The 72,089-nt window shown below is 33.6% G+C and overlaps 2 protein-coding genes and 2 pseudogenes across 2 annotated transcripts; 3 read left to right on the forward strand and 1 right to left on the reverse strand.

The window, feature by feature from the left end:
* Positions 1 to 24,748: 24,748 nt before the first annotated feature.
* On the forward strand, positions 24,749 to 25,036 carry LOC120172615 (zinc finger protein 2-like). Its single transcript, XM_039180030.1, has one exon. It carries the CDS (start codon positions 24,749 to 24,751, stop codon positions 25,034 to 25,036), a length of 288 nt encoding a protein of 95 aa, XP_039035961.1.
* Positions 25,037 to 29,544: 4,508 nt separating this feature from the next.
* Positions 29,545 to 37,042, reverse strand: LOC120172626 (annotated as a pseudogene).
* A 20,439-nt stretch (positions 37,043 to 57,481) lies between these two features.
* Positions 57,482 to 62,107, forward strand: LOC120172605 (probable protein phosphatase 2C 44). Its single transcript, XM_039180025.1, has 5 exons — positions 57,482 to 57,830; positions 58,001 to 58,261; positions 58,351 to 58,627; positions 58,739 to 58,893; positions 61,644 to 62,107. Exons 1-5 carry the CDS (start codon positions 57,759 to 57,761, stop codon positions 61,779 to 61,781), a joined length of 903 nt encoding a protein of 300 aa, XP_039035956.1. The 5' UTR covers positions 57,482 to 57,758; the 3' UTR covers positions 61,782 to 62,107.
* A 1,685-nt stretch (positions 62,108 to 63,792) lies between these two features.
* On the forward strand, positions 63,793 to 68,021 carry LOC120172611 (annotated as a pseudogene).
* The last annotated feature ends 4,068 nt before the right edge of the window (positions 68,022 to 72,089 follow it).

Raw genomic sequence — 72,089 nt, forward strand, 5'->3', positions numbered from 1 at the left:
TACAAAAGTATCTTATCTGTTATGACTTAATTTGTGCAAAAGGGAATAATGTCAGTATTAGTCCCAATCTTGAAAGTTACCCTGCGTGGGAGATTAATTGTTCGAGGATTTTAACCCGACTATTGACCTGAATTTGAGTTGTTATACCCTAAACATTCTGTGATGATAAGAAAACCATGATTCTTTTTAACCCAATCTTGAAAGTTACCCCACGTGGGAGATTAATTATCCGGTGGGTGTCATCGTCGGTACCATCTGAAGTGTCAGGCCGCCATGAAGCAAACCTAGTCGGTTACTCGTCGTAATACCCCACCAAACACCGTTGAGGAGTGTTTAAAGCTCCTTCGAAACCCCCTCCACCTCATCCTCGTCCTCGAATAAACACATTTTCATAACGATCCAACGATCGTCTCGCCTCACCGCCGTCACCAACGTCTTACCCATCTTGTTCCGCACAAAACCCAACCCAAGGTGCTTCTTGTCTTCGTTTTTTCTCCAGTCGTCGTTGGTAAGGGTTTCGACCACTCTTTTTATTTGTTTCCATAGTGGTTTCGGTTAGATTTTGGGGTAATTTAGAAATATGTTTTGTTGCAGCTTGTGGAGTATTCGGCTAGCCAAATTGGCCATCGTCACCGCCGTACACGTCACAACGTGCCGGAAGTGTACGTGGGGCTCTCCAACCAATTCAAGAGCATTCTGGAAATAGACCAGTCAGACCGAACCAGTCCAGTCAAACCGATCTGAACCGGGTTTGTTTGACCCGACTCGTTGACTTTAACCCGACCTGTTGACTTTAACCCAACCCATTGACTTTGACTCGACCCATTGACTTTGACCTAACCCATTAACTGTGACTAGAGTTTACCGTTGACTTTGACCAAAAAGTTAATTTTTTTGGGAAAAAACATATTTTATGTTTTTGGGCGTTATGAGTCTGAATCCGAAGTCCGTTCACCAAATTCCAACCCAATAAGTTTTTTTTAGCATTTTACCTTCCGATTCTATTTGTTTTTCATAATTAAACCCCATTTTTTATGTAACTTATGTTTATATGTATCCGAGATATTATTGAATGTTGGATTCATATTTGAGGGTGATCTATTAGAGTTTAATTGGTTAACCAATGTGGCTTGTGAATCAAGGTAATACTCTACTACCTTTTTTATGTTTTTTGAAACTCATTGATAATTGGTAAATGCATGAATAGAAATGATTGGTTAATTAGGTGTATTTAATTATCATTGGACTCAAACTGAATATGGAATAAAGGCATAACACTATATAAGACTTAGATGGCTCACAAAAGAAATTGGTATACCGATCGGAAATAATTCTAAGTTTAGGGATTAGTTAGTAAATAAATTGACCTCATGATCCAAAACTCTGATTAATTTCTTTAAAGGTCAAATGCTGGAAATACTTGATTAAGAAATTATGAGATTACCCCTATGAGGTAAAAATGGTTCAAACTACCCCTAATAGTGAAAGTACCCTGTGAATTCATAATTAATCCGACAAACTACTGATTCACCTGTTAAATTCCGAATCTGTTCAAATAGTCAATGATAATCGGATCTTAACATTTGAGAAGGTACAAGACCTATAATTGTTGATTTATCAGCAAGCACCTAAAGACTAAAATATTTGAAGTATTATTCATGTTTGAAGTATTAAAAAATGAATTAAATGGAAAGACTGGACGGAAACAAATGATTGGAATACTCTTGAATTGTAATATGACCAAAATGCCTAGTACTGTAAAAAGACCAAGATTTCTCTGAAGGTGAAAAATAACCCAGAAAGGCCATACTTGACCAATTATCAGAAAAAGTGCATATGTTTAGATTGAAAGGAATTATTGAAATGGCATCGAACTACAAAATAACTAAAATAACCTCCGATATTCAAATGACTGAAATACCCCTAAACTCTAAAAGGATTGAAATACCTAGAACTCTAAGATGACTGAAGTAACCTCGAGTGTTGAAGTGACCTAAATATCCTAACGACTTGGAATAAGTGAATATCTTTGGATAAATTCTAGAAACATCAATGAAATTATGTTGTATCATCCTTAAAGGCTATGGAGCACAACTCAAGTATATTGGGTATTTTAGATACTGATAAATCACAGAAAAATATAATATCATCGAATTCTTGATCGTCTCCTCTAGTTCTGTTCAGTGGTGATTGTGAAAGTGATCTTTTCATCCAATGTAATCAATGTTAAGAAATGATTATTCATGAAGTATATCAGTCCGGATTATTGACAAGTTTTACAGATTAGAGATCGATTAGTACGATTTGACTTGAATTCATGATAGTGCAATATAAATTCAGAATAATGCAAACTATCGTTTTACCCTTATTGGATTAAGTTACTAAGAAGCCATCATAAATTAAAATGTTCGAAATACCCCTAATTGTCTAAATAATGAAAACACTCATGTTATATCTAGATCTTCAAAAATTAAGATGTAAAGGTTCCTGAGTACATTTTTAATCTTGAATGATTTTTGAAACATAAATTTCTGAATGTTAATTAGATTTGCTAATGAACTTACCATTTTTATAGGGACCTCGAATCTGAATTTCGTCTAATCTACAGAAGTTATACGTTTTTCCTTTCTGATAACGATCAATTGCCTCCGAAAAATATCTGAATACTATATGATTTTGATAAAGCAATTCCCGAATGACTGATAAATCTATCAGTTGCCAAACCCCCTTTTTATAGGGATATCATTTATAAAAATTAATCAGTTTGCAGAAGTTTCGTGTTTCCCCCACTTGGTAATTGATCAATTCCCTTTGTACTACATGACTATTTTATCTGTTTTGAAATGTGTTTCACTAAAATTTATGATTTACTAGCTTATGAACTATGACTAAATGGTATGTGTTCTCTGATTACTTGTCTTCTCTGAAAATATAATCATTCATAATTTATGGATCAATGGAATCTACTTTTTACTATATGAACCGATTACTGAGGTATTATCTGGGTAGGATGGAGTATATAGGTTCGGCTCTGATTAAGCTGGTAATTGCTTACGGACCTAAGGTGACCTTGGGTAGGCTTTATGGACCCAAGGCACTCCCTTGGGTAAATCATGGGACTGCATATGGTGTACGAGTGGAGGGCAGTTATGTGGTTTATTTCATTATCACTCTTACGAGATTTTACTGGATCACGATTCTAATATTACTATTTACTGTTAAATTTGATTTCTACTGGATATTGTATGGGTAGGATTTTGGAGTATGGAGGTTCAGCTCTGATCAAGCTGGTAATTCTTTACGGACCTTAGGAGACCCTTAGGTAGGCCCATATGCCCCAAGGTATTCCCTTAGGGTGGCTCTTTTGTTGTGTGCTTAGGGTAAGTCCTTATGGATGCAGTGGAACACACTAGACATCCTATTCCAATCTCTTGAACTTGGTCCTATGAATGTTTTCTCTGAACTGAAATCTTCATGTCTTTTACTCGAATAAATATAAGTGGAACCTCAGTCATCTCGAAAATCGATAGACATCTGAATAAATAAAAAAAATTTATACTAGTCTATTATTTGTATGTCCTTCAGCATCACTTGGTAGTTCTGTATTACTAAGCTTTCAAAAGCTCACTCTTTACTCACCATTTCAGGTTAAAAGAATTAAACCAGTGCAACTATCGACATCAGTAAAGGAGTTTCATTCGTGTTGCTTGCGAGGAATAATGCGAATGATTAGGGGGCATGTAGGTTGTACTTTGTTTTTTATATTCGAGTCTGAAACCTGTTTTATTAATGGATAGTGTTGAATTTTACTTTTAATATATAAATGATTTTCTGAAATTGTATTTTATTTATAAATTTTTCCTGGATTTTACTATGGCTCGCTCCGGTGGCCTTAATGTGACACCTTGGATTGGATCGGGTCACCCGCATCAGTATGAGGGTGTTATACAACATATATTATCGGGTTGCCATTTTTTTAGATTTTCACACAATGTATGATTTTTGTCAATTTTTTTAGATTCATAGTTTGGTGAAAACCAAAATCCAAAACCCCAAACTCCTATTTATAACCATACCCTCAACGACTATAAATGACTAGAAATTTCAAATTTTTGGTCGAACTCTTCATCTCGAGGTGACGAGTTCTAAGTGATCGTTGCTGACCGTTGCCTCGTCTGTCCGTTAACTAACGACTAGAAAACGGTTAGTTTTTTGAATTTAAAGGAACTCATCACCTAGTTCCATCTAATTTTTTTTTTTAATTTTTTAATTTTTTAAAATATTAATTTTTAAATAGACTAGTCACCTCAGCGTGACGAGTCATATTAATAACAATAAAAAAATAGCCTACATGGGCCCAATACTCAGGGACCATTTAAAAATAATATCCGAGGGAACTCGTATGTGCACTGTAGCAGTTGTCGTATTTTTTAAAATAAAAGTTTGGGAGGTCTAATACTCTAAATAATTAACCCACTTGGGGTATTGGGCCAAAAACCCTAAATCAACCTATACCCTTAATATTATAAACCCAAACCCAAGCCCAAAATATTTTATATAAAACCCATTAACCCAAATAAATAAATTAAAGGGTAAATTATACTAGCAACCACTCAAATCTAGCCTATTTTCATTTTAACCACCATTTTTTAATTTTTGTTAATCAGGCTACCCAACTATTTAAATGCATTCAATCAAGCCACTAGTCGTTAAATTATAACGTGTGAGGTGACATGGAAATTTCAAAACTCGGTAAAATTACACATTTGATCCTCAATACTTATATATTTTATCAATTTAGTCATGATTTTAATCTAATTTATTAAATTTGATCCTCCAATCAGATAGTGAAATATATCACTATATAATTAAAGGTTATTTTTTATAATTTAATATATTTAATATAATTATATTTATGTCCAACCTGATAATGACACATGGCTAATAGTTTCGGGCCGAGAGGACTTGTAACACCCCAAATTTCGGGCTAGTAGTTTCGAGTTTACCCGAAAGGTATATGGACCCCATGAATTCTATAATCTTAGTCATTAGGCTTTATTAGGTCAAAATGGAGCCCAATTGTTCACAAAAAGGAGGTTTTTGAAATGTACAAAGATAAGGAAGAACCTATAATGTGATCATCCCATTTTAAAAAGATGAAGCCTTTTTTCTTTCATCTTCTTCTCCTATCCATTTCTTCATTTTTCTTCATTCTTCTTCCTCTCCAAGGGCCAAAACTAAAGGTGAGTATTTGAGCTATTCTTACATCTTTTAAGCTTCAATTTGGTTCCTAATCCTTCCAACAGTATCGTTTTATTGAATCAAAATCTTGGGTTCTTTCTAGCTAAAGAAAAAGGTGGGGCTTTTATCCAAATCACCAAAGTAAAGATTGTGGCTAAGAAAGGAACTTCATTTTGGGATTCAAACTTAAAATTAGTGTATTTCTAATCTTTTAGAGTGTTAAGGCTTTCTTAAATGTAAAGATTTGCTAAGATTTGTGTAGTTGATCATATTAGGGTTTAAACTTGATTTTAAGATTTAATGACGTTCTAGATGTAAAGAGGGTGTTTTATGCATTCGTAAGACCCTAAATAACACTCTAAAGATTCAGGACAAGATTTAGAACCAAACTAATTCATTTAGGATGATTTTTGGTTTGAGTATTGATATTGGGATGAACAAAATCGATATTGGATGAATTAGGGTAAAAATTAGGGATTTTAGGTAGAGAATATCGATATTTCCCCTACAATATTGATACTCAGGGTGACAATATCGATATTGGGCCTATTTTTCATAAACATAATGCAATTTTTATACTGATACTTATAGGAGTATCGATACTTGACCCTAGAGAATCGATAGTGCAAGTAGAGTATCGATACTACTGACTTGGGATAGTTATATTTGACTCATTTAAGGCATGTAAGAGCTAGGATGATTCCTAATAGTAAGACTTAGTCCGTGAAGGACATAAATGACCAAATATACCTAGAAACACTCGTATGAGTGAGATACAATAGATGTAACCATACTAAGTGTAATACGTTGAAATATCTTCACTCGAGTACGTATATAGATAGTTGAGAATGAGGATCGTTACATGTAAAGTACCGGCAAGCGACACGATGAATAAGTAAGATTCAATAATAGCGAAAAGTGTGAGCTTCGAGGATATTAGTGAACCCAAGAAGTATAGGCCATCTTTTTCAGTTTAAAAGGTATTGAATGGAAGTACGATAAGAGCAATTAGAGCATCGCTACTAAGAGTTGAACCTGAGTCAGGTATCGGGCTAGCGAATAGTACAACCAGTGATCAGCAAACTCAGCAACTATCGTTCAATCACAAAACAAGTAGAGACTTCTCTTGAGATAGAGTGATTAAAGCGCCCTTAAGTAACGAACGACTAGAATTATAACACTCATAACTCGTATACGTCTTGAAATACAAGTTAAAGATACCACATTAACATTTCAAAACAATCTTTGTTCATAACCTTTAAAATTTTATTTCATTTAAAAACTTTCGTTTAACAATTTAAAACCATTTATTTAATCACGTATAATTATAAAATAATAATTTATTTTTCCAAACAAAATCGATTATAGGTGCAAGTAGGCAGTTCAATGTTGTTTCATAATCTATGTAAAACTATCTAAACACTGTTTAATTTAAAAACCGTTTAAAACATAATATTATTTATATCTAGTTAATCATACTTTCATATATAAATAAGTCTAGCCAAAATAGAATAGTCCTAATTTACTAGTACAGACTATTCTAAATAAATCCGATAAAGCAAATAAACATATATAATATACATGACACTAAAAATCCAAAAGGATCATTAGAGATGTCTTCCTGATATTGATATTAGGTATGATTTTTCTGAAAAGATTCTTAAGAGGCTCCTTACTTCACGTTCTTTCCTTTATCCAAACCTACGCATGAAAATCATCACGCGCTAAGTAAAACTTAGTGAGACAGTAACACAACTAATGTGAGATAAAACATAAAATGTCATAAAATACTTTAAAACATAAAAATATAATTTAAAGTAAATCATTGAAACTTTCAAACCGAGCTATTCAAGCCAATTTCTTTTTCAGAAACCTGAAAAATCATCATCTCATGATTTTATCAAAATCATGTAAATCAACATCAGATATAACAACTATTTTGTATTCTTTTTCATTCGTACATAATTCAAATCTTTAATTTTCATTTTCATATTATTTTCTTTCAGATACTTTTCATAAGTTTCACATCTATGTTCATAGCCCAATGTATATGTAAGAGAATGCAATGTACGTGAGTCATACATTAATGTGCGCATTAAGCACCAACGATGCCAATCATTATCATCATAAGATGCACTCCAAGTGCAATCATATCATTTGCACCAACGGTGCCATACATAATGTACATGAATGTACCATATCATAATCGGGCTTTATTTTACTCAACTTCCTGGCATGCCAAGTGTACCTACGACTCTCAATGCAACATACAATGGGCTTTCAGATCATATTATATTCATTTCAATCAAACATTTCCAAAATAGAATCATTTCCAAGTCATCATTATCAAAATCATTATTTGGGTAGTTCATACACAAAATCATCCATAATCTAAAATACATATATCAATTAAAATACTTTGAGCAGTTCTTGCCCAAATCATTTTAGAAAATTCATTCATATGTCTTTTCAGATAATATCATATAAAAATGTATTGGGTAATTTGATACCCAAAACAAATCATAAATCATTTTGGTAACCATTATGAAAATGTTTCATAATCTGATTCACTTTTTCTTTAAAAATAAATCATCTGAGGTTGACTTATCACAAGTCTTCCTCAATCAGAATAATTAAATAAATAAATTGCATTCACATTTGCCTTACTATTGAATCTTTAATACGATATATTTTTATTCATGTGTTTTGCTTTTCACTTTCGAGTTACTAGAATCACAAGTTTAGTCGTAATCTGTACGACATCACATACATAACATCATGTTCAATCTATTTGTTAGTATTATATTAACATAATCTAATTCCGATAGAATAAATTCTATAAATGTAATTGATACTAAATCAATATAAAATTAAATCATGATTCCATCATAACTTCAAACTTTGCAAAAATATCTATTTGATTCATAAACATTCATTTCCATCATAAATCCTTTAACTTTCACAAACTTTGCATTTAGCTCACCATTTATGAATTCTTTCTAGAATTCTCATAATTTTTTCCATTAAATTCACAATGGTCCTTCACCATTATGCTTACTTCAAATCAAATACTAAAATTTTCCAGCACATAAATAAAATACACAATTCAATACTTTAGCAATTGAAAACTTGCAATTTCATCCTTAATTTTCCCTAACCTTTTCAAATTCAATTATTAACTTTACCAACTTACAAATTGATCCTGAACATATACTTAAACTTGAAAATAAGCATTCAAGTAATAATTTCCAGAATTTTAATTTCATACTCAAATAATGCCATCACATTTACAAACTTGCAATCAAGTTCCTAAATCCATGACCATTCAAATTCCACCTTGTAACTTTACAAAATTTTCATTTTGGTCCCAAATAAACATTCTAACTTAAAACCCAGGATTTAATAATTAAAATTAAACTTTGAATAATTATAATTGCATAATTTCTCATCAGTATCTCATAATTTCCAAAACTTGCAAAATGGTCCTTTAACTATCTCAATGTTCCAAATTGATCCAATTCAATCTCTAAAGCATGTAAAACACATCTAATATCAATTCTAAACATAGGAAAATTTTCAAAATTTTCCCCATAATTTCCCTTTATGGTCAAACCTCTTGAAACAATTAAGATAAACTTTTCATTAAATTTCAAGAATAAATTCAACTTCCTTACATGAAATTCATTCTATTCCAATCATCACAACATCAAATTAAATCAACTCCATAAACCCTATCATGGTTGAATCTTGTATATACTTATACACTTGATTTTAATCATCACTCATACTTTAGAATTAATCTACAACATCACTAACATAAAAATATTCCATAAATTCTTCAAAATCAAACATGTTCTTCAACCACCCAATTCATGAAACTCAACAACTAAACATGATTTCCATGAAATTTTTATACCAAATGATAGAGAATTTCAAGAGGATTAATTCTCTATTGAATAGCTTAATCCAAAAATCAAACGAATAAGCTTTAAAATCAAATTAAAAATTTCCCATGCCTAGCTATGGAGCTCACGTCTGGTTGATGAAGATGAAGCTGAAATTTTCATGATTTTTCCTTCAATTATAACACTTTACACATGGCTTTAAACTAATAAAATTGAATTTAAAATTCAATTAATGAGAAATCCTACTTATGCCATTAACAAATCATGATAATTACGAATTTCCATTGAAATATCTTCCATTAAAATATCTCATAGTCAAAGATGAACCAACTTGAAGTTGCCTTTAAACTTTGGCAATGCAATTTTTGAAAATTACAATTTAGTCACTTAATTTTCCCAATTTCGGCTAAATAGGAAAAATTAACTTCAATTCCATTAATCCATGTTAAATTTAACTATTCTAAAATATGGAAATTAATATTTCCAACCTTTATCTAACATCCTTCAAATTTTTGTGATATATTGGTTCGATCCGATAATCTGATTTCTTACTCGACTTTACAACTTTATAGCTTTTAATACAAATCTCAAATCAAAATTCTGATTCCACAAAAACTTTTATTTCGGGACCAACTATCCATCTACGAGCCAAAATATATAAATTTTTGGAAAATATATTTTTAGTCCTTGAACTTTTATAAATTTATACTTTGGCCACTAAATTTTCAAAACTTGCATTTTAGTCACTAACAAAATATTAGGGGTATTTTGATTCTTCCCCCCATAAAGGGAATCCGTCCTTGAATTTTCCCTACGTATTTACATAACTGAAGTAAAAAGATGAGGAAACTACTTTTTCATATCTTTCTCTTGTTTCTATGGCGCTTCCTCAACTTTATGATTCTGCCAAATAACTTTTACTAGCAGAATCGTCTTGTTTCTTAGTTCTTTGACTCATAAACTAAATTCTTTACTGGTTACTTTTCATATAATTAATATGATTGAATCTCAATTTCCTTCGATGTAATCACATGTAAAGGATCCGATCGATATTTCCAAAGCATCGATACATGAAATACATTATGAATTTTATCCATCTCTGAAGATAATACTAATTAATAAGCTATTGGACTAACTGTTTTTATAGTCTCATAAGGGCAATAATATCAAACTTAATTTTCCTTTACATTCGAATTTTAGAACTTTTTCCCACAATGATATTCAATCTCATTTCTCTTTAGATCTAAATAAGATTTCTATCGATCAGTAGTTATCTTGATATTATATAGTATAGGTTTTACTTTGTCCTCTATTTCTTTGATCAGGTCCGAACCAATTATATCTCGATCTTTCAACTCATACCAGCTCAGGGGTGTTCAACGTTTCTTTCCATATAATGCTTCAATAGGAGCCATCTTTGTACTCGACTGATAATTGTTATTATAAGTGAACTCTACTAAAGGTAAATAATTTTCCCATAGTTCTTTGAAACTAAAAACATACGCCCTTAGCATTTCTTCAAGTATCTGGATAGTTTGCTCATACTGTCTATAGGGATGGGCATGGGTTGGTTTTGGGTCGGGTTTTGCCAACCCGACCCGGCCCAAAAAATATATACCCTCCACCCGACCCAATTTTTGTGATAAAATTCGAACCCGATATGACCCTACCCAAAATAATAAAAAATATTATTTTTATTCATTAAAAATAGTGATTTAATTGAAAAAATAATATATTGAGGGTATTATTGTAATTATTCCTAAATATATAAGGTGAAATTATATTTTTTTTTGGGTCGGGTCAGGTCGGGTATTTTTCACCCTAAACCCGAATCTGACCCGACTCGAACCCAAATTTTTTAAAAAAAAAACATTTAATTAGGTTCTCAAGGCTGTATACAGAGATTTCCAAAACCTCGAAGTAAATATCGGGTATCTATAAAAAAACTATTGCGACAAGTATTCCATAAAGTCACACAATCTCCCCGATATATTTAACTCAGCATACTTATCCATCGAGTAATCCACTTGAACTATGTTGAACTATGTTTTGATATAACAATTTATGGCAAAATGTTTTTGGACTTGAATTGAATTTTTTCAAAGTTTACAAAAATAATTCAAAAGTCCATTTAATTTGGAATTGAGCACAAAAATGTTTTATGAACAGTACTGATATTGTGTGAACAGTACCGATACTCAAAAACATCGAACGTAAAATGAGTATCGATACTGCTACAGGGGTACTGATACATTCACTGTTCACACAGCCCAACGGTCATAAAATTTGAATTTAATGAAGGGGTACCGATACACCTTGATAGTGTACCGATACACCCTGTTTTGGGCAGCCTATTTTTGTAGAAAAATCATCCCCAAACGGCTCCAAAACATCCCCAACGGCTAGATATGACTTCAAACACATTCCAAGCTATAAATACAAGCTAAGGAAACTTGAAGAAGCAAGAGAACACCTATCCAAGAAATCAAACACAAGAGAATATTTTTTCATTCTTATTTTCATTTTTCTCTTGTAAATATTTTGTTCTCGTGAGCTTAATTATTTTTAAACACCCTACCTTAGAGAGGTTTTCTTGTTTACATTTCCTTTCATTGTAAAGGGGTTTTTGTTCTAGCTTAGTCCGTGAAAAGCTAAGGGAAAGGTTCTAGTTGATCCCGTAAAAACTAGGGAGTTGTAAAGGTTATCTCTTTGTCCTGTAAAAAGAAAGAACAAATTAGTGAATTTGTTAGAAAATCCTTGGTGAGGAGCTAAGGTAGTCGATGTAAACTTGGTTGAGAAGTCAGACCACTATAAATCATTGTGCAATTTCCTATCTTTAAATCTCCTTAATCCCTAAACATAAAAACTGACCCAACCCCTCTTAGTGAACCCTATCGGTTATCGATTCGAGCATCCGTAAATCCCAACAAACTATAATAAAGTGTGATGTCTTAGTCAGTCTATCCACAATCGTCCAAATCAAGTTTTTCTTACTGGGTGTCAAAGGTAAACCTGTCATGAAATCCATAGTAACTCTTTCTCATTTCCACTAAATAATATAAATAGGTTACAATAACTTAGATGGAACTCGATGCTTTGCTTTTACTCACTAATAGGTCAACATTTGGATACAAACTCAGTTATAGCCCTTTTTATACTTACCTACCAATATCGGCTCTTTAGATCTCGGTACATTTTACTTCTTCCTGAATACATAGTCAAATGACTATAATGAGCTTTGGAAAGAGGATCCTTCTTTAGTTCATAATCACTGGGTATGCTAACTCACTCCCAATAATACAAACATCCATCATATTTAACTTCAAATTCTCTAGATTCACCTTTCTTCACTTGTTTGATCTTTGCTAAACATTTCTCATCCTTGCTTTGAAAATCTTTTATCTGATCTAACAAGGCCTCAGCCTTAACTCTATAGCAAGCACATTATCATTTAGCATAAATAATCAAGCATTCAAAGTTCTAAAAGTAGAGAAAGTCTTTCAGTTAAGTGCATTAGCTACTACATTAGCTTTTCCAGAATAGAAATGGATAATCACATCATAGTCTTTCATAAACTCTATATATCTCTTTGGTTTCAGATTCCATTCATTTTGAATTAGCAAATATTTCAAATTTTTAGAGCAAATACTTCAACTATTTACTCCAAATCATGATCTCTCATGTGTCTTTGATTGTCTCGAAGTTTAGGCCACAACCTTGCCTTTTTACATAAATACATATCCTAAGTCGTTATAAAATGTATTATTGTAAATCACATGATCTTTATCTAATTCTGGTTGCACAATAACCTGTGCCATTGTCATAATCTTTTTAAGCATATCAAAGCTTTCTTGGCACTTTTCGGTCCATACAAATGATACTTTCTTTCTCAATAACTTGGTTAGTGAAGAAGCAATCATCGAGAAATTCTTCAAGAATCTCCGATAATAGTCAACTAATTCCAAGTAATTTCAAACTTTAGAGTAAGGATGGGCATGGGTCAGGTCGGGTCGAATTTTTGACCACCTCGATTCCGATCTAGTTACTATACTTCTTCACCTGATACACGACTTGACCCAACCCGACTTTGAGAAGATTCCACCTAACCTAAACCCGATTCGATATTTTAAAATAAAAACCTCATTCGATCTGACCCGACCCGATCCGAACAATAACAAATATCCCTAAATCATGTAAAAACCCATAACCAAAATCGAATAAATTAAGAAAACAACCAACAGATACAATATAAAGCAAAATCCATTGCTATATACTTATCAATCTTTCACCAATTTAATATATTTGAATTCGAAATTCAATATTTCAATTTTTAAATTTTTAAATTTCAGATTTGGTGAAAGAAATGGTTAAAAAGTACAAGAAAGAAAAAGAAGAATGTGAAAATGAAATGAAGTAGAAGAAACATGCACAGAGAGAAAAAGAATGTAACAACTCTGAGAGAGAGAAATTAGAAAAGATTAGAGAACGAGGCAGACGACACTTCTGTAAATATATAATAGGCTAACAGCCACACAATAAATGAAAACAAAGTGGAATCCACCATAACTATCGACCTAGAGTTTAATCTGACACTAAAGCTTTGACCTTTAACCTCAAACTTGAGATGGGTAGCTGAGAAAACAAAGGAAAAAAAGAAGAAGAAAATACATCAATTGAAAAATAGTAAACAATGATTAAAGGGTTTAATTATAAGAATGGGTTTTTGAGAAAAAGAAATGAAAACATTACATAAGAACGACAACAATAAGAAACAAAATGATAATAGAAAAAGTGAGAAACCCTAACATATATATAGTTGCATTTCTATAAATATGTTAAATAATATATATTTATCAGGTCGAGTCGGGACAGGTATTTTTAATGTATATCCCAAACTTGATGACCATTCTCTTAAAACTTGACCCGACCCGAAACCAAACCCGAACTTTAAAAGAAAAAATCAATTTTATAGGGTTGGGTTGGGTCGGGTAAAAACCCGTTGGGTCTGGATTCCATGCCCATCCCTACTTCAGAGACATTTTTTAGAGTTTCTCAATCCACCCTTGCTTGTACTTTCTTAGGATCAACCCTGATTCCCTATGTCGAAATCACGTGATAAAAAAACAACTTCCAGCAGCCAATATTCAAACTTTGACAAACTTAGCATAAAGCTTTTTATTCCGTAGTGTCTGAAATACAATATGGAGAAGTGCATCATGTTCTTCTTTAGTATTAAAATAAACCAAAATATCATCCATAAATACGACCACAAGTTGATCCAATTACCACTGAAGCAACCAATTCAATAAATCCATAAATGTTGTAAGAGCATTTGTCAATCCAAATGGCATCACTTCTAACTTATAGTGACCATATCATGTTCTGAAAGTCATCTTCAGAACATCTTCCTCTTTAATATTTAATTGATGATAATCAGATCAAAAATTAATCTTTAAAAATACCGAAACACCTTTAAACTAGTAATTAGATCATCAATCCTCAGAAGAGAATATTTATTCATTATTGTCATTTTGTTCAGCTGTCGATAATCTATGCATATTCGCATTAATCTATTTTTCTTTTTAACAAATAGTACCAATGCACTGCATGGAGATGCATTGGGTCTAATAAAACCCCTATCAAACAGCTCTCGTGACTGTGTCTTTAGCTTTCTGAGTTCAGTCAGATTAATTCAGTATGGGGCCATTGAGATAGGCATAATACTCAAAAAATATCAATTTTGAATTCACCTCACGATCAGGAGGTAATTAAGATAATTTATCATAAATTACATATAAAAATTTTCGAACTATCAAAATATCCTCCAACTTAACCTTAGATGCTCGGATATCTGTTACATTTGCTAGATAAGCTGAAAACCTTTTGACATCGATTTCTTTGCAATCGCTACTAATATCATATTGGGTAATGATTGTGGTTTCCTCCGATTACTATTATTTCATAACCCTTTACATCTTTCAGAAATAATCTCTTTATGCAACAATTTACCCAACCATAATGCGGAGATAACCAATCCATGCCCAAAACGATCTCAAACTCATCAAATAGGAATTCCATAAGATTTGCCAGAATACAACCCCTTGAATCTTCATCGACCAATTTCTACTTATCCGCTTTACTCTAGTACTATGACCCAACAGATTTGTAGCTTTCATAGCGCTATCAATGGGTTCTAATGAAATACCTTTTTCTCTAACTAATTTTGTGCTAACATAAGAATACGTTGAACTCAAGTAAATTAGAATTAATACAGACTCATCTTCTATTATCATCTCATTTAACTAAAGATAATATATATATATATATATATATATATATATATATATATATAATATATATATATATATATATACATATTTCTTCAAACTTTTAGCAGATAACTTATGGTAAACATAAATGATTTTGATATAACATTAAATATAATAATTTTTGTAAAATTAATTTTAAGTCCCTAAAATTTTATTAAATCTTTAAAATGAGTCTTTTAAGTTCAAATTATATTAAAAATATCATTCAAATACTTTAGAATAATTTTCAAACTTTTATATTTCTCAAAATGTCAAAAACTAACTTTTTAAATAAGCATTAACTAGAAGTTTCAAAACTTCTACAAGAGTTTCGAAACTTTCCAGATAGTAGCCCAAAATGTTTCGAAACTTTCTTGTAGTTTTGAAACTATCTCAAGAGTTTTGAAACTTTCCCCAGAATTTTGAACATTTATGAGCATGTAGCCTTAAGTACGTGAATTTAATACATCAAACGGCTCCAAACTCCCTCCAACAACCCCAAACGACTAGAAATCAATGAGAACGTATAAAAAGGGTCTTCAAACGAGCAAAAAAGACAAGAAAGTTATTCCAATAATCAAATAGCATTTAGAGCCAAATTTGTAATCCATTTTGTCTTCCTTACATAGAACACTATTCCATTCTTTGTAATTTTTATTCTAGAGTTCTTGGGTGTGTAAGAGCTTCAATTTGTAAACATATTATCTTGTGAGGATATTCAAAAGTTTGCTTCTTTGTAATTTCTTCTTAGCAAGGGTTGTACACTTGAGACTTTGGGGTATATGTCTAAGTGTGTTGCAAGGTTACACCTTGTCCTAAAAGTTTTGAAACATTAGTGGATTTTTTGAAATCCTTAGTGTAGAAGCTAAGCCAGTGGATGTAGACTTCATTAACGAAGTTGAACCCCTATAAAATTGCTTGTGTCAATTTTTCATTTTCTTGTAAAAAACATCCATCATTTTTCTAATTGTCAATTTACCCCCTCTTAGCCATTCTATTGATTCAATTGACTCAACAATTAGTATCAGAGTGATTCATGCACCAGATTCCATAATACATGCTTCTTTGGACTAATATTTCTACTCGAACCTATTAGAAGAACAAACTCTTGAAGATTCAAAGCATATCTATTCGGTAAGTATAATGTGAATGAATCATTAAACGATTCTAATGTTGCTCCCTTTAATGTTTCAGATTTGAGGTCGAATCTTTTTGAAGAAAGGGAGGATGATACATGCATCACAAGACTCACATCAAAGGAAGAAGTAATAACTCTTCCAAATGATCCACTAGTCCAAGCATTGGAAAAGAAGATCAGAACAGAAGCAGACTTACGACAACTTTTTGAATGTGATCCTGATCTTATTTGGTCAATATTTCTCCTGTATATACGACCGTCTGTCTCTTATCTTTCCAACAGTTCTTGAATCGCATCAATCCGATATCGGGAACTCAAGATATGGCCATTTTACTGAAGACGGTGCATGCAGGAAATCCTATACGGGATTAATACGTGATTTTGTAAATATTACGAATTTTCAATATTTATATTGATTATTTGTAATATAATTTAATATAGGATGAAGAATTATCTTTTAGGATCAGGTTTATTATTTTATTAGGAATTAAGGTTGGGTTAAAACAATTTTTTTAGTTATTATTATTTTATTAGGAATTAGAGTTAAGACATGTTTAGTTTATTATTATTTTATTCTTTAGTTATTTAGGACCTTTAGAACTCAGCCCCTATATAAAGGAGGCTTCATTCAACTTTGTAAATCGGATTTCTTTAATTAATAATACAACGAGAGTTCGTTTTTGCAAGTGCTGATTGCCTTGTGCCTTCGAAGCTTCTTCTCCTAGAGTTCTTTCAAGTTCTTGTGAGGGAGATTAATCTTCACACTCTAATTTGCCTTTTGATTGCGACTAGGAGGGTTGGTTAGAGTCATATTATCGTGTTTTCCTTTTCATTGCGACTAGGAGGGCTCGATACGACATTATCCATCTATTTTCCGCAAATCCATCATCACCATCATCACCTTTGTCATCCACCTTCACAAGGGAGATCTTTTGATTTCTTGATTATCATACTTTTATTTTTAAGTTCTTTATCTTTTTTTATCTTGTTCTAATCTTGTGATGCATGTTTCACAGAGCTAGACTCATTGGAAGGTTTTACCACCTCTTAAGAAGATCCTAGAAGAGCCAAGTCATCATTCAAGTAATCCATGTCCTCTACATCAAGCTTCGACGACATCAACAATTCTCAACCTATCAACAAGTCTTCTTTCTTCAATAGCTAACTATGCTTATTGTAAGAATATGATGATACTTTTCATCCAATCTAGTGATTTGGGAGCTTGCAACATCATCTTGAGTGGACATTCTACTCCAATTACACCGATGACAGAACAAAGTGAAGAAGAGAGAAGATTGTTCCAACTCAATGCAAAGGTAATGCACATTTTTTTGTGCACTTATCCCCGATAAATTTGAGAGAGTTTCATCTTGTTCCAATGCTAAGATATTTGGGACAAACTTGAAGTTACTCATGAAAGAACTAATGAGGTAAGAGAAACTAAGATTAGTCTTCTCAATCATAATTATGAAAACTTCAATATGAGACTAGATAAGGATATTAAGAGAGTGACAAATCAATTTTTGGTTATTGTTAATGGTCTCAAAGGGTTTAGAGAAATCATTCCTAATGAGAAGCTTGTTAGAAAAATGATATATAGTCTTCCCAAGTCATGGCAATCAAAGAAAACCGCCATTGTTGAAGAAAAAAATCTAAATACCCTCAATCTAGATGAACTCATTGGATCTTTTCTCACTCATGAGATGATTGTGAAGGAATAAGAATAACAAGAGAAGAAAGATAAGGAAAAGAAGGAATTAGAAAAGAAGAAAAAGGTTAGTGTTGCTCTCAAGTCTACAAAAGAAGATAGTGACTCAAATGAAGATGATGAAGATGAAGAAATGACAATGTTTGGTAAAATATTCAAGATATTCATGAAGTCCAACAAATGAAGGAGGGCTTCAAAAATGAATCAAAAGAGAATGATCATATTATTTGCTATGAGTGCAAAAAGCCTGGGTATGTCAAGTTTGAATGCCCACAATTGAATAAGAAGGGATCCTTCAAGAAGAAACACAAGGCATGTGTAACTATATAGAGTGATGATGAGTCCTCTAATGATGAAGAGGAAGAAGTAGCCAACTTGTGTCTCATGGCCATAGAGGATGATTCTAAGGTAACCTCTAATTCATCTATTTCAAATTATTATTCCTTTGATGAATTACAAGAGGCTTAAGATGAATTAGCCTTAGAATTTGATAACATGATTTCAAAGCATAAGAAAAATATTTCAAAATTGAAAGATGAAAATGTTCTCCTTTCTAAGACTAATCTTTAACTTGAAAGCCAAGTCAAACTTGAAGACTTTGAAAATAAAAATGAAGACCTGCATAACTTACTTTCAAAGGTTCATGATGATCATCAAAAGAAGCTTGATGATCTTAAAGCTTCTTATAACCATGTTGGGAAAAAAAGATTTGAAAAAGGTGAAATTCAAAGCCCAACTATGTTAAAAATAGCTTTAATTATTACAATCATGAGGCCCCCAAAGAACCTCATATACAAAAGTTATTAGAAGCATATGGATCCTTAAAGGACTCATTGCTACTAATGATAAGGATATCCTTGAAAAATTGATACCAACAGGGACAAGATTATTGGGAACTAATGTCAATGGACCCAAAAGAATTTGGGTACCAAAAATCAAAACTTAATCTATGTTTTTAGGTGGAGCATTGCTACAAGTCACAAAGAAAAAGTTCAAATTCATGGTACCTTGTTAGTGGATGCACAAGACACATGATCGGTAATAAGAGCATGTTCTTGGAGCTTAAAGCTAAAAGTGGAGAAGTAGTAACCTTTGGTGACAACTCAAAAGGTCACATTGAAGGAATTGATTCTATGGTAACAACTCTTCCATACTTATTGACAATGTTTTGTATGCTAATGGGTTAAAGCATAATCTGCTTAGTATTAGTTAATTATGTGATAAGGGATAAAATGTATTATTTATGTCTAATGGTTGCAAAATTATTGACATTGCATCTAATAAGATTATGCTTGTTGGTCATAGGATAGGAAATATCTACATGGTGTGTTTAGATAATATTGATATTTCAAATGTTTGTTTGGTTGCTAATGATGAGCATGATTGTTGGTTATGGCATAGGAAACTTGGACATACTAGCATGAGTGTTTTACAAAAACCTGTTCAAGGTAATCTAGTAAGAGGTTTGCCTAAGATAAAATTTGATCTTGATAAAATTTAAGATGCATGTGATAAGGGTAAACACAAAAGATCTTCTTTTAAACCTATTAATGATGTATCATCTAGTAGAGTATTACAACTGATCCATATAGATTTTTTTGGGCCTATTAGAACTACTAGCTTGGGTGAAAAACAATATGCATTTATCTTGGTTCTTTTCTTAAGTGCAAAAGATGAAGCTTTAGAAATTTTCATATTTTTCTCTAAAATAAACCAAAAACGAAAAAGGTTACTCAATTTCAAGTGTTAGGAGTGACCATGGAACCAAATTTGAAAATCTTGGTTTTGGTGAATTTTGTAATTCTAATGGAATTAGCCATAATTTTTCAACCCCTAGAACCTCTCAACAAAATGGAGTTATGGAGTTGTTGAGAGGAAAAATAGAACTTTAGAAGAAATAGCTAGGATCATGCTTTGTGAAAACAATTTGCCAAAGTATTTTTTGGTGAAAACCACAAATACCGCTTATTATGTGATTAATAGAGTAATAATTAGATCTATTTTAAAGAAAACTTCAAAGATTCCATAGCTCAACAGTTCATTAAGAATTTCCACCAAAATTACCCAAAAACCACTTTAAATCAACGTCCCAAGTTCTTGTTATAGCAATGAAATCCATGAATTCTTGATTTACTCTCTTGAGTCAAGTGTTAGAAACTAGATGGAAATTATTTCTAATTAAGGTTTTTGAGGAGCTACGATGAAAAAACAATGAAAAAAATGGTGGATTCATCTTAAGAATGGTGAAATATTGGGTTGAAGGGTTTGAGTCTCAAGAAATTTAGGGAGAATTTTAGAATTTTTCCTAGAGAAAATGAAGTATGCAATCGTCAATTTATTTCTTCAACTACATCCAATTTGGGTTATCTTTTTGAAAAGTCTAGACTCTAGAGTGACTATAAGATAAACTTTATTTAAAATCTTTTTTAACCATCGAAAACACAATTCGAATGTAATTGCTTGTAAAATAAACTCATAAATCTTTCAGTAATAATAAGTAGTCGGGCAATACCAACAAGAAAACATATTGTTGCGGCCAAACAAATCATGTATGATAATGGGTCTGAAAATGAAATAGAGAACACTCAAGAAAGTGCGGGTAAAAAGTGGGTTTCAAACGTGACCCAGTTCTTAAAACTCATCCTAACTTAGCACCACACAGCACTAAAGGTGGCAGCTAATCATACCTAAATTTATGAATTATACCTTGCATGAAAAAGGAAATCTGCAAAAGAACAACATGCATACAGTTACGTGAAGATTGGTTCATGATGATATATAGACAGAACATCTCACGTTAGGAGAACAAATTTTTAAAACTTTAGGAATGATTCAACTTATAAAATTTTAGTGGATAAAAATAGATTATAAATAAAAAAAATAAAAAAATATTTAAATGTAAGATAATTTGAATTTTCGATAATATAATTGATCAACCCAATCTTCCCATCAACATAAGGAAATAGAAAAAGCAAAAAAGGGAAAGTCATTGTGCGTGTGTTGCGATAAAAGGGAAGCAGGAATCTTCATGGTGAGTTCCTCGTAAAACATTTTAATGTATGCTAAATTAACCCGACAAGACACAAACATGTTCACCGTGATCATTTCTATCTCAGTTGGATCATCTCCCATTAATCTATGGTATATACTTTTGTGTAGCCAAAACCAGGGGCTCCCTCCTATTTCTTTCGTCAATGCTCTCTCCTAAAAAACCTCGCACTTCCCCATGTGAATCTCGCCTATTTTGTTTGTTTTCTTTAGATTAATCAAATGAAAAGATATTGATATAAACTCCCTCCTCCCTCCTTTCTTATATTATTGTCAAATTATTCTAGTCTACTAACTATTAAGTAATTTTTTAAACACTATGATAACAAATATCTGTAGCATCCGATTAAATAATTAATTTGACCATTATTAGTTTTCTGAGTATCTTTACCCCTAATATTTTATTTTTGGAACAAAAAAAAATCCTCCTTCATGGTTAAATCGTTAGTCAACAAACGATTAACACTCAAAAATAATTTTTTTCTTAAGATGCAATATTTAAGGTCAAATGCTCAAAAAATAATAAGAGGTAAACGACTATTTAATCGAATATTAAGGCGTTTTGCCCTAAAATAAAATATTGAGGGTCAGCATGCTAAAGAAAAAAGAAAAAAGACAAAAATGATTATTTAATCAAACATTGAAGTATTTTTTTAACATTATATCTTTTTAATCTTTCTAAACTACTGACTTACTGCACGAACCAAGTAGTCTCGATAGTAAAAGAATTATTGTTATTCATTTCATAATGAACCTTATTAAAAAGCAATAATACTAATCACATCATTATCTTAATTAAATGAGCATTGTTAAAAAGCAAGTCAGGTCCAATTAACTGACCAAGGGAAAGTCCAAGGAACAGTCCTTGGTACAGAAAATAATTGGGAATCCAAGAGGGGGATTTGAAGTTTATGATTCCTTGTCTCTTGGGTTGTTAAAGTACAGAAGAACACATGGATTTTAGCTGCTGATCCATTTCGTAATAATTGGTACTAGTATGTTCTTTTACTTAGGGAATTAATGTTCTAGAGCTTGGGGATCTTTATGACTTAAACGACAATGGTGAGAAGAGCATGTAGTATTCTTGGTTTGGATTTGTGTCTTTGATTAACAGACAATGTTGAGCTCAATCATAGCCGACCTGCTAGATTATGATCCCACAATCACGGTCTAACAAATAATTTGTTCATAAAATAATTCTGCTCAATGGTTTTTTTATTATTAGGAGCTTTATTTTAAAAGCTTTTACCTGTTTGAGGCAACATGGTGGCTGATCTGTCTGGTATTCTGCAGTTTTAAATCCCATACCCCATGTGCTTTTCTCGGTTCAAAAAAAGTCAGAATGACTGATAGGGTTAGAGCTTTTGATAGTTCATGTAAGGTAAACTATAAGATAAAATTCGTATGAAGTATTAATATGACAATAGTAATAATAATACAATACAATGTAGTAGCAATCATAAGAATTTCGTTGAGATTTGTATGGACATTTTTAAGACATATTCATCATTTTTTTGATGTTTTGAGTAACACCAATGTTTGTTTCTAAGAATACAACAATAAATGATCACAACAGTAACACGACAACAATAAACAATTGAACATAATCTTACATTTCTCTATCGCAAGAAATAAGAAATTTGAAAGTAATTTGTGTAAATCTATATATTGTATTTTATAATTTATTTTTTCAATTTGACTTTATATTGAGGGATGAAATGAGTGAATAGACATATGAAACGATTAAATTGATTGATGAAAAGATTAAACCAATTCGATTAATGAATAGATGGATGAAGAGATTAGACCTATTGAAATCTTTTATCTTTTGCTAGGGTCAAAAGTGAAGAATCTTGCCTCTCTCTTGTTATTGATTGTCATGAAATTTGTGCACACCTCATCTAAACTTTGAACTTGGACAGTTAAAGAAAGAAGAGATGAAAGAATGAGGTTAGGGATGAACTCATCTGAGTGACCAAGAAGTTGATTTTAATATCCCCTCTGGTTGTCTGTCGTCTGACAATTGAGACATGTTGTATGTGTAGAGGAACATTAGTTGATCAAAGAGTTGTACCAATAAGAACCGGTGGGAACATGTCTAATCTTGGAAACCTGATTAGTGCATCATCCAAATCTGATTTCCAGACGGGGGGAGAGTAAGGTTCAATATATAAAGAGAACTTTCCATTATATACTTATAAAGTATGCAAATGATCTTCCACCGTTGGACGTTGCTTTGTTAAGTCTCTTGATTATTGAAAGTTTTAAAATGATTTTTCAATTATAGTTGTTATTTTATTAAGTTTCTTGACTATTAAAAGTTATAAAATAGTCATCTCACTATTCATATATTCCAAACTCATCCTTTTCCGTTAAAAAATTGATGGTCTTCTGAGTTGGATGTTAATGTCACCTATATTTGATAAAATAGTCATTTTGGGTATGATTCTTGTCGTAACCGGTTTTCGTCCGGGCACGAATTTTACTTGGCGGGAAAAGTGATGTGAATAAATTAATGATTTTGATTTTAAAAAATTTTGGGAGTCGCCATCGGCCTTTTGGGTCAGTAGGTCGAATACCTAAAATTATCTTTTAAAGAGTTTTTAAGAAAACATCAGTTAAAAGATAAATTGATTCTGCGTTATAACCAAAAAATTCATTCTTTTTAATAATAAAAAGGGATTTGTGGTCGGTTACGTTTAGGGAAGGATTAGCACACCTACAACGCCCAAAAATGGTACTTTTTAATTATAAATTGTCTCTATTGTTAGAAATTTTAAATTCATATATATTAATTTATAATCCTATTATTTCAAAATTATAATTATGAAAAATATTAATTTATATATAAATAAAATATTTTTTATTTAGAAATATCAGAAAAGGACTTCTAGGTGCTTAAAAAGCTCTTTCTTCGATATTAAAAAAATAAATAATTAAAACAATTAATATATAATTTATAAAATATGATATTTATTTAAAAATATCAGAAAATGGATATCCAGTTGTTTTAAGACTGCCCCTTTCTTAATATAAATATTAAAATAGGATTAAATAAGTTAAAATAATTAAGATTTTAATATAAAATAATATTTATTATATAAATTTATGGCTAAATAATAATAATAATAATAGTAATAATAATTAAAAGTAAACATATAAAATTAACATATAACTAAACAATGAACAAAATTAAAACTATATTTAAAATAAATAAAACTTGTAAAAAATAAATAAAATTGAAATTAGTGACTAAATTATAACCTAATAGAATTAAATACCTAATTCATAATTAATTATTTAAAATTTCAATGGCTAAATATGTTATTCTACCCTTTATAATTTAGTGACTAGATTAAAAAAAATTAAATTCATATATCAAATTAAAAGAAATTAAAACATGTTATTCGGGAAGTTCTATAGCTCACAGGCACTTGGAGGGCACCAAAATGCACACAAACTAGAACGGACTCTAGCCAAGAAAAGCAGGGAGCTAAGCTCGGTCGTTAGGGCTCATGGTCAACGTCTGCGGTCACCAACGGCTCCGTTCGAACAACAAAGTCGAGCCAGTGGGTTTGCCGGAGAAATGAGATATGGAGGAAGAGATGTGAACTGCGTTTCCATTGAATATGGAACTGAGAACGTCGAGGATGAGTTTAGTCAGCTTGATTTGTCTTTAAGGCTGTGAAATGGCAGTTCAGTCCTATAAGTTTGAGAAGTGTCTATTTTCATTTTTTATGATACGCTTATATGCATGAAATGCCAAACTATTCTTAGCAAAAACAAGAATGTCCGAGGCTTAGTGCCAAGTTTTATTAGAAAATACTGTGAGGTTGATTTTTCTTTTATGGCTTTTACTTTCTTTTTATGTCTTTCATATTCATTTTACTAAAAATATTTAGAGTTTAAGGTTATTCAATTTAGCAATATTGTCTTCAGCAGCAGGGACCGGTGCACTAAGCCCGACAAAGGACAAGTGCATCTCATTATTTAAAAAAAAAAAAATTAGTTTAATAATAAGGAGAAATTAAAAAAAATTGTATATATATTATTTTTAAAAAAATATTTAAATTTTAGATCTTTATTCTTAAATTTTTATATCTTTCACTATCAAATAATCGACTTCAAATTCTCTTATTAAAAGCCTACAAAGCTTTGTTCATGAAGAAATTTATTTAAATATTTTTAATACAAAAGATAATTCCCAGTCAACTCTCTGTTAATCATAGCGTTTTCTTGGAAAATGATTTGATAAGGTAAAATTCATAAACATTAAATTATATAAATATAATATTTTTAAACACCAATCTTTCAAAACTTATATAATAGACATTAAGCTTAAATTTTTGTTATAAAATGGGCACAACATCACTATCTATCGATAAAGAGGTATGTAATATTCTAAGTTAATAAAAAAATCTCATTTGACCTTTTAATTGTAATTAAAATTTTACTTTACTATTAATTTTAATTAAAATAATTTTTATTGTATTCGTTGAGTTGAAAAACAAATTGATATAAATAAATTAAATATTATATTTGTGTCATATTATAAATATTGAATTTATACCATATAAAATATTCGATACATTATTAAAAGTTAAGGATTATTTCAATTATTTTTATTTAAGTTTGAATGTTTTTTCTTATGAATATGATATTATAATTTTCTAGATGTATTTTTAAAATTGTGTTTAAACTTTTTAAACAAAATTCAAATGATTAGATCATATCGTTTATCAAAAAATAATTACATTATTTGATTATTCAAATTCTTAGATCTCGAAAATTGTAAATTTTTAATTTTAAAAATATAATCACAATTAATAAATAATTATCTTTAAAATAATTTAATGAATGAAAAATTTTCAAAAATAATTTTAATTTTAAAAATAAATTGTTTTCATATTTTATTGTTACCTACGTTTTAATAACATCCAAAGTTTAATGTCTATTTAATAACTTTTAAAAATCCATTGAAAAATGAAATTATTTTAATAAATTTAATGACTATTAATGAATTTTATCATGTTTTTATATTAGTGGTGTATATCGATATACATCATTAATAGTACACATCAACGTGTCACTCACTCTAGACTTATCCACTTTTTCTTATACAATATTTCTTATTCTCAGGGAGATAGTTTCACTTACTTTTTGTAAAAGCAACATACAAAGCTCTTAAAGTACACACTTAATATGTCTCTCTAAAGATAAAATGTTAAAATCAGTTATATTTATAGGATGTGTATATATTATCGATAAGTTAAAAAAACTATAAATAAATACAACTTTATAATTATCTGACTGTTCAAAAAAAATTATTTCTCAACAAACGGATATATACTGCATACAGGGATGGAACCGTTCTTTGTATGGAAGAGAAAGGGCTATTCCCCTTGTAAATATTTTAGTATAATAGTATTTTAAGTACTTTTAAGTTTAAATATTAATTAAATAAATCCTTTAATTTTTTGATTTGAATATTTAATGAGCCCTTGTCTCTTTGGGTGTTTGATCCTTGTTCTGTCCTGACTGCGTACGAGACTCGTTAAATAGGTTGTATTTGTTCACGTAAATGAGTAGATTAGAAGAAAACAACATTTCATTGGATCATATCCAGTATTAGTTTCATCAAACATGAAAACAATCTTCAAGGTAATTCCTTAAGAACTAAAGATTATCTCATAAAATTTTTGTAACAGCGAAGATGTCAAGCTAAAAATTATATCAAAATCTTTAATTTTATTATGAAAATCTCATATGAAAATTGTATAGACTGCTTTAGTAAACCTAATTTATGATATAAATCAGCTATTGAGATTTAATAACTAAACTGGCTTATTATAAGTAATTTTGACAAAACAAGACCATATACATGTCACCGATAAATTTAAAGTAAATTTTTATTTTAATACGAACGTTAATATGACTCTTTCGATGATGCAATTTCTTCCGTCTTGTAATACAAAATTAAATGTTCAAACTATTATTTCGAAAAATGTTTAGTGTATAAAGAATTTTTCACTAATAATAGATGTCTAACGCTTTTTCAATTATATTTTTAAATGTCTACAGTTATATTTTTCAATTTTTTTAATAATAAAAATACTATTTTAAAAAAAAAAAAGAAAAACTCAAAAACATTATTTATAAAAAACCCACTTTTACTGAAATTATAAAAAACGCTAAAAAATTAAAATTTCTCATTTCAACCCCATTATCAACTATCGTCGGCCATCATCGCCGAACGGTGATTTTGATCATGATTGCACTGTGGTTCGAATGGTGGTGGTGAGTGGCTTATGGACATTGGATCTACCAGAATCGACAGGGAACGACATTCCGACGAACATTTCTTCACGACAAACGGTGATAGATTATGACAAATGGCCAACAGAGGTTTGATAGGGATTGACGTCAAGGCTGATGATAGTGACAGTGACGGTCAAGGCTGGTTGGCCGATAGCTATGGAAGGAGAAGGGAGAAGGGGGAGAGGGGAGGGAGACAGGCTGATGTTTGAGTTATTTTTTTATGTTTTTATTTTTTAAAACTTTTTAAATAAAATTCTCAAAATTATCTGAACGTAACAAATGTCACTTAATGGACATCTTTAACGACAATTAACGACCGGACGCCTAAAAATGTAACGTTAAAAACATTAAACATCCATTTTCAACGAAAAAATCTTTAGACACTGTAATCTTTTTTGATGCATAATTTGGACACTTGTTTTGTATTATGTAAAAACTTATATGTGAAAAGAAAACAAATTAGGCTCCTCGGTCAATGATGATTATAAAATAGTTCAATAATATATAATGTGGAAACTATTTGCTAACAAATTCATTTCTTTATCCATAATTTTACAATTAGGGATGACAAACGAGTACAATTTTATGGATTCCACACCATACCCGCTCCAATTGGGGCGGGGATGAGTATAACTTTAGTGGGTAGTAGGCGGGTGTGGATTTAAAAAGTGGTACCCGTCGCGGATAGTGGGCGGGTGTGGATTTGGAAAGTGGTACCCGTTGCGGATAGTGGGCGGGTGATGGGTTTGAGACCTTACCCGTCCCGCATCCGCCCACTCCATATTCGTCTGCCCACTAAATACCCATTAAATTTTGGACCATTATGAATTTAGGTATAATTTTAGAGACTAATTTATAAATCTTAATATTGTATAAGATATAACTTATAATTTAATCAAATACTAGGTATAATTTTAAAGACTAATATTATGGTTCTTAATGGACGTGTTTGTTTTATGTTTGTTGTTTATGTATAACTTAAGATTGTTGTCATGCGGGTCTAGCAGGGTAAGTCTCCAGTTAGGTAGTAGGTGTGGAGATAGATTTGAGAATATATCCACGTGGGCGGGTATGGATTTGAAAAATTTTACCCATTATAGGTGGTGGACGGATGGCGGATTTGAAAATATTAAGTAGATATAGATAGGGAGGGGGTATCCGCACCTAGCCCGCCCGTTTACAATCCCTATTTACAATAGTAAAGAGTTCAAATATTTTATCAATGTTATTCTCTTTCCTTTCCTATAATTCAACATATAATTTCACTTACAAAAATTTCCTAATCATGTTTCACTTACCAAACTTGGTCAAGACATAATTTCACTTGCAAAAAAACAAAAATTTCCTAATCGCGTTTGATTGGTTTCGCTTACCAAAATTGGTGAAGACATAATTTCATTTACTAAAATTTCCTATCACGTTTGATTGGTTGGTCAAACTGCTATCTTTATTCTCTCGTATTTCCCATTGGTCAAATTGTTATCTTTATTCTCTCGTATTTCCGAACAGATTTATTCCATATTTCCTAGTTATTTATCAGCTCATTACCTAATCAAACTCATGTTTCCTAGTCATTTATCAGCTCGTACCAAATTAAACACTTGCACAAATGAAACAGATTCATATATATAAATTCAAATGCGTTCAACAGACAAATACTTCCCAATGCGAAATTCAGGTAATCCAAGCCGCCTAACTTGGATCTCTTCCTTTCCTTTTATAGTAAAAAGCCCCAATCTCCTCATGAACTTCAATTTAAACCAACAAAATTGGATTACTTGAATATTACATAACCCTGTGATGTTAGTCATATGCATCAGAAAACAAGATTTAACAATAAAATAATAGTAATAGTAACAAAATTGGATCGTTATTTATCATAAGCATGCAAGTGCCTTGCATTATTAATTGCATAAGCTTTTCGTACATATCTTCAAAAACAAAACACAGATGCATTCACCCGTAGTACCAGAACTGTTACTGCATTTACCTGTTCATCATTTTTCTGCAAAAGATTTAAGGTTAAAACCTGTTGAAACTCACAGACATCAAATCCCAGTTCTAATTTCATAGGTCTCCTCCTCCCTGAGAGTATAATTCAGCCCAGGGAGGTCTATGTTCGACCCTCGAAACGACTTGTGGAAGTACTATGAGAGATCCATTACAGCAGAACCCAAGGCATAGCTTTATTCGACCAACAGGTTGATGACCAAAAACTGCACTTACCTGGATGTCTTACTTTTGTTTTTGCCGTATGCGATGATCACGACGTTGCTTCAGGATTGGCTTTATTTTACATTTATAGCAGCAGCCATGCTCCTCAACTTCTGAGATATTTCAGAAAACGGAGGTCTCTCCGCAGCATCAGAGGACCAACACTTTTCCATCAACGCCTTCCATTCGGGATACAATTCCCCCTGTATATTGAAAAGAAAGATTGCAGTGAAAAAAAAAACTCATTATCGGAACGAATTCACATGTAAAACTATAACAGGAGAGTGAAGTCCAAAAACATGCATGCTAGCAGTAGAGTAGTGATGCTTAAATAGTCCTAAGTCTATCTGACCACTGTTTTTTTCCATTCATTTCAAATAACAAGCTTAGTACTTATGTTCAGAAACAATAGCAAACAAAGACCCATTCATAGGTCAATACTAAATTCTCTTTGTAAAGAAACTGTATCAAAATATATCTGCAAGCAAAAGAAAACAACAACAAGAAAAGAAGTCTCTTTCAGAAAGTAATTGCTTATTAGTCAGTGGGAAAAGTTCCACCACGAACCGTAAGCGACGATGCTAAAATTTTTAAAATTTGAAACACACTCTGATAATGCCAGAACCATTGAAACTCAGAAAACGACGAAGGCAAGATAATTTCAATGAGGCCACTGCTTTCACAAATTAATGATGGAGGATCATCGTAAAGGCACTATTAGGGTTTTATCATTGTTTGGAGGTACTTAAAGGAAAGAGAGGGGTTGCAGTATAAATGCTGATTATCATAATGTTCCAAGAACTTCCCCATTTTTGGATATTGAATGTATTCTCTTTCCCTCTAGTTTCTCCCTCTTCCTTTTCTTTCCCTACCAAGCTTCTCGTCTGGTATGGCACCAGTAGGTAATTAAAAAATAGCAGTAAAATGACTAAACAAGCATAAGTTCAACATGACAATAAACTATTGGTTTCAAGGCTCAAACGCAGTAAATTAAATGGATAGCGTCAATTATACAAGAATATGCCGAAGCAAATAATATTGAAGAACATAACAAGATTCAGCTTTCAAGCTTAAGGATCTGTTTGGTATGAAGGATGGAAAGGACTGAGAACGGAGAATTTGGTAATCAAATGGTGAAGATCCACAACTACTTTCCCTGAACAACAAAATTTCAATTACTCCTTTCCATCCCTCATGCCAAGCAAAGGGATTTCCTAACAAGGAATCTCTTCTCTTCCCCTACAGCCTCCCACCCCTCAGTGTCCCTAAACACTTACACTCCCCTAAAATTCTATGCCTGTGTGCATGCCAAGTGTACAATCATGGATGTTCTCCATGCATAGAAGAAATGAAGTTCGTGAATAACATTAAAAATACTAAAACTCTAAAAGTTGTGATAGTATGAAAGAACAAAACCACCTTGAATAAAAATAGTTCAGGTCATTTCTACTTGTCGAAGATTCAATTCTAGTCCATAGTCACAAATTCGTGCATTTCTATTATTAATCTTACAACTTACAAGTCTAGAGACAATTACGACATCCAATTTGGTCCAGAAACCCAAAGCATGCATTATGTGAGTGCCCAATCCTCAAAAGAATTGATGTTTGTGCTAGAAATTCCAAATGTGCTAAAAAGGTTGACAAAAAAATTCCTTTTCCTTCTAACAATGAATTAAGAATCTTCAAATTATCTTTTTCACTAACTTTCGTTCAGTTTATCCAACTACTAAATGAAGGTCGTTAAACAAAATTAAACTGTAGATAAGAGAGAGAGAGGGATCAAAAGAAAAGCTACCAGAAATTATGACTGTCAGGTGTATAGTTCAAATGAAAATCTAGTCAGCAATTATGACAGTCAAGTTGATAAAAATTAGGGTAAATTACATGTTTTGTACCTAAACCATTACTTTTGTTCCGTTTTGGTACCTGAACTTTATTTTTTTAAACCATACCTAACGTTTAGTTTAGGTTTCATTTTAGTACCCTACCTTTAAAAACTTAGCGGTGATGTTATGTGTCCCCATAAGATAATGTCATAAGATGATGCACGTCGTCATTGAAAACAATAAAAAAAATACCCTATTAGCAATTCTGTCAATTTTTTAACGGCAGGATACCAAAATTGAAACATAAACTAAAGGCTAAGTATGGTTTTGGGAAAAAAAAATAAAGTTTGGGTGCCATAACGGAACAAAAAGTAACGATTTATGTAGTTTACCCTAAAAATTAATCACAGCTACAGTGTTGGCAATTGTGACTGTCAGGCAAAGATCCATATCAACAAAGGAATGTTTCCATAACTACTCTCTCATAGCAAATGCATATATTGATGGACATGTCCAATGCATGTATCAGAAGTTTTTCAGGGTAATGTGAAGAGTGGAAGTAACCAAGATTTTGAGCAAAATGCATGGAAGACTTGTAGCGAATCACTCGCAACATATAAATCCTATTTATGACACTTACCAATTATAGAAGCACAATGTATATCTGCATAAGGCTCTTCACCAGTGAGCAACTCCCACATAACAATGCCAAAAGAGTAGACATCAATCTGAATTACAGAAATTGATGGGAAACAAATAAAATTAGTCTCTGGCGAAATGAAAAATCATGTTGGTGTAAAATATTACCTTTTCAGATACCATGTTGCTTTTACCACTCAAAAGCTCGGGTGCCATCCAGGGTAGAGTTCCACGAACACCTCCAGAAACTAAAGTATGTTGTCTGACCTTTGACAAGCCCAAATCACCAATCTAAATGTGTATGCATGCAATGCATCAATTGCAACGCTGTTTACCGATGGAAGAAAACTAACACTAATGTGCGTTCAAGAAAATTTATAAAAGAATCAATTGAAGAAAAAGCTAATATGAGCTAATGCTAAAACAATATCAACTTGAAACTCGTACCAAGCTTCCACAGTTAAAGAAATCACAGCAAGCTGACAATAACAAACAGAAGTTACTTTGGAAGAACACAAATTTTGTAGCCCCCACCCCTCCAAAAAGAACAGGAAAAACAACACCACAAATTGAAACCAAACTTAAAGTTAAGGTCCAGAGAAAATTTATGACAGTGTACCTTGCACACTGGACGCTGTGGATCTCTCATATTTACCAACAGATTTTCACATTTCAAATCAAAGTGTACAATGTTCTTTCCATGCAAATATTCCATTCCAAATGCAGCATCCATGGCTATGATGAGTCTCTTACGACGATCAATTGTCCTGCTCAACAATATTATCATGTCGCGCATCATTTAGGAAAATATTACATTCTAGCTTGTTTAGTCTACTATGTAACAAAAAGGGTGCTTGCTAAGGCAAACAGCAACAATTCTTTAACAAAATTCAGAGAAGATGCTCAAAAGGCAAGCTATTAACATGGTTACCTGTCCTTCTTCAGTAAAAACTGCTTCAAGGATCCATTAACCATGAATTCAGTAACAGTAGCTAATGATCCATCAGGACCATCACGAACTATTCCATAGAAAGAAACAACATTCGGATGATGTAATGAACTCAATATCAGAGCTTCTCTCCAGAAATCTGCAATCTATTGCAGCATACAAATAGAGATTGCTATCAATCTATTTATAAGCAGCATAAAAATTCTGATTGCAATCAATCTATTTATAAGCAGCATAAAAATATTATGTATATTTTGGAGCTTGACCCTACCTAACCCAACAATTGAACCATGTCCTACAAAATATCCTTGTTTTAACTGCCACAATTGTTCACTTGACAGGGGATAAACACAAAATACCAGGTCCAAAAGACATTACATGTCTTGTGCAGACGTAAAAAAGAAAGCATAAGCTATATATGCATATATAATATTGTAAAGCCCTTTCTGTTTTGTTCTATGTGAAACAATATAGTATTTCATTCTTCAAGCTATACGAGCACCAACTTTAAACATTGTAAATAGTTGAAAATAAATAAAAACAAGCATCAATGACCTATAAGATGCATCAGGTGAAGCATATGACATCCTTTAACTATCAACCGGCCTTGCATTACAAGCTACCAAAGCTATGAAAGGAAAAGTGCTAAAAGTAATTACCAGTCGTTCTCTTTCAGAAGGCCTCCCTGCAAAGCAGCTGGCTTTAATTCTCTTGATTGCTACATCTGAACCTTTCCATTTTCCATGATAAACTGCCCCATATGTTCCAGAGCCTAATTGTCTGATCTCCTCTAGATCATCATTCTTTATCGTCTGAAGGTAAAATGCAAATCCCATCAGAAACAAAATGGTAACAAAAAATGTCTAAAAAAATAAAAAATAAATGTTCAATGATCTTAAGAAATAAAAGAGAAATAAATTAAAGTTAATATGATGAAAATGGAAAAGGAAACAATGACCTGTAAGCCTCGTGCAATAGCTTCAGCCTCGGCATTTGTTGGCTCAATTTTGGACGGGGAGATGTTGTCATTATCAGGAGCCAGTTCCAACTCACCATGGGCATTCTGGAGAGAAAACAGATATCAGAAAGATAAAAATATAAAATTGTGAGATGCTATATATGAAAACTTTTCTTAAATCTCACCACTGAATCTGATTCATTTGCAGCTGCTTCTCCTAGAACAGAATCATGCTTCATGGAGGCACCATCTTCAACTTTGGCTTTCACTTCTTCAACCTCTTCTAAAGCTGATTTTTTAACTGATTCAACAAACTGTGGTATGAAACTCAAATGGTTTACAGATAGCTTTGAATTTTCAGCAGCACTAGGATCTTTTTCACCGGGTTTTGCCTGCTCATAACCCCTTCCAACAAGTTTGTTGCAACTTGAAACGCTGGTCTCAACAACTTCCATTTCAGATCCATTTTCAGTAATTTTGTTTTGTTCTGGGCAGCGCAAACTTGGAACATCAAAATTTTCCGTCTTCACTGCATGACTTGCTTCTTTATCTTCCATGGCTGCAATTTTCTCCTCAGTCCTCAATGCCCCAATGGCATTCGAATTATCTCGTGATCTAGGCTTGTTACTGGAAACATATTTATCAGGAATTAAAGTTGAAGGTAGATCCGGAGACTGAGCAGGTTCTGTGGTAGTGGAAACATTTGGCATGTCTTGTGGGAATGGAACTGGTTGCATTGTGACAGATTGTTGAATTTCTAGATCATGATAGCCAATGTTCACCTTAAAGGGACAGGCAAAAGCATTGTCTGGAACAGCAGTCCCATTAAAACCCGGAATCTTTTGTGAAGACTCAACCCAAGGATTTTGACCACCTGTTGCAACACAAAGCGTTGAACTACCCTCCACCCAACCTTTCAAATGTGCTGAGTTAAATGCACCATTTACTCGTTCAGGTAAGCTAGATGCTTCATAAGCAGAAGCACCATGAGTAGGGTTCTGAACATTTCTAGACAAGGATTGTGCATGTACACGTCCATGTGGTGATTGATAAACATTATCTCCTCCATAAGGGTAAGGATAATTCCCATAGCGAACTCCCCATTCTTCGGGAGAAATTTGCAGATGGAGTGAAGAAACCACCAGTTGATCATGAAACACTTCATTCCCCAATTCAGATCCAGATTGGTGATGAACATAATTCGAAGGCAGATGATGTCCGTCAGCTAAACTACCATTCCCCAGAGGTAAGTTTATGCCAGCAGCATCTAGAACATAGTGGTCATTAAATCTTCCAGCTTCAGGTATGTGATTTCTGACATCCTCAACACGAGGATTCAATTGGTTCTGCAAAACTCGTCCTCTTTCATGACTGTGTTTCACCATAAGCAGAACTGGAATCAGTATGATCTTTGGGATAAAATCCATGCTGCAATTTCCCATCTGCATTCGGCATGAAAGCTTCATGATTCAGAGGGCATTCCACACACTGACTATTAACCTGAGGAACTCCATTTCCCATGTTGGGGTGTTCCAAATGTGGCGTTTGATTTCTGCTGAAAGTGGCCCTGCAGTGCTCACAGATGCAGTTCCCCTCATAAAGACCATGACCAGGAAGTATGTTACCTGAAATACCACCAATTTTATTACCAGGTACAGCTCCAGTTGGCATCCACATTACATTATCCGAAAATTGTGGTTGGTGTTCATATTGGGGATGATGCGTGTATTCCTCAGGTAATCTATGCAGGCATTTGTCCGTTAATTCTTGAAATGGTACTCGGTAGGAAGCTGAAGATGGTGAAGGCGGAAACTCCGAAAGCGTTCTGGGATCATGGTGCCCATTGTGCCTAGGAGAATAGTAAGCAGGGCTCCATGTACCTTCCATTTCATTGTACCTCTGAGGAACGGTAGGCGGTAGTTTGCAGGATCCCATTTGAGGAATGTTAAGATGATGCAAATTATACGGAGGCATCAAAATCTCACCACACCTCTGGCTATGAAGGCCACCACCATCAACACTCGCACTCGCACTGTCAAAGAATTGTTCTGCTAAATGAATATCATCGGAAACCGGGGCCATCACTGGCGAATCACACATCTTATAATCAGAGCCCTCATTTAAACTGTTCAAAGCGTCCACATACCTCCTCTCAGTCTCCCTCTCATCCCCATCAACATAGTGTGATGAACCATCTCTGTCAGGATGAGAAAACAAGAAAATCCTAAGCCTGGTGAATACATCGCCAGCACCCAACTTCTCATACTCCTCCATCATGTTGGTAACATCATCATCATTCACAACTGACACTAAAGCATCAAGATCCTCATCTGGCTGCTGATATTTCAAAACCACTGCTCCATCATAAAGCTCCCTCATCTTACTCATTAGCTCCTCATAACCGATATCTCTCGGCAGACTCACGATTCAGTTTCTCCACCAACATACCTCAATTTCCCATCTTGTGGTCGAGGTAAAATGCTACCGAGGAAGCTACACAAGAATTTTAGACGCGGGGTTTCATCGTTAGAGCTAGGGGCGGAGGAAACCAGGGCGGATGAAGGTGAATCCATCAAATACACAGCTTGATTATTATGCTGCTGTTGATGATCCACTATCCCCTTCTTACACATGGGAAGGTTCTCATTTTTTTCAGTTCACAACATGTAAAACACAATTGAATCTCTAACCCAAATTTTAAACAGATATCCAAGTCACAAATTCAAACACCAGGAACAGATTGATTCCTCTATCGGGAACTCAAAAAGGGTACCAATCATTCAAATTCTAAACATCCAGAAATCCAAAGAAGAACAAAAAGCTAAATTGAATCGAACTGGGCAAACAAAACCTCAACCAAATTCATCAACAGCAAAGCTTCCAAATTTAGAGGTTTCTAGATTCAATAAAAGAAACCCAAATCAGCTTTAGGCAGAAAGAGACTTAATCCAAAAGAAAGGAACGAGTACCTGAAATTGGGTGATTGAAAAAAATACAAAAAAAATACTTATTCTGGTTGATGGGGTGAGGCTTTTTTTAAATAAAAAAGGAAAAATGGCTAGAATATGGACTAATCTAAAGAGAGACCCAAAGAGAAAGTGAAGAGAAATGGGAGATATTGAAGGTAGAAGAGGAAGGGGAAGAAGAGGAGAGGCATAGACAATAAACAAAACGGGGGGGAATATTTTTGGAATGATGCCATGCGGTGCCAACGCTGTACGCCAGGTAACGTCCCACGTGGCGCAACCATATCTTCACTCACCCCTTTTCTTCTTTTTCCTCCCTATTTATATGGGACTCTAATTTCTTATTACCGAATTTTGTTTGTTATTCCAACATGCTAATATTGAACATAGATTTTTATCGATGAAAAATTTTGAGTTGTGATGTTTATAGCCGGCTTCTTTATTTTATGACTGGAGAGTGATAGTCAGTAGCAGGCTCGTTCTTTCACATGCGTAAGATTTAATATGTTATAAGGTATCAAAATTTTATAGGACCTCACACTTAAAAAAATCAATTTTCAAAAAGAATTTCTATCATTCTTTAATTAATTTTTATGATAAGGTTTAGAAACCTTTTTGTTTTCTCTTTTATTATCTCAATGAATGAATTGTAATCATTTCTTTCTAAAATAAATCTAACAATAAACAAACTGTAATCATTTTTCTTAAGAAATCCTATTAAAATCATGATTTCTAACAAGAAAAAAATATTTTAAGGGTCTCATTTTAAAAAATTAGTACAAAACCTTCATATCTTTTGGGATGGGCATGGTCAATAGTTATACGATGAATGATGAATCGAAGAATATGAAAAATATAAATCGAGCAAAAAAATAACGTTTTGATCTTTTTTTTTATTGCCCTCCAGTTACAATGCTTCACCCTGATTAATTTGGACCGACCTGAGTCACACCGTCACACCCCAATATAGGGGCTAGTTTTTATTAATTTAAAGCATTAAATTAAAGTCATGTCAAGGGCAAATATGAGGACTAAATTGTAAGTTTTTAAAAGTTACAATTCGGTTTCGGACCTATAGGAAGCTCATGGACTTGGCCCTGAATTTTCCCAATTTATCCTGATAAGTTTTTACATATTTCCCCCTCATCAAATGCAAAAATCCCCAAAATTAATCCTGATAAACCTCAAAACCCTTACCCCCAAGCCGACAAACCTTCCTTGTCAAACCACCTTGCTCCAGTCATCCGAGGCGTCATCGACCGCCTTCAATCGAAGTGTCGCGACCGTCCGATCAAACCCTGACCCTCAGATCGCTTGGATCGACGATCGTTTGTCGTGAGATATGTTAAAACCCGTCCGTCGCCCTTCTCCGATTCGGCGTCAATTGACCATCGGTGGTTGTCACCGCCCCGACCAGTCGAAGCACCGCCTCAGCCTGACTAAAACCCCTCAAACCCCTTACCATAAAACAATTCCCATCGAGATCCCCAGCTCTATGCAATCAAAACCCGACCAATGGGTCGCTCAACGCTCTAGTTCTATCAATCGCCAGCATGGGTAAGAGTTTCAACCATTTTCTTTTATTTTCGATGGATTTTGGTTGGGTTTTGATATGTTTTTTTATTATAAATGGTGAGTGCTTGAACAGGGAGTAATCAACATCCGTTCCCTGACCTGTCACCGTCGTTACAAGCCACCACGTGCCGCCGCGTGCGCGTGAGGTTCTCCGCTGCCCTGAAAACCTTCTATAACCGATCCAGTCAGTCTGGACCGGCTTGAACTGACCAACCGAGTCTGTTTGACCCGAACTGAGTTAACCTAACTTGTGGACTTTGACCCGACCCGTTGACTTTGACATGACCCGTTGACCGTTGAATTTGACCGGTCTGATCGTTGAACATTGACTTTAACTTTGACCAAAAAGTTAAATTTTTTGAAAAGTCATATTTTATGTTTTTCAAAGTCCTGAGTTTGAATCCGAAGTCCGTTTTGCAAAATTCACACTCAGAATTATTGGACGTTGAATCCAAGTTTGAGAGTGATCAAATGGAGATTAAATGTTCGATCGATGGAGCACGAAAATCGATGTAATACTCTACTACCTTTTGTATGCTTTCCGGAACACATTGATAATTGGTAAATGCATGAATGGAAATAATTGGTCCATCAGGTGTATTTAGTTGTCATTGGACTCAAATTGAATTTTGAATAAAGACGGAACACTATATAAGACTCAGACGGCCCGTAAAAAAAATTGGTAGACCGATCGAAAACAAATCTAAGTTTAGTGATTTAATCAGTAAATCAATTAATCTCGGGAATTGTAAATTATGATTAATCTCTTTAAAGGTTAAATGTTGAAAATGCTTGGTTAAGAAATAACGAAAATACCGGTATGATATAAAAGATAAGGATTTTCCCAAAAATTGAAAATAATCAAGTTAATTGATCATGATCCTTGAGATGGTTTAAATTTTCTAATTTCCTAAGAGAACACCCGGAGGCTAAATTATCGAAAGTATCTTTCACGTCTGAATTTCACGAAATGAAAAAATTGAACTGAATAGAAGTATTTAACAACTGTCATTTTGGATGTCAAAATAAATTCCTTATTCTCAATCAATAAATAAAGGAAATACGTAGTAAAGAGAAGTAAGGGTCGATTCCACAGGGACTTAGAAAATTATAAATTTCTGTTTGATTTATTTATGCCAGACGTGAAACAGTAAAAATGGGGGAGATTTTGGTAAAAAGATATTAAAATAATAAAAGCGATTAAATAAATAAAAGCAATTAAAGTAAAAATAAGAAGATGAATATTGTGAATAAATACGATAAAAGTAGCCTCAAGCTTCGCTTTGACTCAATTTCCTTATGATCATCGAATAAGGTTTTTTTTTCCAGGATTCACGTCTATTACTTTGTCTACAAGGGCTATCCTCGTGACTCTATCTTGTATACCGAATACCCAAGGCAATCTTTGATTCCGGCTTCGGTAATTGATTCTAACAACATCAATTGTCGTAGATCAATTACCGTTTAAGTTCTTGGCGTCCGACTCGGATTGTTTCTTCGATAATCATCAATTTCGACCTCAATTCCCTCTTGGCGAAGCTATCTCGCCAAGTGTGTTCCCAGGAAGTCGAATTGTTTTCTATAAGCCGAATCTTCCTCCCACACGTTTAATCGCAACAACCTCTTGACCAAATTCAATCTTTGATTTTGAAAACTGTTTTGATTTTGAAAAATAAGCGCAGAGATTGAGAGAGATATTTTGAAGATGTTCCGAAGATATTCCTAACTGATCGGGATAACTTAAATACTAATTGATTTAAGTACCCCAATGATCTTGAATTAAGTGAATAACTTGGATAAGTCTAGAAATATTGATGATCTTATATGTTGAACCGCCCATAAGGAACCACGAATCAAGCACGGCGACATTTCATGATATCATTGCAATGTAGAAATGAAATAAAGACCATTTGAATATATGTTTGTCTCCCTAAGATCCATTCAACGATGATTCTGAAGATGATCAATTGACAAGAGTTGTCTATATTTAAGAGTGAATACCCTTGAAGTGCAACGATTTGATCGGTTGACAGGTATCATTGATGGGATTTGTACAGTTTGAGTTAACTCAATATTCCGATAGATCGACACAAATCTTAAATGCCCTAAATCTTCGTTTATCCTTTTAGCTCAAATCACTAAGAATTCTGCAAGAACCTAATGCATAAAATGCCTCTGATTTCCTGGATAATGGAATTACACCTGTCATATCTGAAAACACAAGTAGCTCTTATGCATAGGATTTTGAATACTTTTCTGACTACATAGTGCCTCCGAAAAATATCTGAATATTATATAATCCTGTTAAATCACACTCTGAATAATTGATGAATCTGTCAGCTATCAAAACCTTTTATGGGGATATAATTTATGAATTTAATCAGTTTACAGAAGTTTCATGACTCCCTATCTGATAAATATTACTCACCTTCGAAAAATAACTGAATCCTCTAGTGTGTTCCCTATGTGTTATATGATTGTTTTGTCTGTTCTAAAATGTGTTTTACTAAGATTTTTGAGTTACTGAAGTTTTAAATCTGCCTGTCTGATTCCTGATCTATAGATATCATTTCTACTAAATCGATATGTCTGAACTATGATTTCCTGGTACCATTGGTTACTGTCAAAAAAATGTTTTCTTCGGGGTACTCTGGGATCTAGTATGAAGTCTCTGCAGGTTCAACTTGGTCAAATTGGTAATTCCTTAGAGAGGTTCAAACTGATCTAGCTGGTAATTCCTTATGGACCTAAGGCGACTTTTGGGCATAATGGGCTAGTAGTAAGACCTTATGGACCTTAAGGCACTCCCTTAGTGTGGCTCCTCTGTTGTGTGCATTGGGTAAGTCATTATGGGCCTGAGGGTACTCCCCTCAGGTGGGCACCTATGCTTCAGCTAGGGTAAGACCTTATAGACCCAAGGTGCTCCCTTACATGTGCACCTAGCCTTTTGGGCCTCGGGTAGTCCTTATGGATGCAGTTCTGAGGAACTGCATATTGGCGATCGATTGAAGGGTTTTACTATGGTTTTTAAAAAATAAGTTTTAAATTACTACTGTTTTAAAAATATATTTATATTTTTACTGGTTTTGTAGGAACATACTAGACACCCTATTATGACCTCCTGAACCTAGTCCTCCGAATGTTTGCTCTGAACTATAGGCTTCATGTCTTTTACTATTGAGATATCAGTGGGACCTCAGCATAAAAATCTATAGATGTCTAAATCAATAAGGAATATTATGCTTACCTATTATCTGTATTACCTTCAGAATCACTTGGTAGTTCTGTATTACTAAGCTTCCCAAAGCTCACTTAGTTACCCACTATTTCAGGTTAAAAGGATTGAACCAGTGTAAGTGTAACTATCGACATCAGTAAAGAAGTTCCACCAACATTACTTGCAAATTACGGTGCATGTGTTTAGGGGGCATATATGTGATATTTTGTTTTTATATCCGAGTTTGAAACGTATATGATTTTAACTCTGTCTGTAATATATGAATGGTTTTTGAAATTGTATTTTAATTATAATTTGTTTTATGATTTCACACGTTTTTAAAGAAATTTTAAATTTTTTTGGGATTTTTACTGAGGGTGACACCTCAGATCGGATCAGGTCACTCGTATTGGTCTATGGGTGTTATATTTAGTGGTATCAGAGTTTAGGTTGAGTCTTTCTGGGTAGACCAGTCGGTCAAATGTCATAGGATTTTGGTCAGTGCATGCCCCTAAACTATAATCTTACTTCTCCAAGTCGAAACTCCAAAGTCAGGCACTTCTCTATAATAAACTAACCTAAGTTTTATATCCGTTAGGGCTCGACCTATGCATAAAGGAATATGAGTAACGTTTGTCTAAATTTTGTAAAGTGCCTCACGAGTAATGTGAGAGTTACTCATCCGAGAAATTCTAAACCGACTCTAAAAATAAAATTGGGATATGTTACCATTCTATGAACCTAACCTTATAACCAAGGTTGAATTGATTCCACAAGGATAATTCTGTTCAGATTCTTTTATTGGGAATAAGGGAGAGTTTTGACGATAATGTACATTCAGCTGGTTAAGAATTAGTAAATGACTATTACTTCTGTAAAAGCTACCTGAAGATAATGAATAATTTTTTAAAGCTTCACTTATGCATTTCTGTGACTTGAGTGCATTTCGAGGACAAATTTCTTTTAAAGGGGGAAAATTGTCACACCCTAATATAGGGGCTAGTTTTTATTAATTTAAAGTAACGAATTAAAGTCTTATCAAAGGAAAAAATAAGGACTAAATTATAAATTTTTAAAAGATACAATTCAGTTTTGGAACCTGTGGGAAGTTTAGGGATTTAGCCTTGAATTTTCTCAATTTATCATGGTAAGTTTTTACCCATTCCCCCCCGATCAGTTGCAAAAATCCCTAAAATTAATTTCAGTGAACCCCAAAACCCTTACCCCCAAGCCGATAAGCCTCTCTTATCAAACCACCCTACTCCGACCGTCTGAGGCATCGTCGACCACCTCTAATTAAAGTGGCACGACCGTCTGATCAAACCCTGACCCTCAGATCGCTCAGATCATCTGTCGTTCGTCGTGAGAGATATAAAAACTCGCCCGTCACCATTCTCTGATTTGGCGTCACCCAACCATCAGTGGTTGTCATCGCCCCGACCAGTTAAAGTGCCACCTAAACCCGAACAAAACCTCTTAAACCCCTTGCCGTGAAACAGAGCCTAACGTCGTAATTTTTAACATAAATTTTAGTCAGTTTTAACCCCCACCGCCAGGAATTTTCATGATTTTAGCTGATCCAATGATCGTCTCGTCTCACCTTCCCATCAAGTTCCCCAGCTCTGTGTGATCAAAACCCAACCGATGGGTCACGTTAATGTCGCTAGTTCCGCCGATCGCCGATGTCGGTAAGAGTTTCGACCCTTTTTTTATTTTTGATAGATTTTGGATGGGTTTTGATATGTTTTTTATTGTAAATGGTGAGTGCTTGAACTGTGAGTAATCGACAGTCATTCCCTAACCCGTCACTGTCGTCACGTGTCGCTGCATGCGCATGGGGCTCACCCCTACCTTGGAAACCTTTTAAAACTGGTCCAATTGGTCAGGACAAGCCTGAACCAGGTCTGTTTGACCCGAACTGTGTCAACCCGACCCGTTGACTTTGACCCGACCCGTTGACTTTGACTTGACCCATTGACCATTGATTTTGACAAAAAAAGTTTTTTTTTTAAAAGTCCTATTTTATGTTTTTTGATGTCCTGAGTCCAAATCCGAATTCTGTTTTGCTAAATTCACACTCCAAATTATTGGACATTGAATTCAAGTTGAGAGTGATCGAATGAAGATTAAATGTTTGATCGGTGAAGCACAGAAATTGAGGTAATACTCTACTACCTTTTGTATGCTTTTTGAAACAAATTGATAATTGGTAAATGCATAAATGTAAATAATTGGTCCATGAGGTATATTAATTATCATTTGACTTCAATTGAATTTGGAATAAAGATGAAACACTGTATAAGACTCAGACGGCTCGTAAAAGAAATTCGTAGACCGATCAGAAATAAATCTAAGTTCAGTGATTTTGTAACATCCGCAATACCGGGTTAGTGATTAAATTGAAAAGTTTCAGAATTTGGTGATCAATTTAGGGAAAAATTGAAAAGTTTAGGGATTTAAAGTGTAATATTTTGATAGTGGATTAAATGGTAATTATGGAAGAATTGAAAGGGTGTTATGGTATTTTTTATGTAAAAGATAATTATCTCTTATTTAAAGAGATAAGCTGATGGGTGAGGAAGTATCTGGAAAGCTACTTTCTTCTTCCTTCTTCTTCCCGTTGGTTTACTTCATAAAGGTGAGTTTAATTTCAGCTTCTTAATTCTTGAATTTATAAATTAGTTTTGATTCTTTGGGTATTAAATAAGCTTAAGGAAAGCTTATTTGGGATTTAAACAATAAGATAAAGGAATTAAGAAGGAATTTGTAATATGAGTTTTAAGATGAAATTTTGATATGGTATGGTTGTTGAAGTTTTATGGATGAATTTGACTTGTCATCAATCTAATTAAGAGATTTGGAGTGATAGAATTGGAATTAGAACACATTGAAAATTTGGTATGATTCTTGAATCTCATATGGAAGATAGGATTTTGAGGTTTAAGATGAAATAAATGAATATAGATTGGTTTAAGTATGTGTACTAGAGTTAAGAATGAAAAGGGGATGATATATGAAGTGTTTGAGAGAAAATGAAGTAATTTTCGGGCTAAAATATGATTTCTGGGCAAGGGGAATCGGTACCCATTCAAGGGGAACCGATACCCCTTCAAACGAACAACATTTCCAGAATGCCAGAGGGGAACCGATACCCCCACAGGAGGGAACCGATTCCCCCCTAAAGGAAAATGCGAATATTGGTTTAATAAGTTCGTTTAAGTTGCTAGTATCCAATTACAAGGTGTAGGTATCTAATGATTGCCTCAAAATGTACATGTATGTAGATTCTACGCATAAAGCAATTCCGAAACGTTTGGCAAGTAAGATCGATCAAGGAAGATAACAGATCGATATTGACTAGTGAGGCCAGGTGAGTGCATTTTAGTTTATAGGATTATAAGGAATTGGACTGGTGATAAGTCTATTTTCAATATTTGTTGTGTATGGATTATTGATTATAATGATGTGAATGACAGAAAAGGTATGTATACTTGATTATATGAAATGATATGTGCTTAGATGTGCTATGTGATTTATGTGATATGCCATATGGGAAATTAGAGTGTGAACTTTAGGAAGGGATTATATGATGTATATATGAACATATGTGAACAAAATAAGACATGCATGTTTACATGAATACATGAGAAATAATATAGGTAATATGATATGAATCTATGTGACTACGTGAGAAATAATATATGTCTATGAGAAGACATAAGAACAAAGTATAAGCTATGATATATGAATATGAATTCATATGAAAAGTGACATGTATTACATGAAAGTAAACTACGCGATTATATGCACATGTGAATGTGAATCACATGGAAATGTTCTACGTGTAAGTGAATTATGTAAAATAGCAATGATTTATATGATAACAAGAGAAAGGATATAAATTACATGAGTCATATGGTAAAGACTTATGAATCTATAGGAAAATGTTATGGGAACTATGTGATGATAAGTTATGAGAAAATATTTATATAGGTAACAAGCTATGTGAAATGGAATTAAGTAATATATGAAACTAGAATATAATGAATGTGAAATAAGTGATTAGGTAAACTGTGAGAAGTTATAGGGCATTGTTATTCGAAGTATATGAAAGTATGTATATGGATAACTGTATAAGTTTATAGGTTATACTATGTGCTATGTGATATACTTAGTGTATGAGAATCATATGAGAATAAGAGATGACAATGAGTTACATGCCAGATGAACACAAGAGAAGTGTTATAAGCTACGTGATAGATGATTATGAAATCATACGAAAAGTGAAATGTACATGTGAATATGTGAAGTGATATGAATATAATGCCCATGTTATATAATACGAGAGCTATAGGTATAGTTGGCATGCCAAGAGTCGAGGGTTTACCTATGTCTTTCGAGACATATGGACAGTTTACCGAGGATCTTTATGACCTCTGGACAGTTACCGAGGATCTTTATGACCTCTGGACAGTTACCGAGGATCTTTATGACCTCTGGACAGTTACCGGGGTCTTGGTGACCTCTGGATAGGTCCTTCGGGACATTTATATGAGCTGTGGTGACAGCATAGTGGTGCACAACCTCAATAGACTCACATATCTACAGTTCTCACAGGTGCACATGGGCTAATAAGAGATAACATTGAATGTAATGTATAAGATATATGTGAAGTATATACTTATGGTGATATGTCATGTGTTGCTTGAATTATAATGATGTTGATAAAGATAATAATATACATGGGCAATGCAATTGGAAGACAAACGAAAAGTGAAAGTAATACAAGAAGATATGTTGCGTGTGTGTATGACATGATTATATATATTGTTATCGTGCATTAGATACATGCATATTGAAATGTCATGATTCAATGGTATGAATGCACGTTCATGAATTATTGTTATATGTTTAATTATTACCTCACTAAGTCAACGACTTAGCATGTGATTGTTTCACACGTAGGTTTCGAGAAGAATAAAGAGTAATGCGGAGCAAGACAGGTCAGTTCTCCTTACCAAATGTCAGATCAGAAAATATATGTACTGTTTACAGAGTGTAGTTGGCATGTAGTCTAAAGATATAAATGGTATGAACTCTGATATCTGTGGTAAACGTTTTGAAATAATTTAAATGTTATCAAAGTTTTTAAATTACTCACTATTTTATACGAATAAATGTTTGAAAAGTCAATGTGACACTTCGGACTCGTATCCGGGTCGGATACGGGTTGGGGGTGTTACAGATTTAATCAGTATATCAATCAATCAATCAATCTCGAGACTCGTAAATTTTGATTAATCTCGTTAAAGGTTAAATGTAATAAGTGTTTGGTTAAGAAACAACGAAAATATCGGTACGATATAAAAGATAAGGATTTTCCCGAAAATTGAAAATAATCATGTTAATCGATCATGATCATTGAGATGGTTTAAATTTTCTAATTTCATGAGCGAACACCCAGAGGCTAAATTATCGAAAGTACCTTACAAGTCTGAATTTCTCGAAATGACAAAGTTGAACAGAATGGAAGTATTGTATGTATTCGAATTGTTAAAATGATGGAATTACTCTGGAAACTCGTAAGTGACCGGGATAAACTTGAATACTAATTGATTTAAGTATCCCAATGACCTTGAATTAAGCGAATAACTTGGATAAGTCTGGAAACACTGATGATCTTATATGGTGTATCATCCATAAGGGTTTTGAACCATGAGTCAAGCACGTCGACATTTCCTGATATCGTTGCATTGTAGAAATGAAAAAATACCATTGGAATATATGTTAGTCTCCCTAAGATCCATTCAACGATGATTCTGAAGATGTCCAATTGAAAATAGTTGTATGTATGTAAGAGTGAATACCCTTGAAGTGCAACGATTTGATCCATTGACAGGTATCATTACTGGAATTGGTACAGTTCGAGTTAACTCGATATTCCGATAGATCGACACAAATCTTAAATGCTCTGAATCTTTGTTTCTCCCTTTAGCTCAAATCACTAAGAATTCTCCAAGAACCTAATGCCCAAAATGCCTCTGATTTCCTGGATAATGGAATTACTCCTATCATATCTGAAAACACAAGTAACTCTGATGTATATGATTCTGAATACCTTTCTGATTACATAGTACCTCTGAAAAATATTTGAATACTATATGATCCTTTTAAATAACGTTATAAATCATTAATGAATTCGTCAGCTATCAAACCCTTTTATGGTGATCTCGTTTCTGAATTTAATTTGTTTACAAAAGTTGCATGACTCCCTATTTGATAAATACCACTCACATTCAAAAAATAACTAGATACTGTAGTGTGTTCCCTATGTGTTATATGATTGTTTTATCTGTTCTGAAATGTGTGTTACTGAGATTTCTGAGTTACTAAAGTTTTAAATATGCCTATCTGATTCTTGATCTCTGGATATCGTTTCTACTGAATTTATATATCTATACTATGATTTTTGCTACCAGTGGTTACTGTCTGAAAAATGTTTTCTTCGAGGTACTCTAGAATCTGGTATGAAGTCTATGCAGGTTCAGCTCGGTCAAATTGGTATTTCTTTAGATAAGTTTAGACCGATCGAGTTAGTAATTCCTTATGGACCTAAGGTGACTCTTGGGTGGGATATTGGGCCTAATGGGCCTAGTGGTAAGACCTTATGGACCTTAAGGCACTCCCTTAGGGTAGCTCATCTGTTGTGTGCATTGGGTAAGTCTTATGGGCCTGAGGGCACTCCCCTCAAGTAGGCACCTACGCTTCAGCTAGGGTAAGACCTTATGGACCCAATGTGCTCCCTTAGGTTGGCACATACGCCCTTTGAGCCTAGGCTAAGTCCTTATGGATACAATTATAGGGAATTGCATATTGTTGTTCGGTTGGAGGGTTTTACTATGGTTTAAAAAAACATTTTAAACTGATACTATTTTAAAAAGATATGTACATTTTCACTGGTTTTGTGGGAACACACAAGACACCCTATTATGATCCCCTGAACCTAGTCCTCTAAACGTTTACTCTGAACTGGAAGCTTCTTGTCTTTTACTACATGAGATATCAGTGGGACCTCAACTCAACATAAAAATCTGTAGATGTTTGAATCAATAAGGAAGATTATGTTTACCTATTATCTGCATGACTTTCAGCATCACTTGGTAGTTCTACTGAGCTTTTCAAAGCTCACTTTGTTACTCATTATTTCGGGTTAAAAGGATTGAATCAGTGCAACTATAGACATCAGTAAAGGAGTTCTACCGGTGTTACTTGCGAAGTATAGAGCATGTGTTTAGAGGTCATGTAGGTGGTATTCTGTTTTTATATCCAAGTCTGAAACGTGTATGATTTTAACTCTGTCTGTAATATATGAATGGTTTTTCGAACTTGTATTTTTAATTATAAATTGTTGTATGATTTTACATGTTTTAAAAGAAATTTTAAATTTTTCCAGTATTTTTATTGTGGGTCGCTCTGGTAAACCTAATGTGACACCTCGGACCGGATCGTATCACCCACATCGGTCTATGAGTGTTACACACACATGCACACCTAGTTTTGGTATATGAGTATCCCCGCAAGGATTTTTTGCATACACAAGGACTCGAACCTGAGACATTGTTTAAACGATATCAAGTTGTTTCCATTTGAATCAACCCCATTGGTAACGTTTTGATCTTTTTATTCAATCATACAAAGCAACTTCCAAAAACATAATTTTCAATATTGTATTAACACCTAGAAACAATTAAAGATGAAAAAAAAATTTAAATTTATGTAACAATAAGAAATGATTCGCGTAATATTTTAATACGTCTGCAACTAAAGTCATCTCAAACATTTTTGGGAGTCGTCTCAGATATTTTCGGGACCCTAAGCAAAAACTAAAAAAATACACATTTATAAAATAAAATTATATTTCATTACTTTAACAATTAATTTAATATTACATGAATAAGTCAGAAAATGATTATTTTTTGAAAATATATTATTTTTATTATTTTATTAAGAAAATACATTTTTAAAAAAAATAAGAAAACACCTTAAATACAACTAAAAAGGGAATAAATATAAAAAATTGAATGTATGTATGATACAAAGCTTGATTTTGAATAATAAATAAAAAAAAATTATATTATTTTATTGTTAGATTTAGATTGAAGAAGACTAAAATTTAAATAATATTTGATAAATTAAAGAATAAGATTTGAAAAAAGAGAAAAATGATTAGATTTTATTCAAAATTGAATGAATAAATAAGAGAAATGGAAAAGAGGGTTAGAAACTAAACATTTTATAAAATTATAAAATTAGGGGCCCTAATTATAAATGTAAAAAATTGGTTAAATTTAATTCAGAATTAAATGAATTAATAAGAGAAATGAAAAAAGAGGATAAAAACTAATAATATTATGAAATTATAAAAAGTTAAGGAATCTAATTATTAATATAAAAATTGGAGGCCCTATTTATAAATACAAAAATGTTGAGGGCCTTGAGCGGTTGCTCAGGATGCTCCCTTTAGAGTCAACCTTATCTGCAATGTTCAAACTCAAATATTTTATAATTTTTTGGAAGATTTTTTCATTCTTTACAAATTTTTAGATTTTAAAAAAAAATAAATCTTAAAAAAGAGATAAATATGATAAGTGTTGAAGACATGTATTATAAAAAATTAAATAGGATGAGTAATGATAGTAGCGACATATCCATGTATAGGGGTGCTTATTGAGTTGAACAGTTTGTGGGTAATTTGAATTTGACTTAGTCAAAATTCGGTAAAAGCTCGAATCGGGTTACTCGATTTGAACTCGAACTCGAGCTCGACTTGAAACCTTAACGAGCTAAGTCGAGCAAAGTCCAACTCGACTTGATAAGTTCATGAGCAACTCGTTAATTTTTTTATAACTTTTTAGTAGTTATATTAAAAAACATTTCATTATAATATTACTAATTTACAAATAATAATATACAAGTTGATAAATTGCTAATCTATTAATTTTCTAATAAATAATTAAAAATACTAAATTATTAATTAATAATCACTATTTTACTATACCAAAAAATCAAACTCTAATTATTATTTTAATAAATTTATAGATTATTATTTTCGTATTTAGATTTTCAATTTATTGCATACACTCTTTTGATAATTTTTTGGTTAAATTTATTAATTTGTGTTTATATTAAGTTCTATATAGTATTAGTAGATTTTACTTATAGTTAAAAAATAAAATAAAAATTTGGTGAACTTAACAGGCAACGAGGCGAGCAAGAGTTCAATGAGCTTAACGAGCGATGAGTTGAGCAACAAAATTTTTTAACGAGCACGAGTCAATCAAAATTTTAATGAGCAACGAGTCGAGTCGAAAAACAACATTTTTAACGAGCACAAGTCGAGCATTGCCCAACTCGCGATCGACTCGCTCGATAAGTACCCCTAGCCATGCAATGAGCCTTAACCCCACTATTTAATGAGAGCAGGGAACAAGGCTATACTTAAATCCTCCTTAAGGTGGTTGGCAGAAAAAATCATTATTGAGGGGAATAATTTTTTTTCGGAATTGTATTCTTACGTTTGGTTCACGAAAAAAGATTAGTATCAAGAAATAATATTTTCCCCAATAGTAGCATTTTTTTAGTTAAAATGATGGTAATTTTATTAGAGAAAATCGCCTCAGTGACCAAAAATATCTTATAATATACGATTTTAACCAATTTTTTTTGGATTTGCCAAAATGACCAACAAAATCGCAATGCGATCTCTAATTCGCAACGCGATATCCAATATTGCAAATTCGCGTTGCGATAGTTGAAAATCGCATTGCGATTTTCTATTTCGCGTTGCGATAGTTGAAAATCGCGTTACGATTTTCCTTTTCGCGTTGCGATAGTCTACAGTGTCGTTGCGATTTTCCATTTCGCGTTGCGATAGTTGAAAATCGCGTTGCGATTATCCATTTCGCGTTGCGATAGTGTACAGTGTCGTTGCGATTTTCCATTTCGCGTTGCGATAGTCTACAGTGTCGTTGCGATAATTTTCTCTAAAAAGATAGTATCCGCGCGGACGTGTCGAAGACACGTATTACCACGACCACGACCACGACCACGACCACGACCACGACCACGACCACGAGACGGCGACGGCGGCGGCGCGCGAGAGTCCCCCTTGTTCTCTTTCACTCAACAAGGAAATGGGAAATCCAAGCCTTAAATACACTTCCATATAGTGTTTCCAATACTATGTGGGATTGAGCATTACTCAACACTTCAAAGAAAATATAGTAATTTTTGTAGCATGTTTCCTACTTAATCCATATATAAAAATATTAAAACATTTTATCATATTAAAACTATATGTATAAGTTTGAATTGAAATGTAGATATCTACAACTCTTTTAATTCTCTTGATAAAATGATAAAATGTTTTAGATATGTGGATTAAGTGGGAAACATGTTACAAAAATTGCTATATTTTCTTTGAAGTGTTGAGTAATGCTCAATCCCACATAGTATTGGAAACACTATTGGGAAGTGTATTTAAGGCTTGGATTTCCCATTTTCTTGTTGAGTGAAAGAGAACAAGGGGGACTCTCGCGCGCCGCCGCCGCCGTCTCGTCTCGGGTCGGGTCGGGTCGGGTCGGGTCGTGGTCGTGGTCGTGGTCGTGGTCGTGGTCGGGTCGTGGTCGTGGTCGGGTCGTGGTCGTGGTCGGGTCGTGGTCGTGGTCGTGGTCGTGGTCGTGGTCGTGGTCGTGGTCGTGGTCGTGGTCGTGGTAATACGTGTCTTCGACACGTCCGCGCGGATACTATCTTTTTAGAGAAAATTCTTAAGAAACAAAATCTTTTTTGAATTTACTATAGACTATCGCAACGCGATTTTCAACTATCGCAACGCGAAATGCAACGCGAATTTGCGATACTGAAAATCGCGTTGCGAATTAGAGATCGCATTGCGATTTTGTTGGTCATTTTGGCAAATCCAAAAAATTGGTTAAAATCGTATATTATAAGGCATTTTTGGTCACTGAGACGATTTTCTCATTTTATTACCTCCAAACTCTTAGGTATTAAAAAAATTTCATCATTTTGGATAATAATAACACTAGACTAATGAATCTTTTTTATGATGGTCCTTCTCGATTCTTATTTTTTATACTTTATTCAAAATTATAAACATAATAATAATATACAAATAGTTCAATTTAGTAAAATATTAATAAATTTGAATATATGAAATTATTTTATATTTTAATATTTAATATATTGATCATTTGTAATGTTATGGGGTAAAAATATATTATTGTAAAACTATAATTATTTAAAATAATATCTAATTTTAAGTTATTAAAAATAGATCTTATATATTGAAAAATAATTTTTGTCTACCCGAGACCATAATATTATTTTTTTCATATTATATTATAGTTTATATAAATAAATATGATACTTATGAAAGTTATTTAAAAATATAAGTTTAATATACTAATTATATATGAAATGTATTTTTTCTAAGAAGATAGAAAGTATAACGATTAAAATATTTCTATACATTTTCATTCAAATATTTATAATTTAATATTAAAGTTTAACTTTTAAAAAACATATATAACAAGGATAATTAAGTAAAATATGCATTCAAGTAATCTTATATTCCTCTAACCAAACACTATAATTTTATATTCCTCTTAAACAAACCATATAATTTTATATTCCTCTTAAACAAACCATAAAAGGCAATACAACATTCATGCAGTAATGTTACGCAATGTTTTCAAAATCGGACTGGACATTGAACCGGTGAAGGTACTGGTTCACTGGTTCAACCGGGTTCAATCGCGGTTGAACCGGATTTTATATAAAATAATATATTTTTTAATTTTACATAATATTCAAAGCAATATTAATATATATGTAACACTTTTTTTAAGTTTACAATATTAAAAGGTATAAAAATATCACAAGTCATAACATGTATAAATGAAAAACTATAAAATCAAGTGAAACAAAATGATTCAAATCAACTACAACATAATATTTAAGATAAAATATATTAAATAATAAATATAATTATATAACTATAATCAAAAAAATAAAATTGGGGTTTAAAAAAATCATAACAAATGATGTCATTTGGTTTAATTGTTTTAAAAAAAACAATCTCACATGGCTAAGAAACATAGAAGAGTATCCCAAAAGTTTAAAGAGTGAAAATATGAGAACAAAACAATCCCACATGGTTAAGAAACATAGAAGAACATCACAACTTACTTCTATAAATAATAGAGGTAATTTGACATTCAAAATCATGGAGCCTTTTGGTGAGCACAAAGCGAACTATTTTGTCGCTTCAATTGAGCTCAAATTTTAGGCTTCAATTGAGCTCAAATTTTAGGCTTCAATCGAACTTCTAATTTTTTTTTAAGTTCGAGCCTTTTCGATTTCAAGTTTTAATATTATATTTCGAGTTGATAATTTTTAGCTTGTGAGTTTTTTAGTCGAGTTGAGCTTACTTTTAAAGCTTTCGAGTTCGAGTCGAGCTCAGCAATACTCGAATTTGACTCGGCTCGTTGAACAAATGACGTTGTTTGGTTTATTTTTTTTAAAAAAAGAAAAAAAGTGAACCGGCGGTTCAAACCGGTTTTGCTGGTTTTCAGCCGGTTCACCCTGATTTTCCCGGTTTTCAGCCGGTTCTTTCGGTTCTTTACCGGTTCTGTGCTAATCTGGTTTTGGGAGTTAACTGGACCGGACAGGCCACTGGTTCAACCGGTCGAACCGGTCGGTCCGGTCTGATTTTAATAACATTGATGTTACGTTTCAGTAATATTATTCCCAAAGTTAATTTTACCTTTAGTGAAACAAACGCCCCCTAAAAGTTTTTCGATTTTTCCCACACAATGTAAGAGTTCATTTAGTTCTATAAAATATATTTTTTTAAATTTTTTTTTATTTTCAGAAAATAGCTTTCATTTTTACTTTTTAAAAATTAGAAAACATGTTTGATTAATATAAATGAAAACTTAAATTTAGAAATAAAAATAGTGAAAATGTATTAGGTATCTAAATTTTAAAAATAAAAATGAACAAATAGTTATTTAATAATAAAATTATATGCAAATATAAAATAATAAAGTTGATAAGAAATTTCATAACAAAAATAATTTTAGATTATAATAAGAATATAACGTAAATGTATATTGGGCATCAATTAAATTTAAAAAAAAATACACAAAAAATGTTGTAAGCAATAATATACAAAAGTATCATTAAACTAAAAAAATAACTTTAGTTGTAATTGAGACCCTCAAACTTTTTTCTTTTTGGCAAAGGGGGCAATGTAGTCCTTAAACTTTTTTGCATTCAATATGACCCTTAAATTAAGAAAAAAAGTCAATTTAACCCTTCGACCGATGGATTTAAATGTTGATTGTCATGATGCTTACATGACAGTTCATGAACCTTACATGTCATTCTAAAACGTTGATGTGATAGTTCACAATACCGTTGCGGTATTACACGATGGACGATGTTATGGTACATGAACTTAATTGTTTTTTTGGCTAAATTTGAGGCATAATTGATTTTTCAAAAAAGTTTGAGAGCTTATTTAATTTTTTAGAAAAATAACAAATTATTTAAATATAAAATATAAACAACTATTAAGATATTCAATACAATAAATATAAAAATATTATAAAGTTAAATTATTAAAAAGTTCAGTTTAAGGACTATAACGAGTGTAGAAAAATTAAGGACCGAATTAATTATTTTTTCAAAAATTTGAGAGTCTTAGATACCATTTTTTTTTCCTTCAAAATTTCAAAATAACTTCAATGAAAATATTGAAAACATTTTTTTATGTTTTCATAGTTTGTACTATTAACGTTACCTGCAAACGAATTTTTATAAACATGACAAAAAGAGATTTTTTTTAAAGTAAAATATGAGAACAACAGTAAAATTAACAATTTAAGTACAAGTGAATGAATTTAAAACCAATCTCTTATTTAATTCATACTAATCACTCATAAAATAGGTTAAACTATTAATTTTCGAATAAATGATCCAATGACAATAACGATAACAATACCAATGGTATCCATTTTAATCATTTTTCATAAAATATAAGTATTAAATTTTGGTAAATGGATAGCATTGGGTAGAAAGAAATAGATGAAAAATCATAGTTTAATACTATCGATAATTAATTATTATAGTAGAATGAGATATTAAATTCCTTAAATAAAATCATAAATTTAAATCTTAATATTTGTGCGTGAAACAAACAAGGTTAAGAGCAGTAGTAGAGAGAAGTATATATATATATATTCTCTAAGGTAGGTATGTGTCCACCTCAAAATATGGATTTCTTTATGTTAGTTGTCCATTTTACTAAAAGATGTCCACTATGAATATTTTTGTTTACCTCATACTAAAAATTTCTATTAATAATATACATGTGTCCACTAAAATATATTTTTAGATATATCACTATTAAAAAGATAATCCTTACTTTGTTTTTATAGAAATAACTAATTCTATTCGAAATAGGAAATTAATTAGGAAATTTTCCTAATCATTAAAATAAAACTAGCAACTTAAGATCATATAAGGACCATACAAAGAAATATTAAATCTAACCATGAAACTCGAACAAAGATAGATATAAATAGATCTGATCGTATAGACAAACGAACCACAAAAAGAGATCAAGCTATTGAAAGACCACTAACAAACAACAAATCATACTCGAGCGACGTGAAAAACTATCAACGAATGTAAATCGGGTATCCAAATCCAATCTAAGGGTCCAAAGCAGAGAATATCAACAAGATATCAGATAATCATCATCTTGATCAGTCGTGACGATATCAAATCAACGCTTAAAAAAAGATAAATGAAAAAAGATCAAAGAATTAAAAAACATGAAGAAAAAAATGTGTAATACACGATGATGAAAATATACAACACAAGCATATTTATTAAAAAAATAAAATAAAGATACAATATGAAAAAGAAAAAGATAATAAAAATACCGACGATCGACAACAATACTAAAATTTGTACCTCCATCGATTATCCTTACTTCTATACTATTTATTTTAAATTAATTAATTAATAAATTAGATACATGTTATCATATCTAAAAAAGAATCACAGCCCATTAATTAGTCCCGCTCCATGTATATTTTCCAAGGGGTCGAAAAAGATTTGGGAAGGAAAGTGGCAGTCGACGGAAGTTTCAAAGGAAGAAAGGCAATAGGGACCTACCCTTTGACGTCATCTTTGCAAGCAATTTAACAAGAAAAAAGATTGCACCAAATTTATCATACTCGGAATCCTCAAAAATTAAAACTTTAAGAACAGCCTCCACTGATTATAAAATCTCATTATGGGGTCAAAGTTGATTTTCAACGTCAATATCCAAAACACCAATCACAGCATTTAAGAACCCAGTTGGTCTTTGTTCTCATCCTTGCTAATGGTCAACCAAAAACCAACCTTTCTCTCTTCTCCAATACATAATATTTTTCTGGTCCTAATTTTATTGCCGCTGGGAACTACCGTGTTTGATAGTTTTGGGGCTATGTATTCACACCTAAACTGAAAGTAAATAATACCCTTTTCATCTGATTCTTTTTTGATTCTGGGTTTTGGCCAATTTGATCAAATACAGCAGTATATCGATTATCTAGCAAAGGGAAGGAAGCCACTTGGTTTTTTTTTTATTATATGTTGAAGTTGAAAACATGAGCAAACATTCATCTGTTGCAGGTGCCTCTCGCCCTGTTAAAGAAGATGGCTTTTTGAAAAAAATCAAGGTAACCCTTTTCTATCTTGCTTTTGGTTTTATTCAATTACTTGGATTGAGTTTCGAGTTATACCTAGAAATATAGGTTTGGGTTTGTGTATATGTATATGTATGAAGTTGAAATATTACATCAATACATGAGCTAGTTTGTAGCCCTCTGAATTTGTGTTTGGGTTGCAGAATGTTGCTTGCCTGAAATCTTCCTCATCGGACAAGGGGAAAGGGGGAAAAGGGAAAATCAAGTCATCAAGTTACAAAGTCTCCCATGGTTTCCACTTAGTGGAAGGTCAATCAGGCCATAATATGGAAGATTACCATGTTGCTGAGTACAGGAAAAAGAGGAATCATACCCTTGGATTGTTTGCAATCTTTGATGGTCACTTGGGGGATCGTGTGCCTACTTTTTTGAAAGACAACCTTTTCAATAACATACTCGAAGAGGTATTTTTCTTCTTCTTCCCATTACATCTCTTGTGTTCCAAATTTGATTTGCTTGTTATGTTATACTTGGCGTAAATATGATGGTACAGCCGAATTTCTGGAGAGACCCCGAGGCTGCGATACGGAATGCATACTCCTCCACGGATAAGCTTATATTGGATAACTGTATGCAATTAGGACCCGGAGGCTCCACCGCTGTAACTGCAATTGTCATTGATGGCAAAGATTTATGGGTAGCAAACATTGGTGACTCTAGAGCTGTTGTGTGTGAGAGGGGATCTGCCAATCAAATTACGGTCGACCATGAGCCGCATACTGAACGAAGAAGGATAGAGAATCAGGGTGGCTTTGTGACTACACTTCCTGGTAATATGCTTGTTATAATTTACCTTTTATCTCTCTCTGCACGAGGGTCAATCCGAACCAATTATGCCACATTGATGTACTGACAGATGGGGAAATGTGAATTCATTTCAGGAGATGTGCCTAGGGTTAATGGTCAACTTGCTGTAGCACGGGCTTTTGGAGATCAGAGCCTTAAAGCTCATTTAAGCTCAGAACCTGATATCAGACATGTCCCCATAGACTCCACAATCGACTTTGTAATACTGGCTAGTGATGGTTTGTGGAAGGTCAGTTGTTAAATATGTCATTATTTATAGCACTTGCCACTTTAGTATGTTTCTTTGATCTCCATTCTGCATCTCTGGTTTCGTGGTGCATGAAGCACCCAAGGTAAGGAAATTTCATGAATGTTAAGCTGTATACTAAATAAAAACTATGCAAGAATTGGGGGGTGGTAGACTGTAGCCTGATTCACCTGAAAAAAAGGGAAAGTAGTTAAACAAATAAAAGAACCAGAGAAGAATAACATTAGTTTTTACGAAATAGAATAGCATAAGTGCCTACGAACTATAACTTAAAATGTAACCGTGTAAGAAATTGAGTTAGAAATATGGTTCAAGCCTTGTTTTTAGATAACGCTTTCCCATGAAGTGTTGTCCTTTAAAGGAACCTACATATTGAATGATAAAAATTACAGTTTTTACCTCAAAGTAGTTGTTAGGCTTTGAAAAGAGCAGAGATTTGTATCACCTTTGTTGTTACACTTCACTAATACTAAAACACATTTCTGGAATTCTTATTTGGCTGATCTCTTTCTCTTTAAACATTGTGGAAGCGATGGAGGGAGATATAGAAATTCTAAAAGCAAAAGAACATTTTCATTTTGAATGCTAATTACTAGTTTATCTATGGAAAATTGAATGACCAACCTACTCCAAGCAAGTTAATTGCATCAACAATATGAGATTGGGCCAACTCAATCTCCGTTGTTGAATAGATTAGGCTCCATTTATTAAATCTTTAAGAACTCATAATTTGACTGGGGCCTAATTGATAAGAGATATCTTGTTTATTTCCTGTTGGAACTTGGAAGAATTATTGCTTCACTCTTTCAGAAATTAATATGGCTGCTGCATATACAATTTGTTTGGTTGAAGTAAGAAAAATTTGCTTTCCTGCTTTCTAATTTTTATTTGTCGTGTCTGATCATTGTTGAATAAACAAGTTCAAACTAGTTTCTTAGCAAAATGATTTTGGTATCAAAAGCCTACAATCCTTGGCAATTACAGAACAGTGTTCGACAAAGTTGCGAGCGGAAATACGTAGGAGCTTGAGTGTATATGGACTAAGATAAAACATAGATTGTAATTTGCAGCATAATGATGAGATTATTGAGAATAAAACACAATTGTTCGATAAAATGCTTGAGGGAATGAATAACATATTGTTGTAAACAATTTAGTAATTCCGAGGTTGATAATAATGTAGGCTCTCTAATTGAACAAAACCAAATCATGGCAGCTTCTATCGATCTCTTCCTTATCCCATGCTTCATACCCTCCTAAACTCATCTCGAGAAAAACCATGGCAGTTACAGCCAACTTCACTCGATTGTCTTTTTCATTAACCCCTTTTGAACTCATATCCAACAACTGATCCTCTTATTTCAATCTGATACAAAAAACCTCCAACTCTACATTGGAAAATTTTAATGGATTTAAACTTGTTGGATTACTTAGTGAAACAGATATTAGGGACGGACACTTGATTGTTAGTTCTTCTGTTGTGAAAATTTGTGGAGATACACACCTCTATTGATTTTGACTTTTAGTAAAGAGAAGGAAAATGGTGTTGCAATGTTTATTAAAATAGCCTTTGATTCGATGATGATGATAATTGACGGATGTGTGAACATTGAGCAAATTCCAATCACTCAAGGAAGCTACCTTTTGCCTAGTGTATCCTAGCGTCAAGGTTAAGGGCAATTTTTCTCCGGGAGAGGAGTAATGCCATGGATGGACTGAAGCTATGTTAGGAAAGGCCATTACTTTCTATTCTCTAATTAAGGCCTTGATTGTGATTTTATTACTTTCCTTAAGTTTCCTGGTTGTGTTTTTATTTCAATTGATTCATTTCGTTTCTAGAATAGGTTATCTAGTTATGTAATAAGATCAATCTTTATTTGAAGGGGATGTATATACTAATGAACCCTAAGCAAAATTCTATCGAAAACCTTAAAGATAGATTTAGGTTTCTCTAACTAGTCATAAGGTTTTTGTCTCCCTTTGATGAGCTGAACTATTAATCATGTTTTACCTCCTCCGGACCTCCATCGTAAACCTCATATCCATGGCCATTCCTCCGCCTATTGAATCTCGAAGCCTCCAGAGTTTCATATCCTCTGGCCAGCTACAATCCCTTGACATAACACCACTGACAGCCTCACGCGATCAACCTGCTAAATCTACTACCTGACAGCCAAATCTATTTATCCCGCCGACCTACAAATAGCCAACATTACTATAGACCTGACACTAGCTCTAAGGACATGTATGTAAATCACCATGTGGGTTGTATATAAAGGACAATGCAAGGCTGAAGAAGGGGACTCTCTCTCCCTCTCTCTTTCTGACAACTATTCAACATTTTCTTTAGCTCATCTATTCTCTGGGACTTTTCGTCCAAACGGCAAACCGTCGAACCACCACAACCCCATTTCTCCCATCAACAAATCACAATAGGTCGGAACAAATTAGGTCGTTCTTGTGTACAAAGGTGCTAGGTTTACAAGTCTGTAGTTATTGGTAAATCCATTAATCTATAACTTTAGAATTCATGGTTTTAGGGAAATTCATGTATAACAAAGAACAAAGCCCTTTGGTGGTGTTTGCTATCTGTTTTGCTAAAATTGGTGGTAAAGATAAATTTGAGCAGGAAATGATAAATGTTATGCATTATCATTAATGGAAATGGCGTAGGGTTCCTTTGGTTTTATGTTTTTAAACAGCCAAAATAACTTGTTTGATTCGTTTGGCAGGTAATGAAGAATGAAGAGGCAGTAAACTTGGTGAAATCCATGAAGGACCCGCAGGTGGCAGCGAAACGATTAACAACTGAAGCATTAGCAAGAAAAAGCAAAGACGATATATCATGCATAGTAATTCGATTCGGCTAATGCGGTCGGCATTTTCCGTTCGGTTTGGTCTCGGAAGGCATAGTACACAGGGGAACTCTTTCGAGTTGGGGAGAGGTTGGAGGTTTCTTTGTAGGGACAGTGATGATGTGTAAGCTATTAGTTGAGATAGAAGTGTGATGCATTTTTTTTGTTCCTGGAAGGCTTCCTCCTTAATCCTTGATTACGAACATGAACAAGTTTGCATATATGGACTTAATGTGTCGGCGTTCGGATTGGCACTGCTGCCATAAGTATAGTTATACGATAATACAGACTGGTGAATGTGATTGAAAAGTGAAAGATTCAACAGAGATTGATTCTAATCAGCTGCATGTTCACTGTGTGTGGATACATATATATTTACTTACACTCCATTCCATTACATGTTTTACAATACCAGACCGTATAACTTAGGTATTTTGTGTCCAACTTTTACCCGTATACTGCACTTGAACTCCTTGACAAGAGCTTTTTTCTATTTTCCCCTAAAGACAAGAATGTGATTAGGTTTTTACAGAAAACGAGCAGAGACGTGTGGTGCTCGCACAACTTTACACATAGGAGTGTAAATGAATCCGATTTGAATGAATAATATTATGTTCGTGTTCGTTTGATTATTTTTGAATATGTTCATATTTGATTCACATTTCTTTAATTTTTTAATAGTGTTTGGTTCGTTTAGCGTTTTTGATCACGTTGGTTTATATGTTCACTAATATGTTCGTTTATGTGTTCACTAATATGTTCGTCTTGAGTTTGCCAATATATTTGTTTATCATTTGTTCAAAATTGATGAAATTAGGTTACGAGTTCTTAATCTCCTTAGGTTTTACAATTTGATTGCAAATGCACTTATTCAAACACATAACATCAAGAGAAAACAACTCTTTTTTTTTTACCACTGATACTTCTCAGTAAGTTGATAATTTTATACTTATACAACTTTTGAGATAGTATAATCTTGAAACAAGTGGCACAAGATTTATGAGTAGAAATTAATCTACCAAAACACTAGTTTTAAATCATGAGGTGTCGTGCTACATCCGGATAGCCATTTCACTGTTTTTGGGAACCCTAAACTATAATTGTGGCGTCCAATGGGCAGTGTGTACGGTCGGGGGTTGTCCTGTTCTCAAGAAATATACTCCAACCCTTCACATCCAAATAGTACAAGCCTAAAGCTTTAATGGAGGTGGCTTTGAGTTTAGTGAATCCCAATAACAATTAATTCTTGTTTTCTTTCCTTAATTTCTTGTTGTTCGAGTCGTTATCGTAAGTTGGAACAGAATTTTCCACTTCCTTTCATTGGTCTATGCTGCCGTAATCTGCACACATACACACCATCGCATCAAATCAATGAAAGAACCCATCCCAGGATTTGAATTCGACCAGTTCCTACTCCCTATTAGGATCGCAAATAAGATGGGTCAGATTATAAGTCACTCAAGTTTGATTTACTCAAAATTTGGTCAACGTTCTATTTGAATAGATTTGACTCGAATTCTTAATGATCGAAATAAGTTATTTGACTTGGCTTGGCTTACAACCCTATTTCCATGGGTAGGGATAGACCGAGGGGATGACGGGTTGAAAAATCTTAAATTATCATATAATTCAAATAATTTTTTATTGAAAATCTATTTTAGATCCTTAAAATTTTATAATTTCATCGACAAAAATCTTATAAATCTATCCTCGACATAAAATCATATCTCGGTCTCTACCTATTGGAATCGAAGGTTGGTGAGTACATCAATGGTGTGGTGCCTAAAATTGGCCTCCTATGCACGTTATTACCTTTTGAGGAGCCTTTTACTCCAACCATTGGACTGTTATTATTTATTATATACATAAATGTAATCATCAATGAGAAGCCTTGAATAATGAATCATTCTCCTGGGGACCCTCCTGCAGCTTACATCCACTTCATGCAGATGAAGGTAGGTCCTTTAATTTTGACTCATTACTATCTGTATAATATATTCGAAGGAATTGCACTTCTTTTTTTATCATAGAGGAGTTTCAAAATCTCAAGCATGCCAGTGAGTTGATACACTTTTTAACTCGTTCTGATCCATTTATGTTCATCTTCTTTTCACTGATTCTCTGGAATCATTAGGCCATGGATTCGAAGAAATCGATTCGGGATCTTGGGGAAACAATTCATTCCTTACTGGGATTTAAGTCGCCTATAAATTCTGCTTGGGTAAAGTCCGTTTGCCAGATAATAAAAAGTTTGCCAAACGAAGATGGAGATGCTGCAGAAGAATTCTCCAAGATAAAAGGTTCTCTCTATTCTTATCTACCAATAGTGTATCCGTTTAATTTTGTTGTTCCTCTTCCAAGTTATTATCCCTCATTATTCTTCTGTTTATTGAATCTCGATGTTTTTAGAGTACTATATTCAGAAATCAACTACAATCTTTTGACACGATCATTGATAAATTTCATGTGATCTAAAGGTTAAATGTATTATCTGAGAATCCTATTTATTATCTTACTAACCTATTAATAGATATCATCATACTATGCCTGACATTAACATTAGGGGCCTTTATCTAAATCACCATACAATGCCAAAAGAAACTCTTTTTAAATTTATCTCATTGTTCGTCGTATCCTTCACACTAGTTATTTTCTTTCTCTCTTTCACTGAATAATCATATACGACTTTCTGTTGGAATCAGAAAAAATGAACCGTTAAAGACCATTACAAACCTGTATTTTTAACCGACAGTTAAATACTTATTTAACTTAATTTCTTTTCATATAGTGCTTCATTAATCCCATTGTCTTTTGATGATCCCTTAAACAGAAGAAGTTGCTTCCTTAACCCAGTGCATAAACAACTGAACACACAGAGGAGGCAGCTGTTGCATGATTTGTTGGACATGAAAGGTTAGTCAAGTGTATTCTTTTTATAACTTATTAAATTGCTTATATAACTGTGGTCAATTAAAAAACAATTTAATTTAATTTCTAATTTTAAAATATAATCAAAATATTTAATCAATGGATTATTTATTTTATAATATAATTAAATCAAAATCAAAGTTAATTCATGTATCGTATGGTCCATCGCATATTGCAGGGAACATTCGTGTTTTCTGCCGAGTGCGGCCATTGACGTTGGCAGAAAGTATAGGCGGTTTAGGCTTCGGATTCGGTGCCGTTGTGGCTTTGGATACAAGCAACCTCCTTTTAGAGCTCGGTAATAACAAAAGTAAACGCTACACCTTCGACAAAGTGTTCCAAGGATCATCCCAAGGTACCCTCTGCATCTTGCTCTTCTTTTAAACAATCACAATTGATCCCATGCATTCATTGTGTGTTTGACCTCTGAGTTTTCAGATGGGGTTTTCTCGGAAGTTGAACCGGTCATCAAGTCCGTCCTCGATGGTTACAATGCCTGCATTTTTGCATACGGCCAAACCGGAACCGGGAAAACCTTCACAATGGTAGGAGACCTCACATTCACTTCCACAGTTCTGATTCCACAATGGTTGATGCTATTATATCCCAAACATACAGGAAGGTACATTGGAATCTCCCGGCATAGTGCCCCGGACGATAGAGACTTTGTTCAAGCAAACCGAGGATAGCAACCATACCTTCCTTATCACTTTCAGTATGCTTGAGATTTATCTAGGAAAACTCAGGGACTTACTTGTACCGCAAGCTACAAGGTCGACAGATCCTTTGCCACCATGGTCAGTAATCACTATGCAAAATACAGTTGTGTGCAAATGCCTGCTGATTTGGATGCAGCGATGTTTGTGTGCAGCCTTTCAATTCAGACCGATCCGAATGGAGGAATCAGAATCGAGAACCTCGTTTCCATCCAAGTAAGCGACTTCAACCAGGCTTTGAAGCTGTATAGATTCGGGTGCCAACTCCGTTCGACTGCTTCGACAAATTCCAACACAACTTCTAGCAGATCCCACTGGTAAATACTAGTTTTTATCTATACTAATTCTAGGAACAGCAGAGTGGATGACCATTTGTCTTTGTTGTTGCTCCCGTTAGCATGATTCGCATTTCGATTACTTGCTTCGACGCTCCCGAAAGACGACGAGAAACGAATAAAATCTGGTTAGTTGATCTCGGAGGAAGTGAACGGGTGGTGAAGACCAAGGCATGGGGAAGAAGACTTGATGAAGGAAGAGCCATCAATCTGTCTCTTTCGGCTCTTGGAGACGTAATTCATGCACTCCAAAGGAGTAAATGCCACATTCCATACAGGAACAGCAAGCTGACAAGAGTGCTTAAAGATTCATTAGGTAAACTAATGATTCTTCTTCTCTAAATTCCATTTCTCATTCACCTAATTGTCAAGAAACATCAACAGTTAAGCTGAATTATATTCTTTTCCGGACTTTCTCGACTCATTCGTTACCTTTAGGTGACGATTCGAAAACACTGATGCTTGTACATGTCAGTCCCAAAGAAGAAGATCTTTGTGAAACAATCTGTTCATTAAATTTCGCATCAAGGGCGAAAAATGTTCGATTGGGGCACGAGGAGTCCAATGTAAGTGATGAACAAGTATCCCACAATTTAAATATCTGCACGGAAGCCTTTAACACTTTTGAACAATTAAAAATCAGGAAGTGAAAAACCAGAGGGAAGCTGCTATGCAGAATCTGCAGCAGAAGATTAAAGAGATTGAAGATGAACGTCAACATATTAGAGGAAAGCTCCAAATTTCAAACCGCAAATTAGAAGTGACAAGGAAACGTCTACCTTTAGAAGATCAAGTAGAGCCTTCTGATTTATCTACCGAACTCGTGCCGCCTTCTGAGCTCGAGTTTACCAAGAGCATCAAAGGAAATGTCAGATCAGAAATGCCAAGTTTTATGAGATCAACTATCTGCAGTAGAACGAAAACCGGGATGGAACGTCAAACTTCGCTGGATTCAAGAAGAAAAAGAAGACCGACATCTCAGCGAGCCGAATCAGTGAGTTTCCCGGTGAAGAATAATTCAGAGTGCAACTCTGACTATAGCATTTCAAGATCTACATGTGCAGTGGAATTCAACAAGAAAACAGGTGTAGAGTTAGATAATGCTACGGTATACAGTCAAGACATATTGGAATGCGATATTAAAACGGTTATATTACCAGATCGGAACATGTCACAGATGACATCAAACCATAGGAACATGGAGAAGAGAGGAAGTATAAAATCAAACAAATGCAACTCTACCAAAGTTTCTAAGGTTGATCAATGGTTTACCTTGCATAAGGATGAACCTACTATTAGTGGACCTGCCCCAAGGAATAAATGGGTTTTAGATATTCCTCTCCTGGAGAATAAACAGAGATCAAATGGAGAGAAAATGCAGAGGAATGGCAACAAAAAGCAGAAGCAGGCTGATCTGGATCAAAAGGAAGAAGATAAACCAACATTAAAGGATTTGTTTGCTGAGGAATCAAGTTCTAGTCTCATTTTTCCTCCTCAATCAACAACAGATGACCAAAAGGATTCACTTGACAGCTCATCGGTAGATGACAGTCAAGGCTGCTGTGGCAGCCTTTCTCGACCTGATTCTTGCTGCAACGGATCGGAAATTTTCGGTAATGAAGATGAATTGTATGGAACACCAATGGTTCAGGCTGTAGAAGACACTGATCATTCCATGATCGAGATCGGCGGGCACCGGTTTTCGCCATTCGACATTGATGATACCTTCAGCATTTCACAAGTTTTTGGTGTTTCGGTCCAAGAACTCGGTGGGAACGAAGACATGGATACCTCTCCTCAATCTTCAACAAAAGAGAGACTGAAATCTCAAAGAGCATTGTTCATAGACGACCTGAAACAAAAGGACCATGGGATGGCATTCATGAAATCACAAGAAACTGCAAAGAAGGAAGGTAAGGGATTAGCATGCACCTTAAACTGTTTGAGAAACATAAACCCTCTCAAAGAAGTGGATTCCGAAGTACATATAGATTCATGTATTGATTCTGATGTGTTTTTTCTAGGTGCATGGCTTATTCAAGAATCATGGGCCAGTGCTCTACTGGGATTGGGATTCCTTGACTTGGGGTTCAATCAAGATTTCTTCTATGGCCTAATACTTTGAAGCAGTTGCAGTAGATGACTGAAAGACAATAAGGAATTTCTACTTATTTGTGGGGTAAAGTTGGAGGTTGAGCTAATAATAATAGGAAGGAATGTTTTGCACATATCTCAGCATTCTGATATCCTTCCTTTTTCATATGCTAACTATAGTTAAGGTGTTATTTAAAACAAGAGACAGAATTCTTAATGTAAACCAAGGTTTTCACGATGGAAGGAAGCAATTGTTATTCATAAAAAAAAATCTGTTTTACAATAGGACGCAATAGATTTTTTTATACAAGTAGATAAGAAACCTAAATAAGTTAGGAGCTATCTTCTCTACAAATTAGGATATTAGAGTTAGAGATAAAAAGGAGAACTAGAGTTTGATCAAACACTACTCCCCCTCCCTACCGAGCTGGGGAGTAAACATTGTAAAGACCCAAGTTGAATATAATTTCAACGAAAGTAATCCTCGGAAGTTCCTTGGTCAATACATAGGCTAGTTGATTTTGTGAAGAGAGTAGTTTAGTTTCACTGTTCCACCATTCACTTTCTCTACAATGAAGTGTCTTTTGATCTCCACATGTTTTGTTCTGTCGTGATGTATCGGATTCTTTGCAATACTTATTGTTGATTTGCTATCATTTGGAGCTCAAAGTAGTTGTCACATATCTCGAATTCAGTTAAGAGCCTTTGTAACCAAATATCTTCACAAATCTCGTGTGCTATCGCACAATATTCTAATTCTGCATTGCTTATGGAAACTACAACTTGTTTCTCGCTTCTTCATGTCACTAAGTTCCCTCAAACAAACGAGCAATATCCCGCAGTTGACCTTTTATCTGTTAATTCTCCAGCCTAGCTTGAGTTTGAGAAGATCTTTACTGTTTTATTTTCATGTTTTCTGAAATTAGCCCATGTCCTGGTGTCATCTTTAAATATCTCAAGATTCGATTTATTGCCTCCAAATGTTCTTCTCTAGGATCACTCATGTATTGACTAACAATGCTAACAGAGAAGGCGATATTAGGTCTAGTTAGGGATCGATAGATAGATAAGTTTACCAACTAGTCTTTGATAGTACTCCTTGTTCACCAGATTTTGGTCTTTCCTTAACTTCATATTAACTTCTATGGGAGTTTTTGAGGGCTTGCAACCAATCATTCCAGTCTCAGAAAGTAACTCTAGAATATACTTTCTTTGATTTATGACAATTCCTTCTCTTGATCTCGCCACCTCCATTCCAATAAAGCATCTCAAGGTTCCTAGATCCTTGGTTTCAAATTCCTTTCCTAGTAAGGTCTTCAATTTCTTGATTTCTACTGAGTCATCACCCTTGATGATGATGTCATCAACATAGACAATTAGGATTGCCTTCTTCTTGTAGGGAGCAGTTTTTACAAACAGAGTGTGATCAGATTAACACTATTTGTAGTTGTCCTATAATAGTACTTCGTGAATTTGTCAAACCAAGCCCGAGGTGACTGTTTTAGACCATATAAAGACTTCAGCAACTTACATACCAGGTGATTTCCAGAGTGAATTTTTACTCTTAGTGGAACTCACATATAGACCTCCTCTTCAAGATTGCCACTGAGGAATGCATTTTTTACATCTAGCTGATAAAGTGTCCAATCCTTGTCCACTGCCAAGGATGATAGAACTCGAACAATTCTTTGCAACCGAAGCAAACGTCTCGCGATAGTAAACTCCATGATCTGAGTGAATCTTTCTGCCACAAGTCTAGCCTTATACCTATCAATACTGTCATCTACCTTGTAATTCACCGTAAAGACCCATTTACTGCAGACTGGTTTCTTATCTTTAGGTAGATCGACAATGACCCAAGTTTTGTTGTTTTCAAGGGTTGGAATTTCTTCTTTAACAACCTTCTTCCACTCGAGACTTTTCAGTGATTCTTCTATGGTATTTGGAACACGAATATGATAGACCTAAGCTGTGAATGACTTAAAACGAGTATTAGTTTACCATAAACAATAAATTTATTGATAGGATGAGTTGTACATCATTATACTCCCTTTCATTGAGCAATTGGTAACCCACTAATATCAATCATCACATCCAAATTATTTTGATCATCATCTCATTTGTCTGTTAAGGAATTTAAACTTGGTTATGGCTCTTGACAATGCATCAATTGCGGAGTAGACTGAGTGACATTTTTGGGTCATCGTTTATAGGTAAGGATATCAGTAAATGGTGTCATAGATGGCCTTGGTGTTTCATGAGATTCAACTGTATTAATGGCTTGGTTTTCAACATCAGATATGATGGTGTTAGGTGGCTGTTGAGTAATAGTTGGTTCAGTAGGAGATGGAATGATTGGTAGTAATAAGAAAGAACTGAAATTCACACTCACTCTCCCCTTGGATTTCAGTTTTTGAGAAGAACAATTTATGCTCCTAGAAAGAAACATCCATAGAAGTGAAAACATTTTTGGTAGAAAAAGAGTAACATCGATAACCTTTTTGAAGAGAGGAAAAATCAACAAAGATACACCAGATCGCTCGAGGATCAAGCTTAGATTTATGGTGGTTATGATCATGGACAAAGGTTCTACAACCAAAGACATAAAGAGAAACAGAAGAGATTAAAGGTTTAAAATGAGGGAAATATTGTGCAAGTATATCCCAGAGATATTTAAAGGCAACAATCTTACTAGGAAAATGATTAATAAGAAATGTTACAGTTAAGAGAGCATCACCTCAAAGATATTTAGGAACATTAGTAGGGAAAAAGTGCTCAGTTATGTGATTACTATATATGGTCGCGAAAATATGTACAAGTATACACAATCGAACAAGTAATACAGTGATGAGTGAGTATCGTATCCACAGGATTGGAGGAAATTGATAAGTTCAATCAAAGCAATCTACGTTACCTAAGTATAGTTAGTGATGATATGTACATATGAGAATGTTGTGGCAAGATGAATGGATGTTGTGGAAATGGAATGATGGTAATATGGTAGCAAATGGATATGTTGTGGCAAATTATATTGTGTTCGGTGCAAATAAATGAAAATGTAAAGGCAAACAAAAATGTAAATGTTGGATTTGATTATCAGAACTTTAGACTTCTCACACGATAAGCTACTATAGGAATGAATGATAGAAATCACTTGGGAAGTTTAAGTCTACTTTTTAGAATGGTCTTACTTCTATGCCTTATCTGCCCGACAGAGTTTACTAAGAGTGCCCTATGCTAAATCTAGTTAAGGGACTCGATAGATTGAAGATGCTATGGCAAACTGATTGGCGTTAGCTACTACAGGGATCCTATTTGTCCAGATAACAAGATATGTCACAACAATACCTTTTAGCGGCAACACTAACATCTAACCTCTCGATCACACACTACTCCTTTTAGTCGACTGAAATCCTAGCCTTATCTCTAAGGTGGATTAGGCCTAGTTGCTTATGTAGTTCCTCCCTAGTTTCTCTCGAACACTAAGGATGTGCTACTTAGACATTCTTTCGAACACTAAGTAATCTCATAAGGAATGACTACTCTCATAGCTCTTACAACCTTAAGGCATTAAACTTCATAAAAAAAACAAATAACAACATACAAAAACAACCATTCATTAAAGTAAAACTTAAATATCCAAAATGAACTCCCACCAATAAGACTAGTTCATGGCGGGGTTCGAATGTTTCAAGCACAAAGCAAGAAGTTAATATGTACCTTAAAACCCAAATAATAAAAATGAAAGCAAGGAGCAAAGGGAAATAGGAAAAGTCTTCGATGTGCATTGCCGGAGCTCCCTTCGGCTACCACGAACTGCCCCAGCGAACTAGCTCCTCTCGGACGCCTAGTTCAACACTCCCTCTAGCTTATCAACGGAGGAATACCATGACAAATAGGATTGGAGGAGAAAGGAGAGACATTTTCCTCCGAAATTTATTGCTTATGGTGGCGTGTGTAAAGTCTCTTTTTCATCGTGGCTTCATCTCCTATTTATAAGGGGAGAATAAACCTAGGAATTTGTGTTAAAATTCCTAGGATGCCCTAAACATGCTTCATTCACATGAGAGGGTGAGCAGAGGTGGTAGTGGTCCCTTTGGGCAGCTGGCTGAGTACCCGAAAATATCAGGTTGCAGCAGGTCATTGTCCAGCAGAATCAGCTGCAATAGGTGATGGTCCAGTAGGGTCATTTGTAGCAGTGCGTTGTCCCCTCCAGGCATATGTCTCATCTCGGGTAGAGGTCACGTGAA

Source organism: Hibiscus syriacus, unplaced genomic scaffold (assembly GCF_006381635.1).
Source record: "Hibiscus syriacus cultivar Baekdansim isolate YM2019G1 unplaced genomic scaffold, ASM638163v2 tig00111873_pilon, whole genome shotgun sequence".
Lineage (NCBI taxonomy): Eukaryota > Viridiplantae > Streptophyta > Magnoliopsida > Malvales > Malvaceae > Hibiscus > Hibiscus syriacus.

What these genes read in the sequence shown, in the direction of transcription:
- LOC120172615 (XM_039180030.1), top strand. Translation starts at nt 24,749, where the DNA reads ATGTTATTCGGGAAGTTCTATAGCTCACAGGCACTTGGAGGGCACCAA.
- LOC120172605 (XM_039180025.1), top strand. Translation starts at nt 57,759, where the DNA reads ATGAGCAAACATTCATCTGTTGCAGGTGCCTCTCGCCCTGTTAAAGAA. An exon ending in GCTTTTTGAAAAAAATCAAG is followed by an intron (nt 57,831 to 58,000) that starts GTAACCCTTTTC and finishes TTTGGGTTGCAG; the next exon opens with AATGTTGCTTGCCTGAAATC. An exon ending in CTTTGTGACTACACTTCCTG is followed by an intron (nt 58,628 to 58,738) that starts GTAATATGCTTG and finishes AATTCATTTCAG; the next exon opens with GAGATGTGCCTAGGGTTAAT.